This window comes from Macaca thibetana, chromosome 11, assembly GCF_024542745.1.
Source record: "Macaca thibetana thibetana isolate TM-01 chromosome 11, ASM2454274v1, whole genome shotgun sequence".
Classification (NCBI taxonomy): Eukaryota; Metazoa; Chordata; class Mammalia; order Primates; family Cercopithecidae; genus Macaca; species Macaca thibetana.
In genome coordinates, this window is record NC_065588.1 from 110,930,759 (window position 1) to 111,002,258 (window position 71,500).

General features: G+C 47.2%; 1 long non-coding RNA gene and 1 other non-coding gene across 2 annotated transcripts; both read left to right on the forward strand.

The window, feature by feature from the left end:
* The first annotated feature begins 18,036 nt into the window (after positions 1-18,036).
* Positions 18,037-31,532, forward strand: LOC126931546 (uncharacterized). The gene is made up of 3 exons (XR_007717882.1): positions 18,037-18,205; positions 21,660-21,762; positions 31,359-31,532. It is a non-coding gene; the product is annotated as an uncharacterized LOC126931546 (long non-coding RNA).
* LOC126931905 (small nucleolar RNA SNORA27) lies at positions 20,623-20,717 on the forward strand. Its single transcript, XR_007718013.1, has one exon. It is a non-coding gene; the product is annotated as a small nucleolar RNA SNORA27 (small nucleolar RNA).
* Positions 31,533-71,500: the final 39,968 nt, after the last annotated feature.

Consider the following 71,500-nt stretch of genomic DNA (forward strand, 5'->3'; position numbering starts at 1 on the left):
GATGAATAGGGGCAGAAAGTGTTCTGAAAATGGCAGATCATTTGGTGGAGTGAACCAGGGTAAGCTGAAGGTATAAGAATGCACTGGTGATTGGGTTGACAAGTAATAAGGGTTAATATTTATTTATTTTTTCTAGACAGAGTTTCACTCTTGTTGCCCAGGCTGGAGTGTAGTGGCGTGATCTCAGCTCACTGCAACCTCCACCTCTTGAGAGGTGCTGGGATTACAGCCTCAGCCTCCTGCCTCAGCCTCCTGAGTAGCTGGGATTGCAGGCACCCGCCACCACACCCGGCTAATTTTTTGCATTTTCAGTAGAGACGGGCTTCACCATGTTGGGCAGGCTGGTCTCGAACTCCTGACCTAAGGTGATCGGCCCGCCTCGGCCTCCCCAAGTGCTGGAATTACAGGCGTGAGCTACCGCGTCCTGCCAAGGGTTAATATTTCTTGATCACTTACCCTGTGCCAGCACTATGTGAAACACTTAACACCTATGGAGTCTCATCCTAACCTTACCCACCTCCACCACTGAGGATGTTGGTAATCTTGTCCCTCCTTTTAACAGATCAGGAAACTAAAACACAGAGAAGTAACTTACCCAAGGTCATAGATAGATGAAGTGACTGGGTCAGGATTTGAATTCAGTCAACCTGGATCCAGATCATGTGTCTCAGCCATTAGACAACACTGCCAGGGGCTTGTGGTGTGCTGGGCTCACCGTCAGGACATTGTTCTTCATTGCTTGCTTTTTTTTTTTTTTTTTTTTTTAAGACAGGTTCTCCCTCAGTTATCCAGGCTGGAGTGCAGTGGCACAATCACAGGGAGGCTCACTACAGCCTCCCTCCTGGGCTCAGGTGATTCCCCCACCTTAGCCTCCCAGGTAGCTGGGACCACAAGTGCTCACCACCACACCCAGCTAACTTTTTGTATTTTTAGTAGAGATGGGGGTCTCACTATGTTGCCCAGGCATAGTGAGACCTCCTCAAACTCCTGGGCTCAAGTGATCCACCCGCCTCATCCTCCCAAAGTGCCATGATTACAGGCGTGAGCCACCACGCGAAGCCAGCACATAGTTCTTGAGCTATGGCAAATCATGGAAGGTTTTTGAACAGGGGACGTGTGGCCAGCTGTGGAATTTGTGGGAGCCAGGTTTGGGACAGTAGTTCAAGGCATGCATTGGCTAAATTGAAACAAAGAGAAGGCTCTAGGGGTAATGAGTGGACTGAGTTGGAGGTCAATTTAACAAGCAGCCAACAGTTCTATAGAGAAGTTCTCAGAAGCGGGAAGAGGAGATTGGCAGCCTATGGGAGAAAATGAGGGAAGCAGTGAGATGCTGGGGAACTGATAAGGAAGATCTAAGTAAATATTTCAGCGGGGTGGGGGAGCCCAGTGATATTTTTCTGGCCAGACCTCGGTGCAGGAGCTAATGGGAAAAAACCTAACTCGGGGTTATGACATTTGGGGTGGGGAGAAGTCAGATGGAAAAGATAGAGGTATCAGAAGGAAAGGCTAATGGAACGACAAGGGAGGCATTAAAAGGCAATAAATCTGGCAGCCTGGATGGTATTTACCCAGGAATTTTGCAGAGGACGTTTAACTCTTAGAACCCTGCTCACCTGGGTCTGCGGCTGAGGCTGGTAGCCATCCTACTCAGGCTCCCAACAAGAGGTTTGAGCCCATTCTCAGAAGAATCAGGCCCTAGAAGCTATGTGTCTCTAGGCTGGGAGCCCGGGGAGTCTTTGGAGACAGACCGGAGCCCCAAATGGCAGAAGGATGGGCTGGTAAAAAGGGTTCCATCACCTCAATCACTGGGGAACATTCTCCAGAAGAGTTAATCAGCCCATGGGGAAGGGAGAACCACAAGATGTAATTTATTTACCTACTCTGACAAGATCCTTCCCAGAAGGCTGTGGATGGTAATTCTCTGTAATTATATCTCAAGCGAGGTTCTTTAGACTTGTAGACATGTTAACTCATTAGTGTTCACAGCACACCTGGGAGAAAGGTCGAGGGGTGATGGCCAACTCCAACAGCCTGATAGGGGAAACTGAGGCACTTTTCTGTTTACGCTAGCCAACTGGGGGAAATTGATCAGAAGAGCAGAGAACTATAATTTCCCTAGCGTTAAGTGTTTAAAGGGAGGCGAGAAAGATATTAGGCACCAGCACCTGTGTTCAATTTCCCTTCTACGGGTGCTTTCTGTGTAATCTGAGAAAAGTCACTCAACAGCTCTGGGCTTCAGTTTGATCTACAAATACAGAGAGCTGGGTGCAATGGACTGTATCATTCCTGATCCATGAGCCTGTTTGTTTGGGAATTTAACCTCCCTTTGAGTTAAGGAGAAATGCCAAGTTTGTTGTGTGATGATGAGGGTGGGTTTCCGTTAGACTGTAGGATGAACTTGGTCACATTGTGATAAATTCCTCATGACCTTCAGTGGTGGATAAGTCAAGGACTAGACTCTCCAGAGATCTAAAGGTATAAATGAGGAATAGCAAAGTTAGGTTACCAACTTTATGCCATACAGCAAATTACTTGTCAGGGGTCAGGGAGCTGAACTGGGGGACTTCAAGGATGGCTGCAAAAATTCCTTCCATGCTCCTTTGTATTAGGCCTTTGCCCCTCCTCCTATCAAGAGGTGGAGTCTGGGTCCTGCATGGGGGCTAACACCTGTAATACCATTACTTTGGAAAGCCGAGGCAGGTGGATCACTTGAGGCCAGGAGTTCAAGACCAGCCTGGCCAGCATAGCAAAACTCTGTCTCTACTAAAAATACAAAAATTAGCCGGTGTGGTGGCATGTGCCTGTAGTCCCAGCTACTCAGGAGGCTGAGGCAGGAGAATTGCTTGAACCTGGGAGGTGGAGGTTGCAGTGAGCCGAGATCATGCCACTGCAATCCAACCTGGGTGACAGAGCAAGACTGTCTCCAAAGAAAAAAAAAAAAACCAACCAAGATATGGGGATAATGATGCTTTGTGACATCTTCTGGTACCATGCAACGAAAGCTTCAACTAGATCCCTGAGTGACGAGAGCTCACATCAAGACCCGGTGGGCTCCAGCATTTAACCTACAAAGCCCTGACATATAAGGAGGCTATCTTAGGGGTCCTCACTCCAAAAACTGTCCAGCACAAGCCCACCCATCAGAAATGATACATCATGGTTGCTTGAAGCCATTACATTTGGGGTGGTTTGTTTCAGAGCAAGTAATAACTGAAGGATAATTAAGGTTTCAAGAAACCCTGATTTTTCTCACTTATTGTTTTAAAGGCTGATGTCTTCTGCTGCTGATCTGGTTGGCTGGAGACACTTGGAAGCTATGGCCTTTCACCTGTAAGAGTTTCAATTTGCTTCAAAGAATGAAGTAACAGCTATGAAAGTTCTTTGTGAACCATGGAGCAATCCTGATGTGTTGATGGTTTTTTTTTTTCTCACCTCTTTCCTTTTTGGGTTAAGGATAGGAATTCAGGTAAAGGAAGGGGGAAGTTCGAGAAGGAGAAGGGAAAGGAAGAAAGATGAGAAGGAGAACAATAATTTACTGAGCACCTACTATGGGGCTAGGTGATGAGTGATTCACTTTCCATTCACTGTGGCCTCCACTCAACAATACTATAAAATGTGCATTCTTCCCATTGTTCAGATGAGCAAGCTGAGGCTCAGGAAACATAGGTGGCATGGCCAAAACTTCATAGCCTTTGCAGAATCAGGATATGAACTGAGGTCTGTCTGTATATAGTCACCAGACTGAGTACATTCTTCACAGTGGTCTGAACTAATATGAAAAGAGTTGGACAGAGCTGATATCTGAGGCCATTTAAAAGTTTAAAAAATAATAAATAATTTCGGCCGGGCGCAGTGGCTCACGCTTGTAATCCCAGCACTTTGGGAGGTCGAGGTGGGTGGATCATTTGAGGTCAGTAGTTTGAGACCAGCCTGACCAACATGGTGAAACTCGATCTCTACTAAAAATGCAAAAATTAGCCAAGCATGGTGGTACATGCCTGTAGTCCCAGCTACTTGGGAGACTGAGGCAGGAGGATCACTTGAACCTGGGAGTTGGAGGTTGCAGTGAGCTGAGATCACGCCGCTGCTCTCCAGTCTGGGCAACAGAGTGAGACTCTTCTCAAAAATAGTAGTAATAATATTTTAAAAATTCAACTTTTATTTTAGATTCAGAAGGTCATCTAAGATCTTTGGACTTCGACTTTACCTTTGTCTGAAACTGGGTTTTGGAGAGGCGATTAGAAACTAGGATCTTTTTTTCCAATTTCACACTAACTTTATTGTGATCAGGGTCCTGGAAAAACAGAATTCATTCAACTCTGTTCAATCAGGGAGTGTTTAATACAGGACTATTTATAGAAAGGTGGACATGGCTGAAGAAACCAACAAGGGAGGCTAAAGCACTCTGGGGCCAGCAGTGGAGGGGGCAGGGGCCGGGACTAGGGTGAATGGAGCCCAGCAAGGGCTGGAACTGTGGGGACGGGACTGTCCTGCATGAGCTGTGGTCATGGAACCTCACAGCCACTTCCAGGGAGAGGACAGGGAAGAGACACCCCAAATGGAACTTCCTCCTGTCTCCTGCCCATGCCTCCCATAAACTGAGCCCAATCAGAAGCAGAGGCCATGGGGCTAGGGATGCATCCGTAGGGGTGTGGCGTGGTGCCCCAGCCCTGGTGGAGCATGGATCCCTGTGTGGGGGTGGGGTGGGGGATAAGCATCTCAGACAGAGCTGGCCTGTCCCCTCATCCTTTTTGATCCTCTGATTGGGAACACACTCAGTGACCTTGGGAGTGTTTTACTCCAAGAAAGATGACTCTTGGATGTGTTTCAGTAGGTGCATGGGGGTTTTCCTGGAACCGTGGCGTGGTCCCCAAGCCCTGCACAAACACCCTCTCCACCTGTCAGCACTCCATAGGCTCAAGTGAGTCCCTGTCGCACTTGGAGAAGAATTTGGAGCGTGTGTCTCCCAGCCACCCTCCAGCCCTTTTTTAGTGGGAGTCTTATTTGAAAGGATGTGTTTCTTAGCTTAATCAGTTGCTTTTATTATCAGCTGTGTGACCTTGAGGATGTAAAGTAACCTCTCTAGGTCTCGGTTTTCTTGTCTGTAAAATGGAAGGTTATGATGAGAACTAAGCATGGCCAAGTATTTGATGTCAGGCACTAATTAAAAACAAACAAACAAACAAACAAAAACCAGGAATGTCCATGTATATAGCACTCAGACAGTGCCAGACACCAGTTAAGTGCACAGGATTTGATAGTTCTTTTTTTCCTCTTTTATCTTGTCCTTTTCTTCCTTCTTCTCCTTCTGTCATGGAGTATGGACCCTGTGTATCAGCACAAGAAAAAATAATATAATTCATAATTTCTTCCTTCCTTCCTTTTTTTTTTTTTTTTTTTTTTTTTTGAGACAGGGTCTCGCTCTGTCTCCCAGGCTGGAGTGCAGTGGTATGGTCTTGGCCCACTGCAACCTCTGCCTCCCAGGTTCAAATGATTCTTCTGCCTCAGCCTCCCAAGTAGCTGGGACTACAGGTGCGCACCACCACACCTGGCTAATTTTTGTATTTTCAGTAGAGACAAGGTTTCTCCATGTTGGCCAGGCGGGTCTCGAACTCCTGACCTCAAATGATCCTCCTGCCTCAGCCTCTCAAAGTGCTGGGATTACAGGTATGAGCCACTGCGCCCCACCTAATTTGTTACATACTTTCTATGTGCCATGTGCTATGATAGGCCCTTGGTGTATTTGGTTGCTAATGGTTGCAGTAGCACTGGGAATTTCTTTCCTTCTCTCTCTCTCTCCCCTTCCTTCCTTCCCTTCCCTTCCCTCCCTCCCTCCCTCCCTCCCTCCCTCCCTCCCTCCCTCCCTCCCTCCCTCCCTTCCTTCCTTCCTTCCTTCCTTCCTTCCTTCCTTCCTTCCTTCCTTCCTTCCTTCCTTCCTTCCTTCCTTCTCTCTCTCTTTCTCTCTTTCTCCTTTCACAGGGTCTCACTCTGGTGCTCAGGCTGGAGTACAGTAGCGTGATCTCTCTCACTGCAAACTCCACCTCCTGAGTTCAAGTGATTCTCCTGCCTCAGCCTCCCAAGTAGCTGGGACTACAGGTATGCACCACCACACCTGGCTAATTTTTTGTATTTTTAGTAGAGATGGGATTTTGCCATGTTGGCCAGGCTGGTCTCGAACTCCTGACCTCAAGTGATCCTTCTGCCTCAGCATCCCAAAGTGCTGGGATTATAGGCATGAGCCACCACAGGGGGCCCAGGCTTAGAGATTTTAACTTGACCAAGGTCAGCCACCTAGGAAATGGAAGGGCTAAGATACAAGGAGTACAAAGACAAGAGAGATTGGTTGGGACTCTGCTCTTTATTTTTATTTTTATACTATGGAGTCTTGCTCTGTCACCCAAGCTACAGTACAGTGGTACAGTCACAGCTCGTTGCAGCCTTGAACTCTTGGACTCAAACAAGCCTCCCACCTCAGCCTCCCGAGTATCTGGGAATATAGGTGTGTACCACCATGCCTGGCTAATTTTTTATTTTTTGTAGAGATGGGGTCTTGCTATGTTGCCCAGGCTGGTCTTGAACTCCTGGCCTCAAGCATTTCTCCCTCCTTGGTCTCTCAAAGTGCTGGGATTATAAGTGTGAGCCCCTACACCTGACCCACTCTGCTCTTTAGGTATCACTGCTTTGAGTGGTGGAGAAACTACAGGGCAAGAACAACCACAGAGAACTGGAGCAGTCTGGAGTGAGTACTTGAGCGAGCCTGCCTGGGAGTGTAGTGGAGAGGATGTGGTTCTTTGACTTTCTCTTTGGACCTGTAGTCTGTCGTCTTCTTTTATTTATTTATTTAATTAATTAATTTTGTTTTTTTGGAGATGGAGTCTTGCTCTGTCGCCCAGGCTGGAGTGCAGTGGCACGATCTTGGCTCACTGCAACCTCCACCTCCCTGGTTCAAGCAATTCTCCTTCCTCAGCTTCCCAAGTAGCTGGGACTACAGGAGCAGACCGCCATGCCCGGCTAGTTTTTTGTATTTTAGTAGAGACGGGGTTTCACCATGTTGCCCAGGCTGGTCTTGAACTCCTGAGCTTGGGCAATCCACCCGCCTCGGCCTCCCAAAGGGCTGGGATTATAGGCGTGAGCCACCGTGCCCGGCCATGTAGTCTTCTTTTAGAATTGTTTGTTTTTATTTTGTTGGCCGGGCTGGTCTCTAACTCCTAGCCTCAAGTGATCCTCCCGCCTTGGCCTCCCAAAGTGCTGAGATTACAGGTGTGAGCCATCACAACTAGCCTAGAATAATTTACCTTAAAAACAAAACAGGCTGGGTGTGGTGGCTCACACCTGTAATCCCAGCACTTTGTGGGGCTGAAGTGGGAGGATCGATTGACCCTCAAACACAAACACAAAAACAACAAAAACAACAACCGAACATTGTATTAATCAGCTAGGGCTGCCATAAGAATATACCACAGACTGGGTGGCTTAAACAACAGAAATGTATCCTCTCACAGTTCTGGAGGCTGGAAGTCTAAGATCAAGGTACCTGCAGAGCTGTTTTCTGGTGTGGCCCCTTCCTCAACTGCCCTCTTGCTGCCTCTCTGCATGGTCATTCCTCTGTCCATGTGTGTCCCGGGTGTCTCTCCATGTGTCCTAATCTCTTCTTCTTCTTCTTCCTCTTCCTCTTCTTCTTCTTCTTTTTTTTTGGAAACAGTCTCGCTCTGTCACCCAGGCTGCAGTGCAGTGGGACAATCTCGGCTCACTGCAATCTCCACCTCCCCGGTTCAAGCGGTTTTCCTGCCTCAATCTCCCAAGTAGCTAGGAATACAGGCATCTGCCACCCTGCCCAGTTAATCTACTTTTTATTTTTTAGTAGAGACAAGGTTTCACCATATTGGCCAGGCTGGTCTCAAACTCCTGGTCTCAAATGATCCTCCTGCCTCAGCCTCCCAAAGTGCTGGGATTACAGGCATGAGCCACTGTGCCCAGCCCTTATCTTCTCTTCTTCTAAGGACATTGGTTATGGTGGAATAGGGTCTATCCTAAAGACTTGATTTACTTAATTATCTTTTTCAATGTTCTGTCTCCAAACACAGCCACATTTTGAAGTACCAGGAATTAGGGTTTCAAATTATGAATTTTGGGGGGACGAAATTCAGTGCATAACAAATGCCTTTGGAATTATTATTATTATTATTATTATTATTATTTATTTTTATTTTTTTTCAGATGGAGTCTCTCGCTCTGTCACCCTGACTGGAGTGCAGTGGAGTGATCTCAGCTCACTGAAACCTCCGTCTCCCAGGGTCAAGCAATTCTCCTGCCTAAGCCTCCTGAGTAGCTGGGATTACAGGAGTGTGCCACCACACCTGGCTAATTTTTGAATTTTCAGTAGAGATGAGCGTTCACCATGTTGGCCAGGTTGGTCTCGATCTCTTGACTTAGTGATCCACCATCTTGGCCTCCCAAAGTGCTGGGATTACAGGCGTGAGCCACCGCGCCTGACAAGCTTATTTGCAGAGCATCATCTAAAACCCTAGAAAGGAGGTGACATCGTTATTCCCATTTAAAATTGTATTGTATGTATTTATTATTTACTTATTTTATTTTTACTTTCCAGCCAGGGTCTCTCTTTGTTGCCTAGGCTGGAGTGCAATGGAACGAACTTGGCTTGTTGCAGTATTGACCCCGTGGACCCAAGTGATTCTCCTACCTTAGTCTCTTGAATAGCTGCGACAACAGGTGTGCACCACCACACTCAGCTAAGTTTTGTAATTTTTATAGAGAGGGTGTTTGACTATGTTGCCCAGGCTGGTCTCAAACTCCTGAGCTCAAGTGATCCTCCTGCCTCGGCCTCCCAGAGTGCTGGGATTACAGGTATGAATCTCTGCACCTGGCCTATAGGGACCATTGCAATGGGGTCTTGCCAAGGGGAGAGAGAGGGTGGACTCAATTCCTCATTATCTCCATTTTACAGATGAAGAAAATGAGGCATTGAGAGATTATATAACTTCCCTTGAGTCATATTTGCTTCTAAGTGGTAAGGCGGGATGTTGAACCCAGGACAAAGGGGTATGTATGCATATATGTATGTATTTATTTTTAATTTATTTTTTAAAGACAAGACCTCTGCTGTCACTCAGGCTCAAGTATAGTGGCAAGATCATAGCTTACTACAGCCTCAACTGCCTGGGCTCAAGGAATCCTCCTGCCTCAGCCTCCTGAGTAGCTGGGACTATAGGTGCATTCCGCCGTAACTGGCTAGATGTTAAAAGCTAGTGGCTTTTAAGCTTTATGCTATACCACCTTTTTTAAGACCACTGAATCCAGATAGTGATATCAGAGTGAAGACACAGTGGCACTCCATCTCAGATGGGTCTCTGGGGATAGTAACAGAATTCTTTCTTCCCAGTGTCCACTCGAGGGACAGAATTCTGTAACCGAGGCCAGAATTTCCTCCAGTTCTTTCCATCTCTTGGGCAACCTGCATATCTGTGGCCTCTTCTAGGGGACTGGAAGTGACAGCTGAGACCTGCTTAGTGACATGACATCATGGGAATTTGAGAGCACAGGCTTTGAGGCTGGCATGGTGATAGTAATTACTGGCCTCAAAGCATGACGGGGAAGGTGACTGAGATAAGCACATGGAAAGAGGCTGGCAGGGTGCCGGGCACTTAGAAGGCACCCGGTGTGGAGGAGATGGTTGGCCTTGTGGATTGTCCTGTAGTCTGTTAATTCTTAGGACTAGAGTACTAATTCTATGTGGGAGGATACTTGATGGAACTTGTTTTTGCAGATGAGAAGGAAAATGCTCTGCAAATTAAGATTTGTAGAGCACTGACTATAAAAATTGAGAACTTACTATAAGCTGGGTACCCTGGGAGGCACTGACATATATCATCTCACAATCTTTGCAAACAACTCTAGGGAACAGGACACCCCTTTTACAGATGAGGAGGCTGAGGATCAGAGATGGACTTGCTCAAGGTCGCTTAGCTAGTAAGTGGTAGAATTGGGCTTCTGATCATTTCTTTTGCTTAAAGATTTCTTTGATGTGGGACTGGTTCCTCCCTCTCTCCTATATCATTTCTTTTTCTTTTTCTTTCTTTTTTTAATTTTTATTTATTTATTTTTTTGAGATATGGTCTTGCTCTGTTGCCCAGGCTGGAATGCAGTGGCACAATCACGACTCACTGCAGCCTTGACCAGCCAGGCTCAAGTGGTCCTCCCACCCCAGCTTCCCAAGTAGCTAGGACTACAGACGCATGCCACCAAGTTCAGCTAATTTTTAAATTTTTTTGTAGAGAAAGGGTCTTGCTATGTTGCCCAGGCTAGTCTTGAATTCCTGGGCTCAAGCAGTCCTCTCTCCCCGGTCTCTCAAAGTGCTGGGATTACAGGCATAAAGCACTGTGCCCAGCCTACTCCATGTCTTTCTTTTCTTCTCTTTCCTTCCTTCCTCCCTTCCTTCCTTTCTTCCTTCCTTCCTTCCTTCCTTCCTTCCTTCCTTCCTTCCTTCCTTCCTTCCTTCCTTCCTTCCTTCCTTCCTCCCGCTCGCTCTTTCTTTCTTTCTTTCTGTCTGTCTGTCTTTCTTTCTCTCTCTCTCTCTCTCTTTCTTTCTCTTTCTTTCTTTCTTTCTTTCTTTCTTTCTTTCTTTCTTTCTTTCTTTCTTTCTTTCTTTCTTTCTTTCTTTCTTTCTTTCTTTCTTTCTTTCTTTCTCTTTCTCTCCCTTTCTCTCTTTCTCTCTCTCTCTCTCCCTTCCTCCCTTCCTCTTTTCTTTTCTTTTTTTCTTTTCTTTTCTGACAGAGTCTTGCTCTGCCACCCAGGCTGGAGTGCAGTGGTGTGATCTCAGATCACTGCAGCCTCTGCCTTCCAGGTTTAAGTGATTCTCCTGCCTCGGCCTCCCCAGTGGCTGGGACTGCAGGTGCCTACCACCATGCCTGGCTAATTTTTGTATTTTTAGTAGAGACAGGGTTTTGCCATGTTGGCCAGGCCGGTCTTGAACTCCTAACCTTAGGTGATCTGCCTGTCTCATCCTCCCAAAGTGTTGGGATTACAGGCATGAGCCACTGCACCTGGCCCCTCCATGTCTTTCAAGTCTGCTCATATGATCCTTCTCATTGAGGCCTCTGCTGTCCACCCCATCCAAAAGTACAAACCTCTCCTTCTCCCTCCAAACTACCTTGCTCTTGTTTGTTCTATTTTGATAGCACATCTTGCCTTTTATTTAGTTTATTTTTATTTTTTGTGGGGGGACAGAGTCTTGCTGTGTCACCCAGGCTGGAGTGCAGTGGCATGACCTCAGCTCACTGCAACCTCTGCCTCCTGGGTTCAAGCAATTCTTGTGCCTCAGCCTCCTGAGTAGCTGGGATTACAAAGTTTGCACCACCATGCCTGGCTAATTTTTGTATTTTTAGGGGAGACAGGGTTTCAGCATGTTGGCTAGGCTGGTCTCAAACTCCTGGCCTCAAGTGATCCACCTGCCTCGGCCTCCCAAAGTGCTGGGATTATAGACATGAGCCACTGTGCCTGGCTACATTTTGCCTTTTAACAAGCCATGGAATTCCCTTACTTATGACGCTTGTGCTTGATTATATTTCTCTTTATAGTAAAATGTAAGCTCCACTGGTGTTTAAAAAGTATCTTTATTTAAACATTTTAATTGATATATAATATTTGTACAAATGTGTACAAACATTTATGGGTCACATGTGATATTTCAATACATGCATACACAGGTAATGATCAAGTCAGGGTATTTAGGCATGGGCGTTTTTGTAGGTTTTCAAAATAATCATGGGACTGGGCATGGTGGCTCATACCTGTGATCCCAGCACTTCTGGAGACTGAGGTGGGAGAACTGCTTGAGCCCAGGAGTTTGAGACTAGCCTAGACAACATAGAGAGACCTCACCTCTACTTAAAATTTAAAAATTAGGCTGAGCATGGTGGTGCGCACCTGTAGTCCCAGCTACTCGGGAGACTGAGGTGGGAGGATTGCTGGAGCCCAGGAGGTCGAGGCTGAGGTGAGTTGTAATCGCACCACTGCTCCCCCAGCCTAGATGACACAGCAAGACCCTGTCTCAATTAAAATCAAAACCAAAACCCCATCCCAAAACTAAACGAAAGACAAAACAGTCGTGGGTTAAATGAACACATCAACTTCTTCCCACTCCAAATTGAGAGCTCCTTTTATCACACCTAAAAGTTTTTCTGGACCAGGCGCGGTGGCTCACATCTGTAATCCCAGTACTTTGGGAGGCCGGGGTGGACAGATCACTTGAGGTGATCAGTTTGAGACCAGTCTGGCCAACATGGTGAAACCCCACCTGTACTAAAAATACAAAATTAGCCTGGCATGGTGGTGCATACCTGTAATCCCAGCTATTTGGGAGGTGGAGGCAGGAGAATCACTTGAATCTGGGAGGTGGAGGTTGCAGTGAGCCGAGATTGTGCCACTGCACTCTGGCCTGGGAGACAGAGAGTCCGTCTCAAATGAAATTTTAAAAATGTTTTTCTGAACACCACTTCCTGTGTCTTTTGAATAGGGATGGATTACATTATCTCAGTCAACATCTCAGGCCTTCTCAGAAGGTCAAGCACAGTAATGGACGTAATAGCATCATGTCTAACAAAGTGTTAGGCCAGTGAACATGAGGGTGCTGGCTGTTCTTCCTTTCCCTGATCCCAGGGCTGGGCACCTCCCTGCTTTGCCTCCTGCTTGTCTAATCAGTGTGTTCCCCTGGCTGGTTTTCATCTCCTTTTCCAAAGTGTTCCCCTTCCCACGCCAGGGATGCCACGTGGCTGCCCCCTCATTTAGAGTGACGGCCAGATAATTGAATTGTTATTGGTTTGGAGCGGGGTGAGGGAGGGGGAGAGATTTTTGCTAAATTGTTTCACTTTAGATAATGTTCATCTCCTGCTCTGTTGTGATTTATTTCTGCTGTTGGCAGTCTTGCTTTCTGGAAATTAATTCTCTGATTGGAATGGAAAGGAGAGTTGGTGGTGGCGGGGTGTGGGATGTGGGAATTCGTTTTGGACATAAGATCTGGATGAAGTGTTGGTCTGAATTTCTCTGGGAGTGGCTGGAGGGAGGAGGGAATTTGGGTGTTGAGAATCTCAGGGTGCCTAGTCTGTGCTCCTCACTTTATTTGAGTGGCATATTGTATTATAATCTCTCGAATCCAGTGGGCCTTAGGCTGCGGGTCATCTGCTGTTTATATGGGCCCACTCACTTCCCGGATCTCCTCTGGAAGACCCTCATATCCACATTTTGCAGATGGGAAAATTGAGGCTCAGATGGATGCATGTCATCGTACCAGGTATCTACTGCACTATAACAAACCAGCCCCAACTTAGTGGCCTAGGAACAACTGTTTTATGATGCTCACAAATTCTGAGGGTCAGGCATCTAGGAATGAAACAGTGGGAACAGCTTCTTGCTGCTCTGCGATGTCTGGGCCTCAGGTGGGAAGACTTGAATGACTGGGCATGTTTTGAATAGCTGAGAGCCTGAGCCATCTGAAGCCTCTTTTACTCATATGTCTGGAACTGGGGCTGGATGACTCAAAGGCGGGGCTCAGCTGGGACAGTTGATTGGAGGACCTCCACATGGCCTCTTCTTGCATCTTGGGATTCTTCATGTCATGGTGACCAAATTCTAAGAAAGAAGTTCTTGAGATTGAGCACCAGAGAACGTGTGTTCTGTGAGAACCAAGTGGAAGCTGAATGGTCTTTTCTGACCTGGCCTTAGAGTCAGGCAGCATCTCCTGCTAGAGTAGAATGCAGGCCTAAAATCTGACCAGAGAATCCAGTGGAGACAGAGAGCAAAAGCACGTCTGGAGAAAAGTGCCCCACTCCCCAACCCTGCCAGAGGATGCTTAGTGAAGAGGCCACACCGTGGGTTTCCAATCAAGGTCACTTGGTAAAAAAGGTATATTAGTTACATATATATATATTTTCTGCAAGGAAAATCCCAACTTTGGCCTTAAATAATAAAGACTTTTTATTGTAATCCCAGCACTTTGGGAGGCTGAGGCAGGTGGATCACTTGAGGCCAGGAGTTCGAGACCAGCCTGGCCAGCATAGCAAAACTCCGTCTCTACTAAAAATACAAAAATTAGCCAGGCATGGTGGCGTGTGCCTATAGTCCCAGCTACTCAGGAGGCTGAGGCAGGAGACTTGATTGAAGCCGGGAGATGGAGGTTTCAGTGAGCTGAGATTGTGCCACTGCACTCTACCCTGGGCGACAGAGTGAGACCTTGTCTCAAAGAAGAAAAACAAATGTAGCCGGCTGTGGTGGCATGAGCCTGTAATCCTTGCTACTTGGGAAGCTGAGGTAGGAGAATCACTTGAAGGTGGGAGGCAGAGGTTGCAGTGAGCCAAGGTGGCGCTACTGCACTCCAGCCTCGGCTTAAAAAAAAAAAAAAATTGTTTTTTTTTTTTCATAACTAGAACTCGAGAAGTAAGGAAAACTAGTTAATTCGGTGGTACAAAAAGTCATCAAGAGCCGGGCACAGTGGCTCACACCTGTAATCCCAGCACTTTGGGAGGCTGAGGCAGGTGGATCACCTGCGGTCAGGAGTTTGAGACCAGCTTGGGCAACATGGCGAAACCCTGTCTCTACTAAAAAATACAAAAATTAGCTGGGCATGGTGGCACACACCTGTAGTCCCAGCTACTCAGGAGGCTAAGGTAGGAGAATCACTTGAACCCAGGAGGTGGAGGTTGCATTGAGCTGAGATCACGCCGTTGCATTCCAGCCTGGGTGGCAGAGTGAGAGTCTGTCTCAGAATAGTAATAATAATAATTTTTAAAAAAGAAGAGGAAAGAGAGAAGTAACCCGTCCAAAGTGGCTTGGCTAGTAAGAGGCAGAATCAAGGCAGTCTGTCTGCAGTGCCCTTGCTTGAAAGCACTGTGCTACACTTCTCTCATGGGATATAGGAAAAAGAGCGCGAAAAAACAAACACACACCCCTTTGAGCAGAAAGGGACTCCGATGTGGCTGAGCATAGGGCTGGCCCTGACGGAGACCTCTTACAGATAGATGTATTGGCTAAGCTCAGAAAGCCTACGTGGTAAGTCCAAGGTCCCAGGAGGTTAAGTGGCAGAACCAGGATTTATACCCAAGTTCATATTACTGGGCTTTTCCCAACTTTTTTTTTTTTTTTTTTTTTTTTTTTTGAGATGGAGTCTTGCTGTGTCGCCCGGGCTGGAGTACAGTGGTGTGATCTTGGCTCACTGCAACCTCCGCCTCCCGGGTTCAAGCAATTCTCTGCCTCAGCCTTCTGAGTAGCTGGGATTACAGTTGCCCACCACCACGCCCAGCTACTTTTTTGTATTTTTAGTAGAGACGGGGTTTCACTGTGTTAGCCAGGATGGTCTTGAACTCCTGACCTCGTGATCCCCCCGCCTCGGCCTCCCAAAGTGCTGGGATTACAGGCGTGAGCCACCGTGCCTGGCTTCCCAACATTTGTATCCTGTTCACCTTACCTCCCATCATTATCTCAACTTTTAAAATTTGTTTAATTTTAAACTGAAATAAACAGGGGAAAGTATCTGCCAGGGGAGAGAGGTACAGAATGAATGGAATTGGTACTGAGTTGCTGCTGGGAACCCATGGAGGAAGAAGGCAGGATGCAGGATCTGGTGTTTAATGGATTCTTCGAGTCTGATGACAGCAGCTTCATTCCAGGCTTAAGTGCATCTAGCCATGGGCTCCTAGGTGGTTGGACCAGAGAGGGGCAGAGCCAGGGGCCTCATGGATGGGGCCTGACTGAGTTCTAGGGAGAGGTGCAGGTTAAGGCAGGGTCGACCTCTTCTGCAGCATACAGAACTGGCCTCTGGGAGAGGAGGATGGGGAAATGATGACTTCTTCCCTCTTCTGTGTCCCCACCCATTGCCCAAAGCAGAACAGCAGGCCAATGGGCAAGTGCCCTTACATGGGCAGTCCTAGGGTTGGTGGGGGAGCCCTCCCTGGTCCTGGCTGGCTGAGAGGGCCACACACAGACACAGACAGACAGAGGTCTCTCTGCAATTGATGGTTAATTGTCTCCAGGCCAGGGAGACCTGCAGAATTAGGGCTTTCCGGGACTGGACCAGGAGACCCGGGAGGCAGAGACCTTGCCCCTACCCCCAGCCACTCTCATTTCCTTGCCAGCGCTCCAGAAATCCAGGTCACTTTCAAAGCTTGGGGCTGCTGTCTACCCAAGCATGGGGTCACTTCCGGGGTCACTGGCCGGACAAGCAGGTCAATTTTAGCAGGAAACCAACATTTAAGTGGTGCTGGCTAAGTCAGGGTTCTGAAAGGTGGCTCTGACCTTTGCAAAAGCCTGGTCTTTTCACCTCATTTTACACCTGGAAAGCCTGAGCACTCCAGAAACTAACATTTATTAAACATACACACACAGACACACACAATCTTAATAAATGCTTATACACACACACACACACACACACACACACAATGCTTTATGTATATCCATACACACAAACACACAGACATACATGCCAGGCATGGTGGGAGGTACTTCCAAATTGCTGTCACTTGCAATCTTCACAACCCTGACAGAGGAGGCTTTTTTATTTTATTTTTATTTTTACAAATTCCCATTGCATAGATGAGCAAACTGAGTCTCAGAGAGGTTAAGAGGCTTGTTTAGGATCACTTAGCCAGGAACTGTCAAGTGGGACTTGAAATCTCCTTTAGTCTCTATGCTCAGCCTTCTTTTCACTTTAACCTTGAACCTCTGAACTCCAGAGCCCTGTGGGGGATCCCTGGAGGAGCAAATAGAAGAAACCCAAAAGGGATCTGAAAGCGGGTCCCCTCCCTCACCTGGATTCCCAGTCCAAAGAGGAGGAAGCACCCGCCCTCCTTCCCTCCTTCCGACCCACCCAGCCACCCACCCAAGGTGCCATTAAAGTTAATTGTTTTTACTGCCAGTTTAACATAGTCTTGTAAATCTTTTTATGATGTGGCCAGGGAACACCAAGCTGCATGCAGGACTCAGTGGAGTTGGAACACAGGAGCGTGGTCCCAGACTTCTCTGGAGGGTGTAAAATGGGAGCACCAGTCTCTCCAGGGGCACCCTCTTCCCTTCTCCTGGAGCACCAGGCCCAAGACCATCACCTGAGTGGCAGTTCTCCCAGGTGAGGCTAGGATTGTGCATGGAATGCCAAGATCCTCCACATCACCTCCACTGTTTGGATAGGCCATCCCTCTTGACTCTAAGTTGTGGAATTCTCCAGAATCCGAGGCCTCCCAGCCCTGGAGAGAGGTTCTGGATCCTTCAGAAAGGTTGAGGGGTGATTCCCGCATAGAAAGCTTGGTGCTGGGTCTCTCCGTTTGCCCGCCAAGGACCGGCAAGGAAAAGCACTGCAAGGTGGACGTTTAAGGGCATGAGGGGCACACATTCCATGGCACAGGGACTCTGGAGGTGTAGGTCTTCTGTGAAGGTGATTCCGCCCTTTCCCAGCCATTACCAGCCAGGAGAGCTGAGTCTTCCTGAACAGTGCCTTTAAGCCGGTTTGTCGCAGGTTGGTGGAGCGGGACTCAGCTGTCCCTTGGGCAGACCTTGGCTTCCATGCATCTGGATACAGGCATGATTTGCCCGAGTCTCCTCTCCCGGTTCCTGGCATCCCCATTCTGAGCCATCCATGTCAAAATAAGGGTCTTAACTCCCACCATTGTCACTAGCATTAAACAGATACTCCTCATGTGCCCAGAAAAATGCCAGGCACACGCTAAACATCCGTAAACCACGGTGACAGCTCTAAGCGTTCATGATTAAGCCCAAATATTTATTAGGCACTGGTGTGCAAGCCTTGTGTAAACGCTGGGGACACAGAGAAGAACGACGTCCTTTCCTCTAAAGAGGGTTTTTGTATGAACAAAGGAACCTAGAGGGCTTCAACGCAACACATAGAGCAGTCCTTCCCAAAACGTACCCCGGGAACCGGTTAGAAACGCGCATTCTCAGGCCCAGCTGAGACCAATTGAATGAGGTGTCCGGGGGCGGGACGCAGAATTCTGGTTTTAACAAAGCCCGCAGGTGATTGTGAGCTCCTTAAGGTTCGAGAACCCTGATGCAGTGAATGCAGGCGCAGGCTCTGGAGTGAGAAATTGTGAGTTTTCATCTCCCTTCATCTATGCTGTGGGGCTTTGACCAAGAAATGGTAGCAAACTCAGACGGGGAGAAGGGGAAAGAGAGTGCAGTAGTGACGGTGAGGAGGAAGACAAGGAAATAAATAACCAGCGCTCTTCCCCACAGGGCTTCCTCGATCAGAGGCCGAATTTCCGAGCAGGATGGACCAGGGGGCTCGAACTAGTAATTCTGAGAGGTCAGAAAGGCCTCTTAAAACGCGCCGCTATTTGAAACCTGCAAACGCGGGGTTCAGGCCGGCTCCGTTTCTTCCAAGCAGCCTGCCTTGGGGGGCACCCGACCCTTCCCAAGCCTCGGTTTTCCCGATCTTGTGGGATCCTTGCGGCGCCAATGGGGTTGGAAGCACCTTGGAAGCTGCAGAGTGAGGAGAATTTCCGGCACTGCCCCAGTTCAGTGGTTTATAGAAAATAAATTTCTTTCTCAGGTCCATGAAGCGAAAGAGAGAGAGAGAGAGAGAGGAGAGAGAGAGAGAGAGAGAGGAGAGAGAGAGAGAGGGGAGAGAGAGAGAGAGAGAGAGAGAGAGAGAGAGAGAGAGAGAGAGAGAGAGAGAGAGAGAGAGAGAGAGAATGAGAATCTCTCCCCGGGCAAGGGTCTGCCGGGATTCGGGAGCTCGAGCGGTTGATCTTTTCCGAGAATCCTGCACTTGTGGTGACGTCGGGCAGTGCGCACGAGCCCTGAGGTTAATGCCCAGGCTTTTCTCTAAAGCGTCCGGGAATGATCCGGCGAATCAAACGGGTGTCTGCAAAGTTAATGAATTGTACAAGGAGACTGAGGATGGGGACTTTGACCCGGGGAGCCAGAGGCGGTTCTGGTGGACGCTTCCCCGTGCGCCTAGGGGCGCGCTGGATTTTCCCAGCCGAGGCCTATAGAGCGCACCGCGTGAACTTCATGGATCCCGTCCTTCTCCCAAGCGGGAGGAGGTGGAGATGCTGGGAGAATTGTGGGGAGTTGGGAGAGGGTTGGAGGGGGACTGTCTAGATTCTACTCTGGAGGACCCAATCACGTCGTGCTATTCCCCTGCCTAAAACTTTAAGGTTTTCCAACGGTTTTAATAAAACCCAGACGATGCCCGATGTCCAACGAACAAATGATCTAGCCTTGGCCTACTTTTCAGGACTTAGCTTTGTCCCTGCCCGCGACTTCCCATTGGGAACGTCCTCCCCGTCACCACCGGCTCTGCTTAGGTTCGAACTCCGGGCCACTTTCCCCACTCTCTCTGGTTTCCAGCAGGAGAAGCGCTTCGGAGGAGAGGGCGAGAGGCGCTCGACCTCCTGGGTTAGAGGAAATGCAAGTTGGGCCAATTTCGCCCTTCCAGACTCCGAGGCGGAACGGCCTAGGGGGCAGCGGCCTTGCCCGGCGGCCACTGCCCGCCTCCTCCCCCGCGCCCCCTTGCTAGGCTTTGAAGAGCGCATTTTACGAACTTTCCCATTTTCCTTTTGGAGGCGTGTTTGTTCTTCTCAGTCACCTCGCTTTTTTTTTTTTTTTTTTTTTTTTTTTTTTTTTTTTTTTTTTTTTTTTTTTTTTTTTTTAATGAGCTTCAGCGCTGATCTGCACGTTCTTCCCTCCGTGTAATTTCAATTTGAACTCTCCCTGGAGCGGCCTTTTCCCTCTTGTTGCCTGCCAAGTCGTTTGAAGGCTGCGCAAACATTCTTCCTCCCTCCCGTTCGCGCGAGTCTCGGTCTACACCCGCGAGGGGAGGCGGAGGCGGAGGCGGTTACTCCGAGAGATCCGGTGGATTGGAGCCTTTCAGCAGCCGCCTTCAGACTGTTTGGGAGGACGAAAGCGTTAGGGGAGGTGAAACACTAGAATAAATGCCCCTACGACCACCGTGCTTCTCAAGGGTTATGGTGGGCGTGTGTGTGTGTGTGTGTGTGTGTGTGTGTACACATTCCGTAACCCACATTAGAAGTCTAGGGAAAGGGGCCGGGGCGGTGGCTCAGGTCTGTAATCCCAGCACTTTGGGAGGCAGAGGTGGGAGGATCACTTGAGGTCAGGAGTTGGAGACCATCCTGGACAACATAGTAAAATCCCCTGTGTACTAAAAATACAAAAATTAGCAGGGTGTGGTGGCATGTGCCTGTAGTCTTGCAGTGAGCCGAGATGGCGCCCCTGCACTCCAGCCTGGGTGATGGAGCCAGACTAGGTAGGTCCCAAAAAAAAAAAAAAAAAAGTCTGGGGAAGGAAGACAGTGGAGACACACAAGGACTGATTCAACTGAAGTAAGCTTCAGCACTCAGTAAGTGTCCAGCTCTGTTCTTTCCACAGATTGCCTCCTTCAATTTTCAGCCAGTTTTGTGGCTAGGTGTTAACACCCATTTTACAGATGGGAGAAATTGAGGCTGACTGTTGAGGTTAGTTTCTCAGCCAGACTGTTGAGGTTAGTTTCTCAGCCACCTTACTAAAATCTAAATCCACTTTTGAGCAAGTGCTCTGAATAACAATAATTATCTTACAGCTTAATATATAATTATTAAATACCACTCCCCTTTCACTTTACCACTGGGGCTTATGTCTTTATTGGTTGTTCAAGTGGGGCAAAGGAAATAGCCTTTTAAAACTCAGAGGCCAGGTGCAGTGGCTCTTGCCTATAATCCCAGAACTTCGGGAGGCAGAGGTAGGTGACTCGCTTCAGGCCAGGAGTTAGAGACCAGCCTGGGGAACATAGTGAGATCCTGTCTCTATTTTTTTTTTTTTTTTCTTTGAGACGGTGTCTTGCTCTGTCATTCAGGCTGGAGTGCAGTAGTGCCATCTCAGCTCATTGTAACCTCCACCTCCCAGGTTCAAGCGATTCTCCTGCCTCAGCCTCCCCAGTAGCTGGGATCACAGGCATCTGCCACCATGCCTACTAATTTTTTGTACTTTTAGTAGACGTGGGGTTTCACTATGTTGGTCAGGTTGGTCTCGAACTCCTGACCTCCAGTGATCTGCCCACCTCGACCTCCCAAAGTGCTGGGATTACAGGCATGAGCCACGGCACCCAGCCCTTTATAAAAAATTTTAAAAATTAGCCAAGCATGGTGGTTTGTACCTGTAGTCCCAGCTACTCAGGAGGCTGGAACAGGAGGATCACTTGAACTCAGGAGGTCAAAGCTTCAGTGAACTGTGACGGTGCCACAGTACTCCAGCGTGGGCAACAGAGAGACCTCGTCTTAAAACAAAACAGAGAAGCTGGGTGCTTGTCATTGCATCCTGTCAGAGAAAACATATTGAAAAGAAACATGAAAACAAACAAACAAAAATTAAGTACCTATAGCAACTGCCCTTTTAAATATACGTTTATAGTGTAATTTTTATAAAAAAAAAAAATAGAGATGAGGTCTTGCTATATTGGCCAGGCTAGTGTTGAACTCCTGGCCTCAAGTGATCCTCCCACCTTGGCCTCCCAAAGTGCTGGGATTACAGGCATGATTCACTGTGCCCAGCCACAACTGCCCTTTATTAAGCATGTAATTATGTGCCAGGCACTGCTGTAAACTGTCTACTTACATATTTCTCACAATGTCTTTATGCGTTAGGTACTTTCCACATGACAGACAGGAAAACTGAGGCACAGAGAAGCTGAGTAACCTGCCCAAGATCACACAGCTAGAAAGAGCTGACTGCAGGACCTAAACTCAGGTAGAGGCACCCCTAACCACCCATATGCATCCCTCTGCCCTTCCCAGCTCTCTCCTGAGTCACATGAAAGAAACCCCAGAATTACTGGTCCTGGGCTGCAGTTTTCCTCCCCAAGGTCACTCTAGGGACAAACAGGAAGATGGGAGGGGGCATGGGGCAGTTACATAAGGCGGTCACTTCAAAGGTGGCCTCTCTGGGGTGGATAGCCTTGGCTTTGGGCAGTTAGCCAGGGGCACCAGCCGGCAAGCTGAGTGCTGTCCACCCTCTATCTCCTACCCCATCTCCTCTTAGTCCAAGGGCAGAACGGGCAGTGGAGGAGATGAAGGCTGGACTAAGGGGAGCGAGGAGGCAGATCTTGTAATCAAAGCTGGGCAGTGGCAGAAATCAGGTGATGCAAATAAGAATAAAAATAATAACACCAGGCTCAGTGGCTCATGCCTGTAATCCCAGCACTTTGGGAGGCCGAGGTGGGCAGATTGCTTGAGGCCAGGAGTTGGAGACCAGCCTGGCCAACATGGCGAAACGCCGTCTCCACTAAAAATACAAAAATTAGCTGGGCATGGTGGCACATGCCTGAAATTCCAGGTACTTGAGAGGTTGAGGCACAAGAATTGGTTGAACCCAGGAGGTAGAGGTTGCAATGAGCCAAGATTGTGCCACTGCACTCCAGCCTGGGCAGCAGAGTGAGACTCTCTTTTAAAAACAGCAGCATTTATTGAGCACTTACTATACACTAAGCATGATGCTAAGCTCTTTTGTTAACAGCTCTATAGGTAAGGACTTTCAATCGTTTCCTTTAAGGGGCTCAGAAAGGTTAAGCCATTAGTTCAGCCGCACAGCTGGGCTGCCTGCCCTAGTAGGAAGGAGGCCCACAGCGGGCACTGACTTCATGTGAATTTGACACATTCTGGTGGAAGTGGGTTCTCACTTTCTGTGATGCAAGCTGCAAAATAGAATGAGAGGATCTCAGACTGGTAGGTCCAGCTACCCTCTAGATGGGGAAACTGAGACCTGGTGAGGGGTGGAGTAGGACCTAAGGTCTTACATTAAGTCAAGAGGGAATCCAATGTAATCCCAGCACTTTGGGAGACCAAGGCAGGCAGATCTCTTGAAGTCAGGAGTTTGAGACCAGCCTGGTCAACATGGTGAAACCTCATCTATACTAAAGTTAGCTGGGTGTGGTGGTGCACGCTTGTAGTCCCAGCTACTCAGGAGGCTGGGGCAGGAAAATCGCTTGAACCTGGGAGGCAGAGGTTGCGGTGAGCTGAGATCGCGGCATTGCACTCCAGCCTGGGCAATAGGGCGAGACTCCGTCTCAAAAAAAAAAAAAAAAAGAAAAAAACAAAGGCCAGTGAGGTGGCTCACGCCTGTCTGTAATCCCAACACTTTGGGAGGCCGAGGTGGGCGGGTCAAGAGGTCAGGAGTTTGAGACCAGCCTGGCCAACATGGTGAAGCCTTGTTTCTACTAAAGATACAAAAAAAAAAAAAAAAAAAAAAAAAAAGCTGGGTGTGGTAGCACATGCCTGTAATCCCAGCTACTTGGGAGGCTGAGGCAGGAGAATGACTTGAACCTGGGAGGCGGAGGTTGCAGTGAGCCAAGATCACGGCATTGCACTCCAGCCTGGGCAATAGGGCGAGACTCCATCTCAAAAAAAAAAAAAAAAAAAAAGAGGGTATCCAAATGGTCTGAGAATGACTGCGCATGCCCCCACCCCAGGCCAGAGTACTTCCCTTAGCTCTGAGTGAAGCAGAAAGGGTATGGCCTAAGAGAGCCTGAGACAGAACTGTGTTTCCCTTCTGTCCTCAACTTACGATGACTTTATGCAAGTCATTCAATCTCCCTGGGCCTCAGTTTCTGCAAAATCACGGTGGTACAGGGAACATGCAAATCATGCAAAATCATGGCGGTACAGATTATTTAATTGCTCAGGCACTTGGTGGTGATCATGTTCTGAGAAGCTCATGAGGCCACAGCCAGGAAGCAGAGCCAAGCACAACCAGTCCCCAAATCCTGACGTTCTATGAAATCGAGGCTCCCAGGCCTCTGGAGGGTGGTGGCAGTTGGAGATTCATTGTGTCTTTGAAGAAGCACTCTTTCTTTCTCAGGCACCCAAAGGGCCTCTTGATCCCAGCCCAGGGATAGGCTACATGTGCTTCCACAAGAGAAGTAGATTGTCTCCCCATCACTGGGATTTGTGTGGGGCCTCCTTTTTCTTGGGGCTGTGGAACTCCAGGTGGGTATTGGCTCGGGGTCTCCAAGCCCAAAAGCTTTGCATGCCAATGCCGGCATATATACGCAGCCACAGCAGCTTATGTGCATACAAACTGATTTGAGGCCCACATAGACATAGTCCATGGCAGACCCTCACCCAGCCCACCTTCCTCCACCTCATTATTATTACTGCTGTTATTTAAGGACTGTTCTTTGTCTAGCCCCTAATGTGAGCCAGCTGTATTATAATTAACAGTATAACATCTGAGATTCAGAGAGGTGAAGACACTTGCCTAAGACGCACAGCTAGTAAGTGACCCCAAGACAGGGAAAGACTTTTACAGATGATTTTAGCTGGGCAGAGGGGAAAGGAAGGGGACGTGCAGAGGCAATGTGACAGAGAGAAGAAAACTCCTGGGTGGGTGGGGTGGCTCATGCCTGTAATTCCAGCACTTTGGGAGGCCTAGGTGGGTGGATCATTGGAGGTCAGGAGTTCAAGACCAGCCTGGCCAACATGGTGAAACCCCCTCTCTACTAAAAATACACACACACACACACACACACACACACACACACACACACAAATTAGCCAGGCGAGGTGGCACATGCCTGTAATCCCAGCTACTCGGGAGGCTGAGGCAGGAGAATCTCTTGAACCCAGAGGCAGAGGTTGCAATGAGCCAAGATTGCCCCATTGCACTTCACCTTGGGCAACAAAGCAAGACTCCGTCTCAAAAAAATGAACCAAAACAAACAAACCGCCCCCCCAAACTCCCATCTCCCTTTCCTCCCTGCCCTAAATTGGGCATTAAGCTGGACTGTCCTTGACGTGACCACAGACACCCGAAGCCAGAGTCCCAGGAAGTCCATTGTTTCTGCAATTATTGGTATCATTTAGGTTGTGAACAGTATCTTCGGAAGTGTGCTGATGGATGCTCTGGAGTGGATTTACCCTGAGATTCCTGTTCCTTGAGACTCTGTAGGGGAGCTGACCTTTTCACTATGGAAATCTTAGGCTTTCTGCATCTGCTCCAGGAAATGGGAGGAGTAAAGGATGCCACCAAGCACGGGGAGGCATGGGGGGCTCTGCGGTGTCCCTCCAGTTAGAGGCAGGTTGGCCTTGGGCATTATGTTTCAGACTCAGAGAGGGACGCTGACTTGGTCAAGGCCACTCAGAGTCAGGGAAGGCATTTGGCCTCCAACCTCAACGCGAACTTGCCCTTGCCAGGTGCTGCAGGCTGCCCAGGGGTGCTTGGAGCTGCAGCGGGGAGGAATTGTGGGGCAGAGGGAATGGTGATGGGGTGTCTCCTTAATGGCCCCAGGGGTCACATGGCAGGTGGCCAAGCTCTGACCCTTGTCTCCCACCTCTGTATGCCTGAGTGCTGTCCTGGTTAGGGCAGGCATGCATTTTGTTCACGTTACGGGCTGGAGAGGTGGCCACTTGGAAAGGAGCAAAGGAGAACAGGGTCTGGAGGGTGATGCAGGGGTGGAAGAGTGCTTGTGGGGGTAGGCTGTGAACAAAGGAGCCCGCATTGGATCAGGCAGGGCCGCTGAGTGATGATTCACAGGCCAGCAGGGAGGGGCGGGTTGCTGGACCCACACAGATGGGGCGGGGAGGAGAGCAAGGAGACTCAGAGTCAAACTCATGCAGAAAGGAGAGCGGGATCCAGAGAAACACAGAAAAGAGCGATGGAGGCAGGTTCGGAGGCAGAAAGATAGAGACGGTACTCAGGCATGCGTGCATGTACGCGCGCACACACACATGTACAGAGAGCAGAGGTAGAGTGAAACGAGAGAACTAGTCATTGTGATTTGTGGCCAGTGGTGGACAGAAAACCAAATCAATGTAAATTCATTTCATTTTGTTTTGTTTTAGAGACAGGGTCTTGCTCTGTCACCCAGGCTGTAGTGCAGTGGTGTGATCATGGTTCACTGCAGTCTCCAACTCCTGAGCTCAAACAAGCCTCCCGCCTCAGCCTCTTGAGTAGTGAGGGCCACTACTTTCTTCATTTTTATAAATAAAATAATTTATTTTTATTGTTTGTAGAGATAGAGTCTTGCTATGTTGTCCAGTCTGACCTTGAACGCTTCGAACTCCTTGAACTTCCGTTGAGTCCTCCCAATGTGCTGAGTTTACAGATTCGAGGTGGCTTGAGCCACTGCACCCAGCCTAAATGGTTTTCAATAACCCTACTTCCACCCCAGCACACCCCATCTCCAATTTAAAATTTTCATCTTGTCAGGCCTGGAGTGGCCATCTGAGCATGGACTTCCCCAGGCTGTCTGTGGCCAGGCAGGGCCTCAAGCAGACACTCATTGGGCACACAGAGAGTCCACGTTCAGCGGTAGGGACATGAGTGTATGCACACACGTGTATCACAGGGTCACAGGACCTCCCTAAGATACAAGCGTCCTCATCAAATATGTGCGCACACACTCACGAAGGTCCAACACATACACACAAGCTTTAATTGCTGCAGCATGCTCCTGTGAGCACACACACGTTCCACTTTTGTTGAGCACCTAGCGTATTCCAAGTTCTAGGCTGAGCATTAAAGGCAGAGAAAAACACAGAAAAGGGAAGGCTGTCTCTCAGTCTCCTAGAGGGAGGCTGCTGGGGTGCGGGGCACAGGGACTGTCCCTCTGGATCTAGGACTGCCCCTTTGTCATTGGGAATGCCCAAAGACAGGGTCTGTGGTAGGGCAGAAGTCTGTCCTCCCACCACAGTCAGGGACAAGAACATCCACCCAAGGGCAGCTGAGCTTGGGATAAGTTCAGGGCCTCCCAGAGTATAGATTCCGTCGTTTCTTCACCTCAACTTCCTCCACTGACATGAGAAATCAGGAAGCTGGGGAGGGGATTCCTGCCCCTCCATCAGCTCTCAGAACTGGCTGGGTGTGGTGGCTCATGCCTATAATCCCAGCTACCTGGGAGGCAGAGGGGGGTGGATTGCTTGAGCGCAGGAGTTAGAGACCAGCCTGGGCCACATAATGACATCCCATCTCTGCAAAAAACAAAAAACATCTCAGAACTCCCCTCCAATATCTGTTTCTTTGGGGAGTCAGGCATGGGAGCCTACCCGTCTCCTACTTCCAAGTAGAGGACTGGCCCCCCACCCCAAAGGGGATCCTGTGAGAAAAGGGGAAATTTCCTTTTGTTCTTGCCCCAGCATCCTGAGAGGATGTTAATTTCCTTCACTCTGGGGTGAGTGTAATGGTAACACCCAGTTGCTGCTCCCAGCGCGAGCTGGTCTTTCTTGAATTTCATTTCAAACATCTTAATGTTTGTAGTAACGGCCGACATTTATTGAACGCACACCACATACAGGGTGCTACTCTTAGCACTTTGCAAATACTGCCTCATAAAAGGCTCAGAACAGCTTTGTAACATGGGAGTAATTATCATGAACCCCATTTTACAGATGAAGAAATTGAGACCCAGGGAGAGGAGGGCATTTGCCCAAGCTCGCATGGCAACAATTCACAGGCAGACAGGCTCACTTCAGAAGTCAAGCTTTTAACTAACATTCGCCCTTGTAGCCAGGAGTTCTGGTCTAGCTCTGTAGGCCCCAGAAATGGACAAGATGTGGTGGGGTGTGTGTATTTGTGTGTGTGCATATTCATGGGGGTTGTAGGTGGTATAGATTCCAGGGGTCGGCCAGAGGCTGCACTGGGATTGAAACAGCAGAGGCCCAAGCCGGGGAGAACTTTCAAGGAGAGCCGCCGTTTCCTCTGACTGCAAAGGGGGCCTTGTCCAATCCCACCAGCTCATTTACGCTTCACTTTTGGTTCTGCAGCAGAGTTGCAGAGCGGCCCGGCTCTGCGCCCAGCCTGCCTGCCGTGTAACAAGATAGTTTATATTATACCGCCAAGCAGAAATAAAACTACCGAGTCAAACATTGCAAACAGATGCCGCGGCCAGAGCTCAGGGTCCGTGGCCAGATGCTCTTGTGAGCACCCAGGGAGGGGAGAAGCTATGAGTCTGGTCTCTGCAGACCCTGCAGGTTTGGGGGTGTGGGTGCCGCTGAAATTGGAACGTTGGGGGTTGCCGAGGGGCTTTCAGAAATGGAGAGAGGAAGAAATAGAAGTAGAGAAGGGGCATAACTTTCCTTTCTCTCTTTCACTTACTCCTTCCCCACACATAGTTCAACTTTGTGATTTGCCAGTTTCTCCATTTTAATGGCACTTGCTTCCATGTAGAGGTAAAGCCTAGGAAGGGATGGTTTTAGCCTCTCTCAAGTTCCCATTGGTTCTCCTAAAATACTCCAAGTAAACCATGCTAAGTCTCCTAAACCCTCTTTTAATAAGATTCTGCCTCTGAGCTCACAAGAAAGTTCTGGAACTTCTATCCTTATTCCTCATGTGGTCTCCTAACCCTTCATTCCCACCCACCCCTGGTTCCTCTACTGAAGCTCCTAGACTGCAGCCAGCATGCCCTCCTTTAAGCACATACTGAAAGAGTCATGCTCGTACTCTCAAACATTCAGTGGCTCTCTATTGTTCCCAGTAGAGTTCCTCAGTTTTCTGAAGAGTGCATGCATCAGAGCCCCCTGGCCCAGATTCCAGGGCCACACTCCTGACCTATAGAATCCAGCTTCTTCTGGTCTAGGAATCTGCATTGCAAATAAATCTTAAAATCTTTCTGGAAGAAGACAAGGTGTATTTATTATTTTTTAATTAGCACATTTGTAAAGTCAATAGGGTGGGGTCAGGCATGGTAGCTCATGCCTATAATTCCAGCATTTTGGGAGGCTGAGGCAGGTGGATCACGTGAGGTCAGGAGTTTGAGACCAACCTAGCCAACATGGTAAAAACCCATCTCTACTAAAAATTCAAAAGTTAGCCGGGCGTGGTGGTGGGCGCTGGTAATTCCAGCTACTAGGGAGGCTGAGGCATGAGAATCACTTGAGCCTAGGAGGTGGAGGTTGCAGTGAACTGAGATCACGTCACTGCACTCCAGCCTAGATGACAGAGTGAGACTCTGTCTCAAAAAAAAAAAAAAAAAAAGAAAGAAAGAAAAAAACAAGAAAATACAAAAAAGTCAGTAGGGTGATGTCAAGCTGAAATTTTCTATAGCACTCTTCATTCAGTTATTCAACAGATACTTATAGCACATACTATGTGCCAGGCACCATGCTAGGGGCTGGGCGCTGGGGATACAGCACTGACAATGTAAATAAGGCTCTGAAAGTCTTGGTGTGTACTTCCAGTGACTTGAGAGGAGGTAGAGCTTAATGATCGCTTGATGGTCCAGGATGACGTCATGGGGAAGCATCTGGGGCTAGTCTTGATGGAAAAGTCCATTATCCCCAAGGATAAGGGGTTGATGCTCCAGGTGGAGGTGGGGCTAGCAAAGGCTTTGAGGGGGGTGGGGGGGAGGAACTGCAAAACAGGATTTGAGACATTTAGACTTTAGCAGCATCACAGACTTGGGAAGTCAGTGAGAAAAATGAGGAAATGGGAATCTTTGCTATCTTAGGCTGCTTATCTTTCCCAGAATCTTATCTTCCTTTCCCAGGAAGTCCCCCAGGTGCCTCCAGCACTCCTAGAAATGTTGGTTGAATGAATGAAAGAAGGATGGTAGGAGAGCAGGGGGAGATAAAAGATACAAAAAAGAGGAAGGAACAAAAAAGAATGAATCAGGAGATTTAAAAAAGAGGAGGGGCCGGGCGCGGTGGCTCAAGCCTGTAATCCCAGCACTTTGGGAGGCCGAGACGGGCGGATCACGAGGTCAGGAGATCGAGACCATCCTGGCTAACACGGTGAAACCCCGTCTCTACTAAAAAATACAAAAAACTAGCCGGGCGAGGTGGCGGGCGCCTGTAGTCCCAGCTACTCGGGAGGCTGAGGCAGGAGAATGGCGTAAACCCGGGAGGCGGAGCTTGCAGTGAGCCGAGATGGCGCCACTGCACTCCAGCCTGGGTGACAGAGCCAGACTCCGTCTCAAAAAAAAAAAATAAATAAAAATAAAATAAAATAAAATAAAAAAGAGGAAGAGTCTCCATCGTGTAATTCATGAACTTGAGAAGCTATTTGGAGTAGGGATAAAAACGTGTGTGCGTGTGTGTGTGTGTGTGTGTGTGTGTGTGTGTGTGTGTAACAGGCAGAGACTTTCAAAGCAATCAAAGTAACTCTGATTAACACTCACCCTCTCTCTCTCAAACTCATTTCCTCCCAGCCAAGGCCCAGGGCAGACACGACTGACTGTAACCCTAAGAGGGAGGAAAAGCTTGAGCAATTATTTTTATACCAAAAAAAAAAAAAAAAAAAAAAAACCTCAAAGATGCAGGCGTGCTCAGGGCCCCAGCCAAGCGCTTTGAGCTTTGAGGTTTGAGCCTGTCGTATGCCCTTACCACCAGGACCCCATCTCCAAACCTTCCTTCTCTCCCAGCCCCCACATGGTCTGGCCTCTATCTTCTGCCCGCCTGTGACAGACGGGCCAGGCCAGGCACCCCCAGAGACCATCCCCCTCCCCAGCCAGGGGCCTGTCCCCTCTGAAACTGATCCCGTACCTTTGGATCTAATTTGTTTCTCTGTCTGCCAGGTTTGGGGGGGTCTTGCCTGGAGACGTGGTGGTCACAGGTGACATTAATCACGTCTGCGTCTTCCGAGGGCTGAGGATAGGATATCAGAGAGGTGACCAAGCATTGGCCACATGATTCAAATCATCCCAGCATTGATTAATTGGGTTCATCCTGAGTTTCTGAATCATAACAACTGTTTTTCTCCTTCACCTCACGTCAACAGGCCCTTAAAGGGGAAGGATCCGTTTACCCATCGCATATGGTGCATTAAGTTGATCAGCTCCTATTAAATGTTAAACGCTGGATGCGTTTTAGACAAACTCGATTTGCTCAAGATACTTTTCAAAGGTTCTGTGATGATAATTAGCATCTCTCTCCCTGCCTCGCCCCTTCCTCCGGCTTTCCTGGGACATGTTTTGGCTCCAGCCTCTGACAGATGGGATGAGGGAACGTGTGGGCTGATAGAGAGGGTCCTTTGGAGGGGGAACTGGGTGGGGGGAGAGCCCCCACAGGCTGTTTAAAAGAGATACAGTTTCTGAAAAGTTTAATAAGGCAGAAAACAATCCAGGATGCCAAATTTGCCTTCCAAAAGCTAACTATTCAGATTGCCTCCTGCTCCTACATGGTGGAGAAAACAGCATTTCTCCAGCCAAAAAAGCTGTTTTCTAGAGAGGAGAAATTCTGTTTCTGCACGGGGATGGGTGCTGGAAGCTTAGCGACAAAAATGCAGAAACAAAACCCGGTTCTAATGCAAATCGGTAAGAGAAGAAAGAAAATCAGTGAGACGAGGATCAGCAGAAAACAATAATCAAAGCTCAGGCTCATTTCTTTTTTCACTTTTGTTTTTGTTTTGTTTTTCAGACAGAGTCTCACTCTGTTGCCCAGTCTGGAGTGCAATGGTGTGATCTTGGTCACTGCAACCTCTGCCTCCCGGGTTCAAGCGATTCTTCTGCCTCAACCTCCCAAGTAGCTGGGACTACGGGTGAGTACCACCATGCCCAGCTAATTTTTGTATTTTTAGTAGAGATGGGTTTCACCATGTTGACCAGGCTCTTCTCGAACTCCTGACCTCAGATGATCAATCTACCTCGGCCTCCCAAAATCCTAGGATTACAGGCATGAGCCACCATGCCTGGCTTTTTTTTTTTTTTTTTTTTTTTTTTTTTTGAGATAGGGTCATGCCCTGTCACCCAGGCTGGACTGCAGTGGTACAATCACAGCTCACTGTAGCCTCAACCTCCTGGGCTCAAGTGATCCTCCCATCTCAGCCTCCTGAGTAGCTGGGACTACAGGTGTGCACCACCATGCCCAGCTAATTTTTTATCTTTTGTAGAGACGGGGTTTCATTGTGTTGCCCAGGCTGGTCTCCAACTCCTGGGATCAAGTGATCCCCCGGGCCAGGCCTCCCGAAGTGCTGAGATTACAGGTGTGCACCACTGTGCCTGGCCCAGGCTCATTTCTTACCCTCTCTCTCTCTTGCCTGTGAAAGAGAGAGATTCAGCAGGGTGGCTATATCACACTGGGTGAGTGACCTTGGAAAAGTCACTGTGTTTAACCTGAATCTCAGCCTTCTGTTTACAGTAAGAAAATTAATACTATTCACTTCCATTGAGAAGTTAAAACTAAAAGAAGGAATTTTAATCCCAGCACTTCGAGAGGCTGAGGTGAGAGGATCACTTAGACCCAGGAGTTAGAGACCAGCTTGGGCAACACACGTAGACCCCGTCTCTGCAAATAATATTAAAAAAAGAGGAACTTTAGTCAAATGGCTCAGCAGATGCTGGGTTCTTGGCAGACACTGACCTAGTAAGTGTGTGTATGTTGGGGTGAGGGGTGGCGCTGTGCCAAGGAGACCCTGGCCCTTCATACGTGTGGATTGGTTTGGTTCACAATGTTTCAAAATGTAGATGAGCTCCAAGGTTTAGCCAAGGGGACGTTTTTGGCTGGAAAACATGAAAATGTAGAGCCAGCCTCTTAGTGTGGGCCTGGAAGCCCCCAGCAATGTTGGACTAAAAAGTAAATTGAAAATTGATGAGCATGTCTGGAAGCCTCTCAGGGAGAATGGAGGCTGTTGACCCCCCACATAACAAAAACCTCCCAGGAATCCTTGTCAGCAGTGTTTTGTCTCCTAATAGCATGTTCAGTTATTTGAAATGACCCTGGTCCTCCGTGAACACAGGCTTGTTTTCAGTGATGGACAGAAGGTGAGTAAGGTATTGGACAGGGTTGTCCAAACCCTGCGTGCCCTGGATGGACTTTGGACTGGGGTGAATCTCATTACCATGAGCCATGTTTCCCTGGTGGCTGCTGCTAATTGTTCTGTGGAACGACTGGACTTTTCCGGTGCTCTGGGAATCAGAGGGTGGACAGGCAGGCCACATATGGGGAAAGAGGAAGAGATGCAGTAGAGGCCATGTAAGGAGAGACAGAGGCAGACAGAGGAGAAATAGACAAAGAAAGAAAGAGTCAGGCAGAGAGAGAGAAAGAGAGAGAGAGAGACAGAGAGGAGAGGGAAGAGATAGAGGTTAAAAGTCTAAAAGTCTGAGAGCATGAAAGAAGCAGCAGAAGAAAAAAGGAAAGGGAGCGAGACAGAGAATTACCCACAAATTCTGTCTTCTACAGAAGAGAATTTCTCTTCTGTAGAAATACAGAAGAACAGAGCCAAGGAGAGGGTCAGAAATACAGACAACACATGCAAAACAGAAACATGACAACTCAGCTACATAAGGAGAAATAGAGGCCATGGCTTCTGCTGGGAATCCCAGCACTTTGGGAGGCTGAGGTAGGCAGATCACTTGAGTCCAGGAGCTCGAGACCAGCCTGGACAGCATAGTGAGATCCCATCTCTACAAAAACTTAGCCAGGCATGGTGGCATATGCCTGTAGTTCTAGCTACTGGGAAGCTGAGGTGGGAGAATCACTTGAGCACCCGGGAGATCAAGGCTGTAGTGAGCCATGATCGCACCACTGCACTCCAACCTGGGCGACAGAGCGAGACCCTGTTTCAAAGAGAAAAAGAAAAAAATAAGGGAACAAGTGAGTGAGCAGCGAGGGGACTTGCAAGGTAATATCCGGTACATGGAGGTGCTCTATCCCTAGGAAGCTTGCTGTCATTTCTCTCCCAGAACACTGAGTCCCTCTCAGTGTCACCAGACCTCAAAGTCCCTGGCAAGCCTGGTGCTCTTAGGGATACTAGTAGGATATCACAAGTTAGACATCAGGGCTGCAAGGTGGGATTCCATCAGGGGAGGGATGAACTGTGGAGAGGATCAAAGGGAGCTGGGGCCTTGGATTCACTGGCAGGACTCCCAGTGGGGCCCACAGGCCTCAATTCCTGGCGGAACCCCCAGGAAACATTCTGATGTGCAGAGAGAGATGCTCCAACTTCATGCAGGCTGCCTCCTCCCTCCCTCCCTCCCTCCCTCCCTCCCTCCCTCCCTCCCTCCTAGTCTTCCATGTTCCTTGAAATCACAGTTGAGGGTTGATGAATGCTTAATTGAACTCAAGAGATAGCAGGGTCCTGCTTGAGTTTGTTTCTTTGTGTATACCATGACCATTGGATTAAGCTGGAGTCTGCCTTACCAAGTTGTCCAAAGACCCGATGGCATGGTGTTAATGCACTGGTGGCAGAAGAACGTGCTCGTTTGGAGTGAGACAGTCTTGGGAGGAGATCAATTTCTTGAACCTTAGTCTCCTCCTGTGTGACATGGGGGTGATATTATACAAATACCTCTCTGACTGCGTTGCTGGGAGCCGTACATGTGATTGCTAATGCTGAAAGTGGAACCCGTGCCTGGCACATAGTAAGCGCTCGGCTCTTGGCGGCTCTGGAGTGCTTAGAAGACAGAAGCCAGATCGCTGTCCTGGACAGGGGGTAATATATGGCATCGAGCTCCGACTGAGAATTGAATTCAACCTCAGCCGGAGAATTAGAACATTGTGATTAGAAACAAGAAGAGAGAAGGGACAAAACAACCTGTCTTCAAGTGCATGATGACAGAGCACAGACTTTCCTGGCAGCCCGAGGGGCTGGGGAAGGACAGGGCAGATCATATTAATAACAATAAATTATATCTGCACTATGATTTATGGGGCCTGATGTGCTTCTCATCATGCTACCTTACAGTACCATAGGAAGGGCTTATTATCCTCATTACTGTGTGCTGCAGTGGTTTTCGTGTAATTGTTGCTGTTAGTGACCGTAGTGTTATCCGTGCTATCATGGATGTTATTTCTCCTTGTTTCCAAATTGGGGAAACTGAGGCTCAGAGCGAGCTAGCGACTTAACCAAGGAAAACGTTGGTGCTAGGATTCAAATCTAGGTTTTTTTAGTCTTGGAGTTTTATTCTGGCTGCATTCTACTCTCTTACAATCCCCTTTCCACTCTGCCATTTTGTAACCTCTTTGGTCTGGGGAGTCTTGGTCCCTCTTTCCCACAATGGACAGTTTTTTTTCCTTGTTAGCCAGGGGTGATGGGGCTCAAGGGCCCCTTCCGTCTGACCGCCAGGGCCTCCCTCTGTCTATAACCAACCAGCACTCCATCCCCAGGCCTATCCCCCCTCATGGGAGCTCCAAGTTCAGTCAGAATCCCTGCAGGCAGCTACCCATTGCAAGGCAGGCAGGGGTGACACAGATTTGAACTTGAACTTTCAAGTCTTCCCCTTGGCTGGCCTCACTTTTGTCTTTGAACCCAGCAGCAACCTGGCCGGTGGTTTACCCCACTCGTTCTCCTTCACTGCCTTCTCCTTTCCTTCTCTTCTCCCAAAGTCTGCTCAGGATTGAGATGGTTAGGGACCAGGTTCATTTAGCATTTGCAGGATGAGCTATTTCAAGAATGTGCAGATTCAGTCTCGGAAATGGCAGAGGAGAAGCCTGGCTTGGCTTCTGAGCAGGAGAACAAATGAACCCCCGACCCCCCCCTTCCCCATCCTGCGATTTCCTTTGTCTCAATCCAAAATCCCCCTTTACATGATCCTGGAGGCTTCCTAATAAAACAGAATCGTAACTTTATCTAAGACGAGTGCAGCACATGTAGAATGGATAAGGTGTAATTAATAACAGAAAATAATGCTTCCCCCTCCTGACCTTTCACCCTCATATAAGTGTCTTAAGTTTTATGACAGCTAAGCACAAAATTAGTGTGTGCATGCATGCGTGCATGTGTGTGTGTGTGCGTGTACTTCAGTGTGTGCGTTTGAGCTGAACCTATGTGGGGCCAATACGTCTGTCTAGTGAGTATTCACCTAACCCTGGCTGGAACTGGTTTACGTTTCTGGGTAGACTGGCCTCTCGCTGAACCCAGGAATTGCCTGAAACTGATCTGATTTCTTGAAGTGAGGATTCTGTCTGGATCTCAAAATACCCCATGTCTATTTGCATGCAAATATTTGGACAATGCAGGAAAAAAAAAAATATATATATATATACATATATATATATAAATAAATAAAAGGATGGCACGTGAGCATGCGCATGCAGACACACACGCACACACACTCACATACACACACATTCACATACACATACACACACACATTCACACACACACACTAGCCTTTGGATTGTCTACGACTTTTTAGAACCGCGGTGGATGCTGGGGGAGGGCTATTGATACTTATCTGTGTACCTAACAATGGGCAGGAAAGCAAGATAAGCATTTCATTGGTTTTGATGCTGGAAATTCTTGGGACATACAAAGATCTCATGATGGAAAATGCTCTCTTCAGCAACTGCAGTGCTCCTGATCCCCAGCATGGCATCTTCCTTGCTGTTTATCTAGGGGCCAGCGAAAGACATGTGCTCGACTTAGCAAGATAGGGGCTAGACAAACCATGGTGAGGAGAATGGCACTTACCCGTCTTCCCAGACTGCTGTCTGCAGTCGAAATTGAAGTGAGTTTGAACCAATACTGTTTATCTTAATGGTTCCACAACTATGTTCGTTTTAAGTAATATTATCTTTCTTTAAAAGGTCACTGGGCTGGCCCAAGCTATTGGTTTCTCGTGATTCATTACGTTTGATGTTCAACTTTTCTCGAAGTCCACAACACCAACCTCTGGGTTAATGGAAGCCACACCGGCCATGAAGCCAGTAGCTTTGAATCCTCCCTGGATGGGGAGGCCTGGGCTGGGCAGAGTGAGCTGCTTGCTTTTGATCAGCAGCGCTGATGTGAACCAGAGGTCACGCATGTTTGGGGCCTGTGTGTTAGCTCTACCAGACAGCAGCAACTGGGCCTCGACACTCCCTCCCACCCCAAGCCCCTTGAGTTTCGTTTTCCATGGTTGTCCCTCTGTGGGCTGACTTTTTCAAGACCCCTAGGGCACCAGAAAGACTTTTGCTGGGGGGAGATCCAGGGCCCTAAATCACTGGAGAAGTCTCCTTTGTCCACTCCAAGGGTCTTCCTCTTTCCATCCTTGACTGTTCCAGACACAGATACACCAATTCCCACTCCCTCAGGGAATTTCTGCTCACCAGTGACAGGTGGATTTGCAGGGAGATCTCTTTCTCCCAGTAGAGTCTTTGGGTTGTTGAGTTCTTTTATGGGCATGCTTGAACTCTGGAGGGCCCCCAAACTGACAGCCACCTCTGTCTGCTAAATCAATCGTAAATTTTCCTGGCATTATGTCATCCTGTCATCCTTTTACAGATGCTTTTGCCTGCCATATTTTTATGGCTCTTCTTCCAAGAGGGGCTGCATGGAGGGTCAGTGTTATTTATCTCGAAGGAGAAGAGCAGGAGAATCTCTTATCGCTGGTATCAGAAAGTGGGATTTCCCACTTATCACCCCCTCTTTGGCTTTGGAGTTTAAAGACAACACCAACCGGCTGGACTGAGTAGTTTAGGGAGTTCCTTAGGCTGCCATCTTTATAAAGTTGACAATGACCAGAAAATGGGGGACTTCCACCCTCCCCTAATTTCATATCCTGCTAGATACTTAAAATCATAGTAGACCAGCCCTGGAGTTTGTTTCCAGGACAAGAAGATCTTGATTGGATTAACGTATTTCCCAATGGAGGCTCTGAGGCTTTGGCAAACATAATAAGAGGAGTAGCTCTACAACAACAACACTTGAAAAATTAAACAAGTAATATATATTCATTATAGGAGAAGTAGAAAAGGCAGATAAGGCAAAAGAAGAAAATGAAAATCACCTGTAATCCCATTACATAGGGCTAACCATTCATAGTTTACCATATATTTTTCCAGTCTTTTTCTGTGTATGGTAGATACATTTTAAAATGAAAATAAGAGATCACATATACTTTTTTGTATTTATTTACTTATTTACTTATTATAGAGACAAGAGCTTACTATGTTGCCCAGGCTGGTCTCGAAATCCTGGGCTCAAGTGATCCACCCACTTTGGCCTCCCAAAGTGTTGGGATTACAGGTGTGAGCCACGAAGTCCAGCTTGCTTTTTTGTTCTTTTCGATGGGCTCTCCTCTGTCGCTCAGGCTGGAGTGCAGTGGTGTGATCATACCTCACTGTAACCTTGAGCTCCTGGGCTCAAGTGATCTTCCCACCTTGGCCTCCTGACTACAGGTGTGCACCACTATGGGACTACAGGTATGCATCACCATGGCTGGCTAATTAATTTTTTTTTCTTTTTTTTTTTGGTAGAGATGGGGTCTTGCTCATGTTGCCCAGGCTCGTCTTGAACTCTTGAGCCCAAGAGGACCTCCCACCTCAACCTCTCAAAGTGCTGGGATTACAAGTGTGAACCACTGTACCAGGTACATATCACATATACTGTCAATGGTTCTATTCATCAGGTAAATCATATACATACACATATATAATATATATTGTAATATATTCTACATATAGTATATTTATTTATCTATTTATATATATATTTTTGAGATGGAGTCTCGCTCTGTTGCCCAGGCTGGAGTGCAGTGGTGTTATCTCAGCTCACTGCAACCTCTGCCTCCCAGATTCAAGCAATTCTCCTGCATCAGCCTCCTGAGTAGCTGGGACTACAGGTGCATGCCACCACACCCCATTAATTTTTGTATTTTGGTAGAGACGGGGTTTCGCCATGTTGGCCAGACTGATCTCGAACTCCTGACCTCAAGTGATCTACCCGCCTTGGCCTCCCAAAGTGCTGGGATTATAGGCATGGGCCACCACACCCGGCCTATGATACATTTAAATAATACAGACATAACAAGAACAATAAAAACCAAATTGTACCCACTCTTTACCTTCCAGTGAACACCTTTCTAGATCTCTCTTTTCAGATTATTTGCTAACCTGCTTTTACAAACCTTAGCAATATAGAATGGGCTTCCCCATGCCAGTAAATCTGTCTCTACACTAGGAGCTCAGTTGTGTTTCACTGTCAGGATGCATCATGGGCCAGGCTCAGTGGCTCATGCCTATAGGCCCAGCAATTAATTTGGGAGGCCAAAGTAGACAAATCACCTGAGCCCAGGGATTCAAGACCAGCCTGGGCAACATGATCAAACTTTATCTCTATAAAGAATATAAAAGTTAGCTGGGTGTGGTGGTGTGCTCCTGTAGTTCCAGCTACTTGGGAGACTGAGGCAGGAAGATCCCTTGAGCCCAGGAGGTCAAGGCTGCAGTGAGCCATGATCATGCCATTGCACTGCATGCAGCCTAGGCACAAAGTGAGACCCTATCTCAAAAAAATAAAATTAAATTGAATTAAAATTTTATGACGCACCAGGCTTTAGCTAATACCCGCACCCTGCAGTTGTGTAGGTAGCTGATTTCCGGTTGTTCACAAACACCTTTTCTCCCAGCTTATTTGCCAATACTGTATCAGATGAAATTTGCTTCCCACCCACAGCCTGTCCAACAAAGGTTCTCCACCCCACCCACAACTCTGTTTAGCAAGATGGAAATTAAAATATGCTCAGAAGGTTTTTGTTTTTGTTATTATTTTTTTGAGACAGCGTCTCGCTCTGTCACCCAGGCTGGAGTGCAGTGGCACAATCTCTGCTCACTGCAACCTCCACTTCCTGAGTTCAAGCAATTCTCATGCCTCAGTCTCCCAAGTAGCTGGGATTATAGGCACGGGCCACCACGCCCAGCTAAGTTTTGTATTTTTAGTAGAGACAGGGTTTCACTATGTTGGCGAGGCTGGTCTCAAACTCCGGACCTCAAGCGATCCTCCTGCCTCAGCCTCCCAAAGTGCTGGGATTACAGGTGTGAGCCACTGCGCCCGGCTACTCTCAGACGGTTTTCAGTAGCAGAAAAGCCAATTGACAGTCATTTAAATGATGAGGGGCCCATCTTTCTCATATGATGGATAGTCCAGAGGTGGGCTGCTGCCCTATGAGGTCACCAGCACCCCACTTTTCTCTATTACACTTCCACCATCTTCAGTATTTTCTCTTGTTATTCTCGTGCTTGCCTCTTGTTCGATGATGGCTGCCTCAGCTCCAGGCATCACATCTCTGCCATTAAGACAAAAGAGTGGCACCGGAAGGAAGGCTTTCCTCTTGAGCATTTCTCCTTTATAAGAAACCAAAACTTGGCCAGGTATGGTGGCTCATGTCTGTAATCCCAGCACTTTGGGAGGCCGAGGAGGGCGGATCACTTGAGGTCAGAAGTTCAAGACCAGTCTGGTCGACATAGCAAAACTCTGTCTTTATGGAAAAAAAAAAAAAAAAAATTAGCCGGATATGGTGGCGCGTGCCTGTAATCCCAGCTACTCAGGAGGCTGAGATGGGAGGGTCGCTTGAATGTGGGAGGTGGAGGTTGCAGTGAGCCGAGATCACACCACTGCACTCCAGCCTTGGCAATGGAGCAAGACTTTATTAGCTCAAACAGCATGGTCAGCTGTAGCTGCCAAGAGGCCAGGAACGTGAATCTTTCATTTTTCAGACTCATGGTAGGCGGCAGGAAGGGAGAGGAATGCTGGGATTGGGTGTTGCATCAGCTAAGCAATGGTTTAGGCAGAACATCTAAAACATTCTCTTTACAGCTAGGCATATTCTGGGCATTGCCTTCACTTATGACTCTAACTTCCCTTGTCTCACCGGTCTCTTATGTCTCCAATCCCTGCTCCTAACTCTTCTTTTTTTTTTTTTTTTTTTTTTTTTTTTTGAGTTGGAGTCTCACTGTGTTGCCCAGGCCGGAGTGCAATTTCAGCTCACTGCAACCTCCACCTCCTAGGTTCAAGTGATTCTCATGCCTCAGCCTCCTGAGTAGCTGTGATTACAGGTGTGTGACACCACACACACCTGGATAATTTTTGTACTTTTAGTAGAGACAGGGTTTCACCATGTTGGCCAGGCTGGTCTTGAACTCCTGACCTCAGGTGATCCACCCGCCTCAGCATCCCAAAGTGCTGGAATGACAGGCATGAGCCATCGCTCCCAGCCCCTAACGTTTCTTATTGTGTGGTCTGGCCTCTTGCTTTAGGAGATACATTTGGACTCCTTCATGCTAGACTTGGCTTCTTGTTCAACTCTTGCCTCTGTCTGGCAGATGCTTCCTAGTTTGTAAAGTGCTGGAAAATTGGAAGGACTTGTTTATTTGCAAATGGAGTCAGTGCTGAGCTCCACAGTGCAGGGACTAGCAATTCCTTCTGTGAATTCCCAGTCTCCAGCAGAGAGGCTTTCACAATTTATGTCCATTTAACCCAAAAATGGTTAAACCTTGATTCCAGAAATGTTTACCAAGAAGAAACATTCTGTAGCATTAGAACTTGCACCCTTGAGAACTCTGCTTTGTAACTAGAATCATGGGATGCTTTTGAGTTGAACCATGCTCCAGTTATTTTATTTTATTTTTTTTAAGACAGAGTTTCCCTCTTGTTGCCCAGTCTGGAGTGCAATGGTGCGATCTCAGCTCACTACAACCTCCACCGCCCAGATTCAAACAATTCTTCTGCTTCAGCCTCCAAAGTAGCTGGGATTACAGGCATGTGCCACCACACCCGGTTAATTTTGTTTTTTTGTTTTGTTTTGTTTTTGTTTTTGTTTTTGTTTTTGTTTTTTTTAAGTAGAGATGGGGTTTCACCACGTTGGTGAGGCTGGTCTTGAACTCCTAACCTCAAGCGATCCTTCCGCCTCAGCCTCCCAAAGTTCTGGAATTACAGGCGTGAGCCACTGTGCCTGGCCCGTGCTCCAGTTTTGTCTTAGGAGTGTTTTCTCTGCCTTACAGCCACGAAGTCCATGCTCTAGGGAGGTCTAAAGCTGTGTGGAGACAGTCTGTTGCTGGGTGTGCTGTGAACCTGCAGCTTAGAGCCAGATCTAGATTCATGATGATTATTTCATGATTTACCAAAATGAGTCCATGGTCTAGATAGGATGGAAACAGAGAAACCTATTCTCCCAGTGTATGTCAAATAAAACTGGAAAAAAAGTAACATTGGTCCTACAGAAAAAAAATATAAAAAGGTGAAGAAAAAGAATGAACTTTTTGGCTAGGCGTGGTGGCTCACAGCTGTAATCCCAGCACTTCGAGAGGCCAAGGCAGGAGGATTGCTTAAGCCCAGGAGCTTGAGACCAGCCTGGGCAACATAGGGAGAGCCCATCTCCACAAAAAAGAAAAAATAAAACAATTTCACTGGTGGTCCCAGCTACTTGGGAGGCTTAGGTGGTAGAATCACTTGAACCCAGGAGGTTGGGGCTGCAGTGAGTCATGTTTGCACCACTGTCCTCCAGCCTGGGCAACAAAGTGAGATCCTATGTCTCTCAAAAACAAACAAACAAACAAACAAACAAACAAGCAAAGTGGCTGCCAGGAGCTGGGGGTGGGGAAAATGGAGAGTTGTTCAATGGATATAAAATTCCAGAGCTCTTCTGTACAACATTGTGCTATAGTGAATACAGCATTGTGCACTTCAAAATGTGATAGGAAGGTAGATCTCATGTGAAATGTGCTTATCACAGGAAAAACAAACAAAAAACAATAACAAAAACAAAAGCACACGGGACACTTAGGAAGGTGTTGGATATGTCTATTACTTTGACTGTGGTGATGGTAGCACGGGTGTCCATACACATTTGAACTCATCAAACTTACACACATTAAATATATCCAATATCCAGTTCTGGCTGGGCGCAGTAGCTCATGCCTGTAATCCTAGCACTTTAGGAGGCCGAGACAGGAAGATCATTTGAGCTCAGGAATTCAAGACCAGCCTGGGCAACATAGTGAGACCTTATCTCTATTTTAAATAATAATAATAAAATAAATAAATATATCCTATTATTTGTGTATCTATGCCTCAATAAAGGTGTTAAAAAACACTCCTGGCTGGGCGCAGTCGCTCATGCCTGTAAATCTAGCACTATGGGAGAGCAAGGCGGGCGGATCACTTGAGGTCAGGAGTTTGAGGCCAGCCTGGCCAACATGGTAAGATCCTGTCTCTACAAAAAATACAAAAATTAGCTGGGCGTTGTGGCAGTCGCCTGTAGTCCCAGCTACTTGGAAGGCTGAAGCAGGAGAATCACTGGAACCCACAAGGTGGAGGTTGCAGTGATCCGAGATCACACCGCTGTACTCCAGTGTGGGTGACAGAGTGAGACTCTGTCTCAACAACAACAACAACAACAACAAACTATTTTATGGGGGTTATTTTTAGGATTCATTGAGTGAGTATTTATAAAGTGTGCAAGGAAGACTACCTGACAATAAATGCTTGGATGAGCTGTTGTAGTCTTTCTCTTGCTACTTGAAAGCCAGAAACAGGTATATTATCTCTGTAACCTCAGTGCCTGATTGCTCTGACATTTGGAGGATGTTTGCTGAATGACTGTATGACCTTCAGTTGCTGGAGATGATGGTGGAAGGCTGACCTACTTCCCACATGCAGACAGTAGACGCCTAAGCCTACAGCTAAGTCTGCCGGAAGTCCCACTTCCCAGCCTGTTTCCAGACTCATGTGTCCTTGAGGGGGTTAAAACATAAAGAAAGCTCCAGATCCGGTTTGGCTAATGTGTGGAAAATTCCATAGACGCACTGTCTGGTCCCAGTCGCCCATGTCACTGCCACCAACTGCAGCATTGCAGACACACCAGAGAAAAGAGAAGGTGAACACATTTCTGAATGCAGAAGCAAATTCAGCTGGTGTGTGGGGAGCACAATGTTCCAAACACAATTAAAACCCAATCAGCATCCAGAAAAGTGCATTAATGTCCCTCAATCAAATGACAGAGCACATGTGGTGTAGGCATCTCTCTGGGGGCTGCCTCTTCAAGGGTTGTCATTGATGGCAGAGACGGCCCCCACCCAGGCAGAATCCAGCATAGGCCTTAGTCTCAGAGGCTGGGATTCCATTCCAGTATCTGGAAGAAACCTAGGACCCAGCTCCACTTTTTTTTTTTTTTTTTGAGACGGAGTATCACTCTTGTGGCCCAGGCTGGAGTGCAATGGCACGATCTCAGCTCACCGCAACCTCCACCTCCCGGATTCAAGCGATTCTTCTGCCTCAGCCTCTCGAGTAGCTGGGATTACAAGTGCCCGCTACTGTGCTCGGCTATTTCTTTTGTGTTTTTAGTAGAGACGGGGTTTCTCCATGTTGGTCAGGCTGGTCTCGAACTCCTGACCTCAGGTGATCTCCCCGCCTCAGACTCCCAAAGTGCTGGGATGACAGCTGTGAGCCACTGCGTCTGGCCTTGTTTTTGGTTTTATTTTTTTTGTGTGGTGGTGGTTGTTTGTTTGTTTGTTTGAGATGGAGTTTCACTCTTGCTGCCCAGGCTGGAGTGTAATGGCACGATCGTGGCTCACTGCACTGTCTGCCTCCTGAATTCAAGCAGTTTTTCTACCTCAGCCTCCTGAGTAGCTGGGACTACAGGCATGTGCCACTATGCCTGGCTAATTTTTTTTGGTATTTTTAGTAGAGATGGGGTTTTACCATTTTGGCCAGTCTGGCCTTGAACTCCTGATTTCAGGTGATCTGCCAGCCTCTGCCTCCCAAAGTGTTAGAATTACAGGTGTGAGCCACCGTGCCCGACTTTGTTTTGTTTTTAACTCTTGATATATGTGGGTGCTGAAGAGGAGAGATCAGCTGACTCTTCTTGGGAGCCCATTTCTTTTCTTTTCTTTTTTTTTTTTGAGATGGGGTCTGGCTCTGTCGCCCAGGCTGGAGTGCAGTGGCACGATCTCGGCTCACTGCAACCTCTACCTCCTGGGTTCAAGCGATTCTCCTGCCTCAGTCTCCTGAGTAGCTGGGATTCCAGGTGCCCGCCCCCATGCCTGGCTAATTTTTGTGTTTTAGTAGAGACAGAGTTTTACCATGTTTGCCAGGCTGTTCTCGAACTCCTGGGCTCAGGTGATCCACCTGCCTCAGCCTCCCAAAGGCATGAGCCACTATGCCTGGCCCCCATTTATTTTCAAGAAGGAATGAGAGTGGCTTATTGATTGAATCAACAAATATTTCATTTGGGGCTGGGATTATGGATGGTGGCTCACACTTGTAATTCTAGCACTTCGGGAGGCTGAGGAGGGAGAATTGCTTAGGCCCAGGAGTTCAAGACCAGCTTGGGCAACATAGTGAGACCCCAATTCTACAAAAATTTAAAAAAATTAGCCAGGCATGGTGTCACAGGCCTGTGGTCCTAACCACTAGGGAGGCTGATGTGGGAGGATTGCTTGAGCCTGGGAGGTCAAGACTGCAGTGAGCCATGATCATGCCACTCCACTCCAGCCTGGGTAACAGAGCAAGACTCTGTCAGAAAAAAAAAAAAAAAAAAAAAAAAAAAAAAAAAAATTCATTTGGAGGCTGCTTCTATAAGCCCACTGCATGGCTAGGTCAGTAGTTCTCAACTAGGGGTGATGTCCCCAGGTGACATTGTGAATAACTAGAGACAATTTTGGTTGGCGCAACTTGGGGTGCATCTAGTTTGTAGAGGCCAAAGATGCTGTTAAATGTGTTGCAATGCACAGGCCAGCTCCTATAACAAAGAATTACCCAGTTGGAAATATCAAGAGTGCTGAGGTGGAGAAGCCCTGGGTTTTGGCCCAAGCGTTATATGGTGGTGAACAAGACAGATAGTGGTCATTGCCTTGGCTGGGTTTCCTTGAACTTGGCTGTCTTAACTGTTTCTTTAAATAGCTGGATGTGGAGAGAGGTCCCTTTAAGGACAGTGTTGGTCTTTCTTTTCCCCTCTAGTGTGTGTCTCTGGGGCCTGCTGTTGTGGCCGGGCGTTGGCTGGTGAGTATGTATGTGCGTGCGTGTGTATGTGTGTGTTCAGAGCTCTGGGGGGTGTATGTTTGGACTTGTGCGGTTGTCTGTTTATGTCTGTGTACATCGGTGTGGCTCTGTAAGAACTTTTCTGTCATTTCCTTCCCCTGCTTGCCAAAGAGGCAGATGTGGCCTGCAACGTCCTTCTAAGGTCAAATTCATCACCAGACGAAGATTAAGAAATCATTAGGGAAAGACCCTCTTTTGCTCCCTTCCATCTTCCCATCCAATCCCATTCCCCTTCCACTCTCCCTGCCCCCACCTCGGGGATAAAACTGGAGGCCAGTAAACTTGCCTCTGAGCTGAAGATTTGAACTTGAAGTTTAGGCTAGCTCCACTGTGCCTGCCTAGGCATCCAGGAAGTATTAAAAATTGTGTTTCAGAGGGATCAAAGCACAGCCAGGACAATGCTGGATCCAAACTGGAAAATTTTATCTCTGCATTATTAAAATTTGGGGCTGGGTAATTTGTGTGTGGCGGGGGGCAGCGGGGAGGGAGGCTGTCCTGGGCTTTGTAAGATGTTGTGCAGCATTTTTGGTATGCATCCACTAGATGCACCCCCAGTTGTGACAACCAAAAATGTCTCCAGACATTGTCTAACATCCCCTGAGGCACACAGTGAACCCCAGTTGAAAAGTCATCGATCTACAAATACATAGAGCAATGTGGTGAATCTCACGCACTTAATTTTGTTTGTAAGTATTGATGATATACTTTTGGTAATAACGAGATACTACTGAATCAGCCCATTTTTTACTTTATTTTTATTTTTTTTTTGAGGCAGTCTAGCTCTGTCACCTAGGTTGGAGTGCAGTGGGGTAATCTTGGCTCACAGCAACGTCTGCCTCCCGGGTTCAAGCAATTCTTCTGCCTCAGCCTCCTGAGTAGCTGGGATTACAGGTGCCCGCCACCACACCTGGCTAATTTTTATATTTTTAGTCGAGATGGGGTTTCACCATGTTGGCCAGGCTAGTTTTGAACTCCTGACCTCAGGTGATCCGTCTGCCTCGGCCTCCCAAAATGCTGGGATTACAGGTGTGAGCCACCATGCTGGGCCTCACACACTTAATTTTGAAGGAAAGAAGCCAGATACTCAAGTGTGATGTTGTGTGGTTCTGTTGATGAAAAGTACAAAAATAGGCAGAGCTAATTGATTCTGTTAGATGTCAGGAGAGTGATTGCTTTATCCTAGTGCATACTGACTGGAAGGAGACACTGTGGGGACTTCTGGGGATGCTGGATATGCATACGTTATATGTGTAGTTTTCTGTGTATGTTGCACCTGAATTAGAAGTGTATGTGTGCTGAGGCTAGCGCAGTAGCTCACACCTGTAATCCTAGCACTTTTGGAGGCCGAGGCGGGCGGATCTCTTCAGGTCAGGAGTTTGAGACCAGCCTGGCCAACATGGCAAAACCCCCTCTCTACTAAAAATACAAAAGAAATTAGCCAGGTGTGGTGGTGCATGCCTGTAATCCCAACTACTTAGGAGGCTGAGGCAGGAGAATTGTTTGAACTCGGGAGGTAGGTGTTGCAGTGAGTCAAGTTCTCACCACTGCACTCCAGCCTGGGTGACAGAGCAAGACTCTGTCTAAAAAATAAAAAAAAAAAAAAAAAAAAGAAAAAAAAAAAAAAGGGAATATATGTGCTGAGAGGAGCACATATGTTAAAGAAATACATTTGGAAAATCAGAGAAGACTGTCTTAAAAAAAAATCCAATGGTACCGGTTTGTCTTCCCAAACCCTGTAGTGGACAGTTTATTCGAAGTTTTATTCAAATGATTCTTACAGAATCCCCCCAGCTGTTTCTAAAGCTGCAGGAACAATAAGACCATGAAGCAATGATCTGATTGAAGAGAACACGTTGTCAGCCGCCATACAAATACACACTCACTCACTCACACACACACACCCTCAAACAGAGGTGTCACGGGGTCTGTGTAGAATCGAATTTCCTGCCTTTGTGTTCCCCAAGCAGCCCTAGAGAGGGGAGAAAACTGCAAACTGACACATGAAATGGACCAATGTGCCGGGTTGAGACTTCTACAAACAAATGGCCCTTTTCATCTTCTGGAGGGGAAAAAATAATCTACGTGGGCGACAATCAGAGCTTGCCTCTTTTCAGCCATTTAAAGGGAAAATGGGGCTGGGTGCGGTGGTTCATGCCTGTAATCCTAGCATTTTGGGAGGCTGAGGTGGGAGAACTCCAGCTCAGAAGTTTGAGACCAGCTTGGGCAACATAGTGAGATGAGACCCTGTCTCTCTATAAAAAAAATAAAAATAAAAATAAAGGGAAAGTGGGCCAGTCCGGTAGCTCATGTATGTAATCCCAGCACTGAGAGGCAGAGGAAGAAAGATGGCTTGAGCCTAGTAGTTTGAGACCAGCCTGTGCAACATAGTGAGATCTCTGTCTCTACCTAAAAAAAAAAAAAAAAAAAAAAAAAATTAGCCAAGCATGGTGGAGTGCATCTGTAGTCCTAGCTACTGAGGAAGCTGAGGTGGGAGAATCGCTTGAGCCCAGGAGTTCGAGGCTGCAGTGAGCTATGATCGTGCCATTGCACTCCAACCTGGGCAATAGAGTGAGATCCTACCTTTAAAAACAAACAAACAAACAAACAAATAAATGGAAAGTGTAGCCTCACAGCTCTGTCCTGAATCCTATCACCCACGCTGGTCCCATCTCAGTCCAGGGGACCCCAGAATATTACACTGCTGGCATCTTAGGTCATAATGGACACTAATGCAGCCACATGGATGCCAAAAGCACAGACCATAGGCATTCCATATTCTCTTTAGTGTCCTCTTTCAGGGAAACCTGAGGAAGGTTCTGGAAGCAAGAGAGTCCCAAATGTGCCTGAGAGACCCCTGTCTTCATCCCAGAGGCCTCCTCAGACATCAGCATTTGGGGAAAAAACTGGACATTTGCTGCAACCTCCCCAGCTGGTCAGCATTATTAAAGTGGGGCACATCTGTTCTTGACTGTTAGCACAGAGAAGAGGAGGGGGTCGAGTGAGAGCAGAAATCCCCAAACGCTAGGACTGATCCCACCTAGTACTAAGAGCAAATTGCCTCTAAGTTGGTGTCACGGAGAAGTGCTGCACGAGGGGGCAGAGATTCCTCATCAAAATACCTCTTCTTACCCACTTCCCTCCTGCCGCCCTTCCCCTCTCCTCTCTCTTTCTAAAACTCCCCAGGTTCTAGCCAGTCTTGAGATTTATGACCTGTTTCGTTTTGTGAACACCCTAAGATCGTATTTGGGTGACGAGGAGCTGAGAGGTTTGCGGATAGCCTGTTGGTTAGAAAAGGGAGTATAAAGTATAATGAATGCAGTATATTTCCCAGTTGCTCTTTCTTGCACATACATAAAGTTATAAATGCCCCCGCATGTGTGGCAAGCACATAGGGGACTTTGAAACACACACAGCAATATGCTCAGAGACAGCACCCCTGGACCCATGCACAGCGAGGCATCACATGCTTGCAAACACACGCAAAAGACCCGCAGGCGCCCAGGAGCATGTTCATGCACAAGCAGGCCCATACCAACATACAAAACTAGAAACAGATGCAAACCAGCATCCAATATCAGACCCAGATGGGGCTATGCACCCCAGTATGCACCCCGCTACTGCTGTGGCCCCTCCAAAAAGTTGAAATGCACAGGGCTGGAAGGATCCTTTCAGCTCCCTCTTCAATTTCCCTTGCAATACGAATGTCTTCCAAATTGCAGCCCTGGGACCCTACAAACTGCACTCCATTCTGCTTTCTTTTCTTCCTTTTTTTTTTATTTTTTATTTTTTATTTTGAGACAGAGTCTCCCTGTGTCACCAGGCTGGAGTGCAGTGGTGTGATCTCGGCTCACTGCAACCTCCGACTCCCTGGTTCAATACATTCTCCTGCCAAATAGTTGGGGTTACAGGCACGCACCACCACGCCCAGCTAATTTGTGTATTTTTAGTAGAGATGGGGTTTCACCATGTTGGCCAGGATGGTCTAGATCTCCTGACCTCATGATCCGCCCATCTTGGCCTCCCAAAGTACTGGGATTACAAGTGTGAGCCACCGTGCCTGGCCTCTGCTTTCTTAATAAGACCTCCAGGCGCATGACAAAGCAGAAACCTTCAGAAACAAAATCTACCAAGTTTGAAGAATGGGCCTGGCCCAAGACGCTTTGGACGCCGTCCTTTCTGTCTTCACAGCGGCTTGCAGAAAGCTTCTTGGGGGAGAATTGGCATTGCAAGGGTGTTACTGGAGACCTCGGCAAGAAAGTGAATGTAAAGACAGATGACCCAGGAACCGGTGATGGATAAGGCTCTTGACAGCCAGGTCGTGGAATTACAGGGGGTCTCTTTGAGAGACAAAATAAAAAAAATAGCCCAGTAATCTTCCTTCCACCCTTTTCTCCGAGATCTAATTACAGATGTCTTGACATTCCTTCTGCATAGAGTTTCCTTAAAAGATTTGCCAAGAAAAAACATTTGGAAACTGTGTTTTAGGTATAATCCGTCTGGGAGTCACTCTTGCTCGCTTTGTCGTTAGATGACAAAACGCTTAATTACAGCGAGCGCAATGTATACCACATTTGGAAAACTGGATTCTTGACCCAAATAATGTACCCCATACTGACAACGGCCTTTTGGCAAAACTTGTGTCTCTGATCTCACATTAATTACTACACAAATATACTTATTGTGAGTACCGAGTTTATGGGATGGAGTCCTCTTGACACATGTTCACAATAAAAACACATTTTTTCCCTTTCCCCTGACCCTAAGGAAAAGAAAAAAAAAAAAGATTAACATTTTTCAAGATGCTGTTTTAGTGACATGAAAACTGTCTGTTGAGTGTTCACTTGGCTTTTGTTCTTTTTCTTTTCTCCTTTTATTAAAAAGCCTTTCAAACCAAGCATTCCTGGTTTGTAATTCTTTTCTCTACTTTTGCTTTTATGCTGAGGGAGAGACAGATTAGATTAGATTAAAGACCAAGGGACACCTCGTGAAATACATTCCATCTAGAGGCAATTTGGTTGAGAGGGCCAATTGTGTGTGTGTGTGTGTGTGTGTGTGTGCGTGCGTGCGTGTGTGCATGCGTGTTTCTCCTTGTGGCACACTGGTGTTCTTTTTACAGATACAGGGTTCTGGTTTTTGGAAATGCGTTTATTCCTTTAGCTTTTTTCCCTTCAGAAGTCTGCAGCCTTTGATTGTGGCCTGACTTTTAGGGGTCTGCAGCATTTTGGGGTATAGTAAATCTTCTTGTTAACTCTTCCCTTTACTGCCTCGCCATTCTCAAAAACTTTTACAAAAAGCAGCAACACTGCCCTCACAAACGACAGATGAAAGGAACGGTTTCAAAGCCTCTCTCACCCCTGCCCCAGCGGGCCCCCAGATTGGTCTGATGATGTCACAGGGGTAACCACGGCAACAAGCCGTGACATCATGACAAAAGGAGGACTGACCTTGGCCTGGAATTCAAAGGAAAAGCAGCTCATAAACTTCTAAAGCAAGCAGGAGATAAATATCCTTAGTCATAAAAGAACAAACGAAGTTTGGGGTGGGGGGACGGGGGAAAAAAAGCAGAACTTTTTTTTTTTTTTTTTTGAAATACAGTAAAATGTGTTGCCAAGTTTTTCAGGAAGTGCTAGTGGCCATTTTGATGACGTGAACTAGACTTTAAAACAGAAAGAGGAAAAATGAATGTGGTGGACAAGGGCTGCTGACAATATTAGATAGAATCAGGTGAAACTTTTCCCTAAACTATCATTTGTAAAATGGGGGAGAGGGGATGAGCCAGACCAAAGCAAAACAACAGACAAATTCATTTCTGAGTGAGAGAAGGAATTACATGCCAGGAGAAAGGCAGTAATCCAGGAACTGTATTTATCAGAAAGGGAATGTGCTCAAGGCAACGTGGTACTCTGGACAGGATCCTGGGCCAGAAAAATTGATGAAATCTGAAGAAGATCTAGAGTTTAGTTAAGAGTAATGAACCAATGTTGGTTTCTTAGTTTAAAAGACTTTGTTTTGTTTTGTTTTTTTTCTTTTTTTGAGACAGGGTCTCACTCTGTTTCCCAGGCTGGAGTGCAGTGGTGTGATTTGGGCTCATTGTAACCTCTGCCTCCTGGGTTTAAGCGATTCTCCTTCCTCAGCCTCCTGAGTAGCTGGGCTCACAGGCACGGGCCACCATACCCAGCTAATTTTTGTATTTTTAGTACAGACAGGGTTTTACCATGTTGGCCAGACTGGTCTCGAACTCGTGACCTCAGGTATCCTCCCACCTCAGCCTCCCAAAGTCCTGGGATTATAGGAGGAGACACCACACCTGGCCAATTTTAATTTTAAAATTGTATTTGTTTGTTCATTTATTTATTTTTAGAGTCAGGGTCTCTCCACCTCCCGGGCTCAATGACCTTCCTATCTCAGCCTCTTGAGTAGCCGGAACTACAGGGTCACCCACCACTTTTGATTAATTTTTTATTTTTTGTAGAGATGGGGTCTTGCTTTTTTGCCCAGGCTGGTCTCAACCTCCTAAGCTCAAATGATCCCCCCACCTCAGCCTCTCAAAGTCTGGGGATTGCAGGCGTGAGCCTCCATGCCTGGCTTGCCTCCAGAAAACTTAAGGTCATTCTAGAATGACCCCTGGGTCATTCTAGAAGGTGTTCTTGTCCTTAGAGTCTTCTGTGAGTCTACTGGCCCAGTTTCACAAGAAAGCTTCTTTCTCTATTTGTCCTGAGGGTAGGCTGACCACATAGCATGAGAAGCTTGTCTCCAGATGCCAGCAGGGGTGGTGAAATTACACCAAACTGGGAGTGGAGAGGGCCTGTCTCTGCTTTCACATGAACTTGCACGTGATATTGGGAAAGCCAGAGCTTCATTTTTTTCTGGTCCACAAAACAGGGTCATTGGGCAATAGATAACAATGGTAAACAGACATCATGTCAGGTGTAAGCTGAGGGCCTGTCTGAAATTTAAAAACAACAACAATTTGCCTGGCTAAATTTTTAAAAATTTTAATTTTGTAGTGACGGAGTCTCACTATGTTGCCCAGGCTGGTCTCAAACTCCTGGGCTCAAGTGATCATCCTGCCTCAGCCTCCCAAGTAGCTAGCTGGTATTATAAGTATGTACCACCCTGCCTGCCTCCTTAGGTGTAAGTTTGAATCAACTGATGGAGACTAGCTGGGGCCCTGTGTTAAGCCTGGGATCAGTGAGAAGAAATGTGGTGATCCATTAATAATGTCTGCCACGGATGTGGGTTTGGAAAGTGGAAGCATGTGTTTTCCATTCCAAGCCCTTGTACACTTGGGCCTAGCCCCTCTGGGGCCTGCTAGTCTAGACAGATTATTGTGTCTCCAGCAACATCCGTATGGAGCAGTAGACAGAACACAGTCCCTGGAGTCAGCCAGCAATGACTTTCAGTCCTGGCTTTCTCCATGTACTTATGATAAATGGCTCAGGGCATTTGGTAGATATGAAACGCAATGTGTGAAGCTCTGTGCATACCCACTGCCATCTGGGGGAGATAGACAACTTAACAGGCAACAAAACCACACTGTGCTGAGTGCTGTGATAACAGAGTGTTCTTGGAGTACCGAGTAGGGGGACCCGACTTATACCTGAGAGGCAGGCAAGGAAGACTTCCTGGTGGAAGTGGTATCTAAGCTGATTTTTTTTTTTTTTTTTTTTTTTTTTTTGGTGACAGTCTCACTCTGTCGCCCAGGCTGGAATGCAGTGGTGCAATCTTGGATTACTGCAGTCTCCACCATCTGAGTTCAAGCGATTCTCTTGCCTCAGCCTCCCAAGTAGCTGGGATTACAGACACCTGCCACCACATCTGGCTAATTTTTGTATTTTTAGTAGAGACGGGGTTTTACCATGTTGGCCAGGCTAGTCTCAAACTCCTGGCCTCAAGTGATCCTCCCACCTCGGCCTCCCAAAGTGCTGGGATTACAAGCATGAGCCACCGCTCCTGGCCATCTAAGCTAAATTCTGAAGGATGAGTTAAGTATTAACCTGGAGAAGGGAGCAGGGTGAGATGAGGATGAAGTCTGGCTGGGTTTAGATCATGTAGGTCCTGGAGAGCCTTCTTGTGAATTTCAGCTTAATTTTGAGAGTCATGGGGAGCCACTGAGGAACTTTATGAAAGAAAGTTTTATTAGCAAAAAGTCATTCTGGCTTAAGAGATAGATTTGGGTAGGGGAAAAACTAAGGAAGCCCTTTTTAGAATCCAAGCAAGAAATGATGACACTTACACTATACAATGCAGCGCAGAGAGGCAGATCACTGAGAGATGTTCAGGGGATTGAATGGATGTGGGGGCACCTGTTACTTAGGTCTCTGAGCCTCAATTTCCTCATTTGTTTGAAGTTATTGTGAGGTTCAAATGAGATGATGTGTGTAAAGTCTCAGCATGGTTTCTGGTACACTGTAGGTGCTCAATAAATGCTAACCACATCCATTATATCTCAAAAGTTCAGTAATTTCATTTTCCTTTTTTTCTTTCTTTCTTTCTTTTTTTTTTTTTTAAATAGAGACGGAGTCTCATTATATTGCCCAGTCTGGACTCAAAGTCTTGGCCTCAAGCAATCCCCCTTGCGTCAGCCTCTGAAAGTGTTGGGATTACAGGCATGAGCTACTGTGCTTCTCCTTCTCCTTCTCCTTCTCCTTCTCCTTCTCCTTCTCCTTCTCTTCCTCCTCCTCCTCCTCCTTCTTCTCCTTCTCCTTCTCGTTCTTCTTCTTCTCCATTGTTAATTTTAAGTGCAGCAATTCCATCCAGGGAATAAAAGATTTATTTATTTTATTTTATTTTTTTTTTTTTTTTTTATAATTTACTTTTTTGAGACGGAGTCTCGCTCTGTCTCCCAGGCTGGAGTGCAGTGGTATGATCTCAACTCACTGCAACTTCCACCTCGTAGGTACAAGTGATTCTCCTGCCTCAGCCTCCCGAGTAGCTGGGATTATAGACATGCGCCACCATGCCCAGCTAATTTTTGTATTTTTAGTAGAGGTGGGGTTTCACCATGTTGGCCAGGATGGTCTCGAACTCCTGACCTCCAGTGATCCACCTGACTCGGCCTCCCAAAGTGCTGGGATTATAGGCGTGAGCCACTGCACCCAGCCATAAAAGATTTATTTAGCAAATGGTAAAACTGAGGTCCAGAGAGGGGCAGTGAAATGACCAGCACCAAACGCAAATTAGTGGCAGAATCAAGATTTGAACTCTGCACCTTTGTGATTTCGAGGTCAGTGTTCTCTCCTCTCTTCCTATTCTCCAGCCAGCTGGACCCCTGGGTGCTTCCTTTTGGTTAGAGGAAAATAAGGTCTCTGTACTGTGTTCAGTTGTATCTCTCAAAAAAAAAAAAAAAAGTTCAGACTGGGCATGGTGGCTCTCCATGTACTTATGATAAATGGCTCAGGGCATTTGGTAGATATGAAACGCAATGTGTGAAGCTCTGTGCATACCCACTGCCATCTGGGGGAGATAATCCCAGCACTTTGGGAGGCTGCGGTGGGCAGATCACGAAGTCAGGAGTTTGAGACTAGCTTGACCAACATGATAAAATCCCGTCTCTACTAAAAATACAAAAATTAGCTGGGCGAGGTGAGGGGTGCCTGTAATCCCAGCTGCTTGGAAGGCTGAGGCAGGAGAACCTCTTGAACCCGAGAGATGGAGGTTGCAGTGAGCCGGGACAGCACCACTTCAGTCTAGCCTGGGCGACAGAGTGAGACTTTGTCTCAAAAAGAAAAAAAAATGTTCAAGGTCAGGCATGGTGGCTCACACCTGTAATCCCAGTGCTTTGGGAGGCCCAGGTGGGAGGAGGGCATGATGCCAGGAGTTCAAGATCAGCCTGGGCAACATAGTGAGACCCTGCCTCTACATTTTTTTTTTTTTTAAATTAGCCAAGCAGGGTAGCATGCACCTGTTGTCCCAGCTACTCTGGATGCTGAGGTGGGAGGATCACTTGAGCTGAGGAGGTAGAGGCTGCAGTGAGCTTTGAAGGCACCACTGCACTCCAGCCTGGGCAACAGAGTAAGACCCTGTCCCAGGCCGGGTGCGGTGGCTCAAGCCTGTAATCCCAGCACTTTGGGAGGCCGAGACGGGCGGATCACAAGGTCAGGAGATCGAGACCATCCTGGCTAACATGGTGAAACCCCGTCTCTACTAAAAATACAAAAAAAAAAACTAGCCTAGCCGGGCGAGGTGGCGGGCGCCTGTAGTCCCAGCTACTCGGGAGGCTGAGGCAGGAGAATGGCGTAAACCCGGGAGGCGGAGCTTGCAGTGAGCTGAGATCCGGCCACTGCACTCCAGCCTGGGCGACAGAGCGAGACTCCGTCTCAAAAAAAAAAAAAAAAAAAAAAAAAAAAAAAAAAAAAAAAAGACCCTGTCCCTTAGAAAAGAAAAGAAAGTTCAAGTCCTAATCTGTATACGTGTGAATGTGACCTTATTTGGAAGTAAGGTCTTTGCAGATGTAATCAAGGCAGACCATTGGGAGATGTTCAGGGGATTGAATGGATGTGGGGGCACCTGTTTCTTAGGTCTCTGAACCTTAGTTTTCTCATTTGTTTGAAGACATTGTGAGGTTTAAATGAGATGATGTGTGAACAAGTCTCAGCATGGTTCCTGGTACACTGTAGGTGCTCAACAGGAGGTCATATTGGATTAGGGTGGCTCCTAATCTAATGACTGGCTTTCTTTCTTTTCTTTTCTCTTTTCTTTTCTTTTCTCTTTCTCTCTCCTCCCTCCCTCCCTTTCCCTCCCTCTTTTCCCTTCCTTCCTTCCTTCCTTCCTTCCTTCCTTCCTTCCTTCCTTCCTTCCTTCCTTCCTTCCTTCTTCTTCCTTCCTCTCTCTTCTTTCTTCTCTCTGTCTTTCTCTCTCTCTCTCTCTTTCTTTCTTTCTTTTTCCTTTCTTTCTTTTTTTTTTTTTTGAGCAGGAGTCTCATTCTGTTATCAGACTGGAGTGCAGTGGCACGATCTCAGCCCACTGCAACATCTGCCTCCCAGGTTCAAGTGATTCTCCTGCCTCTGCCTCCCGAGTAGCTGGAATTATAGGTGTGTACCACCACACATGGCTAATTTTTTTTTTTTTTTTTGAGATGGAGTCTCACTCTGTTGCCCAGGCTGGGATGCAGTGGCATGATCTTGGCTCACTGCATCCTCCACCTCCCGGGTTCAAGCAATTCTCCTGCCTCAATCTCCTGAGTAGCTGGGACTACAGGCACCCCTCACCTCGCCCAGCTAATTTTTGTATTTTTAGTAGAGATGGGGCTTCACCATGTTGGTCAGGCTGGTCTCGAACCCCTGACCTCATGATCCACCCGCCTCGACCTCCCAAAGTGCTGGGATTACAGGCGTGAGCCACCGCACCCTGCCCACACCTGGGTAATTTTTGTGTTTGTATTAGAGACCAGGTTTCGCCATGTTGGCCAGGCTGGTCTCCAACTCCTGACCTCAAGTGATCCGCCCACCTCAGCCTCACAGAATGTTGGAATTATAGGTGTTAGCCACAGCGCCCAGCACCAGCATTCTTATAAGAAAAGAGAAATGGACACAGAGGTACACAGAGAGAACACCATGTGAAGACGGAGGGAGAGACTGGAGTCATTCTCATCTACAAAGCTGAAGAATTCCAAGGATTGCCAGTAATCACCAGAACCCAAGAGGGGAGCAAGGAACAGAGTCTCCCTCAGATCCTCAAAAAACAAACCAACCCAGTGAACACCTTGACTTCTGACTTCTGAACTCCAGAACCACATGAGAACACATTTCTCTTGTTTTAAGTCACCCGATTTGTGAATTTGCTGCACTTTGTTATGGCAACCATGGGAAACAAACACAGTCGCTAAGAAGGTGTCTCGCTCCCATTTTATCAGCCATCCTCACTGCGCTGGACCTACGTTCTAGGAGGTGGTTTGGAAAGGAAAGACGGCGGCTGGGTGAGAGAACAGAAGGCTTGGGAGCCTGGGGGTGGCATCACAGGATTTCTCCGCGTCACCTTGGCTGGTGACATGGTTTCCTGAGCATGTGCGTCAGCCCTTGGAGATGTCCAGCGTAAGTCAAAGCCCGTGTTCCCTACGATAACCTTGAGGGATGACTCAGTAGAGAAGAAGGCAGGCTGTGGGGTGGGGGAAATGGTCAGCGCAGCTACAAATGAGAGCCTGTTCCTGGCTCAAGGGGAGGACAAGGCAGAAAAACAACAACAGTAATTACCATTCCCTGTTGTTTCCCTGGACTGACCTCCCCTGCTCCTCTGCCCAGATGATCCCGAGGCCTAACTCTCCTCTCTGTCCTCACCCTGCACCCATTCTTCCCCAACATCTGTTTTATTATTTTTAAATTCCACTTTAGGGAGAAATGTAACTTACACAAAATAAAACACACCAATTTTGAGTGTACAGTTCAATAAATTTTGATAAAATGCTTATCAAATCCTACCCAATGATAAAATGTTTATCAAAACATAGTGTTGTGTAACCACCAACACAATCAAGATGTAGAACATTCTTCTTCACTCCCTAAAATTCCCCCTCCACACTCCCCAGCCACCTGCCCACCCCCACCCATTCCCTCAGGCTTCTGGTGACCACTGATCTGCCTTTCTTTGCTGTAGATGAGTGCAATCATTTCTATCCTTTCATAGAAATGAAATTGCGCAGTATAAACTTCTTTTTATTTGGCATTTTTTGTGTTGTTCAGCATCATGTTTTTGAGCTCAGCTTTCATGTTGTTGCAGGGATCAGTGGTTTCTTTTTATCGATGCATAGCACTCCATTATAGGAGAGTACTACAGTATAGTCATTGACCTGTGGATGGACACTTATTTCCACTTCTTTCCTCTTATGAATAATGCTGGTAGGAGCATACGAGGTTAAGTCCTGACCATTCTTGGTGGCCATGCCTATAATCCCAGCACTTTGGGAGGCCAAGGCAGAAGAATCGCTTGAGGCCAGCCTGGACAACATAGCGAGATCTTGTCTCTACCATAAAATGAAAAAACTTCATTTTTGGTGTGCACTGGTAGTCCCAGCTACTTGGGAGGCTGAGGTGGGAGGATCACCTGAGCTTAGAAGTTCGAGGCGACTGTGAGCTATGATTACGCCACTGCACATTGGGCAATGCAGTGTGGAGTGAAGTGGTGCAATCATAGCTCACTGCAGAGTGAAATCCTGTCTCTAATTAAAACAAAAACAAAAACTGTAAGCCTTTTTGTGGACATACGATTTTTTTTTCCTGGGTAGATATTTAACAGTGAAATGACCGAGGTGTATGGTAAGTGTATGTTTAACCTTTACCCCAATATAAGCAATTTAAGAGCTAAAACAATATAACTTCTGGAAGAAAATACACTAGAAAATCTTTGTGACCTTGGACTGGGGAAGATTTCTTAGTACAAGAAAAGCATAAACTGCAAAATAAAAATAGGTGACTTTATCAGGATGTAAAATTTGTTTTTTGGGAGACCCTGTTAAGAAAAGGAAAAGGCAAGTCATAGTCCAGGAGACATTATTTGTAAATCGTGTTCGATAGAGGATGTGTATCAGAATATTAAAAGAACATTTGTAAGTCACTAATCAGAAGATAAATGACCAGATTAAAACATGGGGGCTGGCTGGGTGCGGTGGCTCATGCCTGTAATCCCAGCACTTTGGGAGACCCAGGTGAGTGGATCACTTGAGGCCAGGAGTTCGAGACCAGCCTGGCCATCATGGCAAAACCCCATCTCTACTAAAAATACAAAAATTGGCTGAGTGTGATGGCCCGTGCCTGTCATCCCAGCTACTTGTGAGGCTCAGGTAGAGGAATCACTTGATCCCATGCCACTGCACTCCAGCCTGGGCAACAGAGCAAGACTGTCTCAAAGAAAAAAAAAAAAATGGGAGTGGGCGGCCAGGTGTGGTGGCTCATGCCTGTAATCCAGCACTTTTGGAGGCCAAGTCTGGGATTCCAGGTGTGAGCCACCACATCTGGTGGTTCACTTGGGAGGACTGCTTGAGCCCAGGACTTTGAGACCAGCTTGGGCAATATGGTAAAACCCTGTCTTTACAAAACTGAAAAATTAGATGAGTGTGGTGGTGTACAACTGACGTCCCAGCTACACAGGAAGCTGAAGTGGGGAGATCACTTGAGTCTAGGTGGTCAAGGATGCAGTGAGCCGAGATCACACCACTGCATTCCAGCCTGGGTACAGAGCGAGACCCTGTCTCAAAAACTAAACTAAACTAAACTAAACTAAACTAAACTAAACTAAACTAAACTAAATTAACTACTAAACTAGGCCAGGCACAGTGACTCACGCCTGTAATCCCAGCACTTTGGGAGGCTGAGGTGGGTGCATCACGAGGTCGAGATTGAGACCATCCTGGTCAACATGGTGAAACTCTGTCTTTACTAAAACTAGAAAAATTACCTGGGTGTGGTGGTAGGCGCCTGTAATCCCAGCTACTCCAGAGGCTGAGGCAGGAGAATTGCTTGAACCCGGGAGGCAGAGGTTGCAGTGAACCGAAATTGCACCACTGCACTCCAGCCTGGTGACAGAGCGAGACTCCGTCTTAAAAATAAATAAATAAATAAATAGGCAAAGGGATTTTCAAGACACTTCACAGAAGGAGCTATGTGAATAGTCAAAAAGCACCTTAAAAAAACAAAAACAAACAGAAAAACGACATCATTAATCATCAGGAAAACAAAATTTAAAACCACAATGTGGCACCACTCATAGTGTGATACCACAGCAATGGCTGAAATTAAAGACCGGTCATTCCAAGTGTTGAGGAAAATGGGGAGCAACCGGAGTGTTCTGACTCCGCTGGTGGGAATGCCAAATTCGATCGCCAGTGGTGGGGAGTTTGTCAGTTTCTTCCAACAGTTTGCTTTCGTAATTAAAAAAATGAAAACAGCTTTAAAAATCCTCCAGTGACTTCACGTGGCATTCAAATAAAATCCAAACTTTGTTTTCTTATTTTTATTTTTAATGTTTTCTAAAATTTTAATTATAAATCCAAACTTTGATCTGTGTCCTACCAAGCCTCTGGTTCGCGCCCCCGCGGCCACACTGCACCTGGTTCTGATCTTTAAGTGGAGAAGGCAACTTTGCTCTTCCCTCTGCCTGGTGGTCTTTCCTGAGTCCTTCCTAGGATGGACTCCATGACCAAGTCTCTCCTCAGATGTCCTCTGTGAGGATGTATAAGGAAGGTGTTCCTGTCCCTCGCCATTTCCTTTACTGTGTCTTACTTGCCCTTGAAAATGTCCTCTGAATTTGCCTGCCATCCGCCTCCACTCTCCCACCTCTTCCAATGAGGAAGGAAGCTCCAAGAGGGCGGTAACACTGTTTCCGTTTAGCACTGTGCCTCATAACGCAGTTCCCAGCACATAGTAGGACCTTCATAAGTGTTGAATCCATAAGTGTCTTCCACAGGGACAAAGAAAATGCAGATAGTTGATGGCAGAACTGGGATTCAAACCTAGCTCTCTCTGGCTTTAAAGACATAGTTCCGGCTGGGCACAATGGCTCATGCCTGTAATCTCAGCACTTTGGGAGGCTGAGGGGGAGGATTGCTCTAGACCAGTAGTTTAAGACCAGCCTGGGAAATATAGCCAGATACCATCTCTTAAAAAAAAAAAAATGCTGGATGTGGTGGTAGGTGCCTGTAGTCCCAGCTACTTGGGAGGCTGAAGTGGGAGGATCACTTAAGCCTAGGAGGTCGAGGCAGCAGTGAGCCATGAGGGTGCTACTGTGCTCCAGCCTGAGCAACAGAGCAAGACCCTGTCTCAAAACAACAACAAAACCCCCAAAACAAACAAAAACGAAAAGACTTTTCTAAAACATCTTGTTGTTTATGCATTTTTATTTATTTATTTTTGAGACAGGGTCTCACTCTGTCACCCAGGCTGGAGTGCAGTGGCACCATCTCAGCTCACTGGAACCTGCACTTCCCAGGTTGAAGCGATTCTTCTGCCTCAGCCTCCTGAGTAGCTGGGATTACAGGTGCGCACCACCACACCTGGCTAACTTTTGTATTTTTAGTAGAGACAGGGTTTCACCATGTTGCCCAGCCTGGCCTCTCGAACTCCTGACCTCAAGTGATCCACCTGCCTTGAACCTCCCAAAGTGTTAGGATTACAGGCGTGAGCCACTGCGCCTGGCCAATTTTTATTTTTTAATTAAAAAGTAAGTTCAAAGGAGGTCAGGAATAACAGCCGCTTTCCAGAGTTCTGGGCTGTGGGAACTGTGAATGTGGGCCTGAAGACTTGTGCTGAATTATTCCTTCACAAACCAAGACGCCCTCTGGGTAAAGAATTTGGAGTCCTTGTTTAAAGGACAACTTTGATAATGATAGAATTGTGATGATTTAGAAAAAAGACATAGTTCTTGAAGCTCATTGTCAAGGTGGGGCTAAATGCCTGCAAGGCATGACCTTGATTCCAACCTTAGGGAACTAGACTCCCCTGCTAGTCAAATGAGGGAGAATTCCAGAGGGAACCCGCCAAGTTAGGCTCCCAGAATGAGAGTAGCCTGAAGGGGAAGCGCAGGCTGCAGTAGTGTGAGGACAAAAGCAGCTCAGCTGTGACTTTCAACACTTTCCTCTCCCTCTTTGAAGTCAGGGAGTAGAACAGTGAATTGTTGAGGCTCTCACCCATGTTCCATATGAGGAGAGAAAGATCCTAGGAGGGATACAGGTCAGGGACAGGGCTGAGGACCGGGGGCTGCTTTCGTGTTGGGGTACAGTTGTCAGAGTTTGAGCTAGACCTCGGAGCTCATCTAGTCCCGTTCCCTATTCCACAAGTGGGGAAACTGAGGCTCTGAGGTGGAGGTGGAAGAACCACAGAAGCCTGCGCTAGTCCTCAGAGTTTGGAAGGGCAGGATTTTACTGGACTTTGGTGTAGTTTTTCTCCCTTCCTTCCCTCCCTCCCTCCCTTCTTTCTTTCTTGCCTGCTTGCTTGCTTGCTTGCTTGCTTGCTTTCTTCATTCTTCCTCTCTTTCTTTTTCCTCCTCTTTTTTTTTTTTTTTTTTTAAGGGATGAGGTCTCTTTCTATCTCCCATGCTGAAATATAGTGACACGATCATAGCTCACTTCAGCCTTGAACTCCTGGGCTCAAGCATTCCTCCCACCTTAGCCTTCTGAGTAGCTGGGACCACAGGTACACACTACTGCGCGTGGGTTGGTGCAATCTTTTTGAGTAGAGACCTTTGTAAAAGTGTGGAACCAGAAAAATAGGCAGTGAGCAGGTAGTTCAGAGCCTGGAGTCAGCCAGACCAAATTTTAGATTTGGCGCTACCATTTACTTATTTGAAACCTTGAGTGAAGACTTCTTCCTCTCTGAGCCTCAGTTTTCTCATCTGTAGAATGGGGATGATAACGTTAATAGTCGTTTTGTAGGATTCCTAACTTCTTTAAATGAGCAAATACATGTTACTTAGTTCTATGCCTAGTGTTTGGCAGGTGCTTAATAAATTGTGCCAATTATGATTATTATTGTCATTACACCTTCTAGAGCTAAAGTGGGGTTAATAGAGTGGTGGAAAGAGGGCTGGAGTGAAGGGAAATGTTAGTTAACTAGCCTGGGGTCTCCAGAAATCCAAATCCAGCATTTGGAACAGGAAATCCCACCTTGAGGCCCCCATCTGACCTGAGAATTTCCAGAGTGCTTCCCTGGGACCCAGGTAATCTAATTTTGGGGAAGGAAGCAGGAGCGCTAACTGGTCATCAAGCCACCATTGAAGAGTGACAGGAATTCTGTTCTTCCATGTCAAGATGGAGACCTCGGGCTGGTTACTGAATCCCTCATTTGATCTCTGTAAAAATGGGAAGGCCATTCCCTCTCTCACAGTATTGTGGAAACAATGAAACAAAGAGACGTGTGTAAAAGAAACAAGCATGGCTCCAGCGTCAAGAGACCTCGGTGCAAAGGAAGCACGTGGGCTGCAACAGCCACTGCCTGCACTCCACGTAAGTGGGTGGAGTTTCTGAAGTTGCCCACTTGGCTCCAGAAGAGAAGGACTCCCAGACATTTTAAGCAGTCTGGACATGCCTGAACTTGCAGATGCCATTTTGAATCCAAGGGGCCCTTGACTGAAAGGAGAGCATTCAAGGAAAATGCATTCGTGCAACTTGTAACTCTGTCTAGATCAGTGCAGATGTTTTTCCCAGCCCAGGGAGGGGAACAGGAATCTTTGGCTTGTGAGCCTTACACACCGTTTATCTCATCTGCTTGTCACAATGGTCTGGAAGATAGGCCGGGGAGATGCTAATGTTCCCAAGACTCTGGGGAGAGATCAGTTGCTTGACTTCAAGGAGACTCCGTCCAATCTGAGGGATGGAGGATGAGGGATTACAACAACCTTGCAAGGAATTAGGCCCCCAGGCCGGAGAGACAGGTCTTGGGCATTTATTCAAATAAGCAAGCAAGCATGTACGCAAATACAGTGATGGGTTTCATCTATTTGTTTATTTTTGGCTTCCTGCGAGTCTCCCAAGATGCTAAATGAAGCAAGAAAAGTCAAACTCAGGGCAGACATGGTGGCTCACGCCTGTAATCCCAGCACTTTGGGAGGCTGAGGCAGGCGGATCACCTGAGGTCAGGAGTTCAAGACCAGCCTGACTAACATGGGAAACCGTCTCTATTAAAAATGCAAAAAAATTAGCCAGGCATAGTGGTGGGTGCCTGTAATCCCAGCTACTTGGGAGGCTGAGGCAGGATAATCGCTTGAGCTGGGGAGGTGGAGGTCGCGGTGAGCCGAGATCGCTCCGTCTCAAGAGCTCCGTCAAGAGACGAGAAAAACTCCATCTCAAAAACAAAAAAAAAGAAAGAGAAAAGTCAAACTCATCAAAGACAATTGGGAACAAAGAAGGAAGCTAACACTTAATGTGCTCCCACTATGCACCACAAGTCCTGTAAGGTAGGACTTATGGATTCCCATTTGACAGATGAGGAAATGGCGGTTAAGAACTGTTAAATGTCTTGCCCAAAGACATTTTTAAGTCTTGCCAAAGACAATTTAAATGTCTTGCCAAAGACAAATGTCTTAACAGCCACCCAGCTGTTAAGAAAGCAGGGACTGGCTTCTATTCCACAAGGAATAGATTCCTCCTTCCACTCCTATTTTAACTAAATAATATTTATCACCTATGATGTGTGTATACGATGGGCTCGCTTGACCTCTCTGACCCCTGCTTACATCTCCTGCTACTCTGGTCCTTGTTCTGTGGGTCTAGGTTACCCTACCTTCTTTCCCTTTGAATAATCTCTCCTCTCCCCACTCCCTTTTCCTTGTTTGATTTTTCTTTTGGAGACGGAGCCTCCCTGTCACCCAGGCTAGAGTACAGTGGCGCTATCTCGGCTCACTGCAACCTCCACTTCCTAGGTTCAAGTGATTCTCCTGCCTCAGCCTACCAAGCTGGGACTACAGGCACGTGCCACCATGCCCAGCTGATGTTTGTATTTTTAGTAGAGATGGGATTTTACCATGTTGGCCAGGCGGGTCTGGAACTCCTGACTTCAAGTGATCTGCCTGCCTTGGCCTGCCAAAGTGCTGGGATTACAGGCGTGAGCCACTATGCCTGGCCGTGTGATTGTTTTATTAATGTCTCTGCACTGCACTCGACTTTAACCTCCATGAAAGTAGAGAGCCTGGCCGGACACGGTGGCTCACGCCTGTAATCTGAGCACTTTGGGAGGCTGAGGTGGTGGATTGCTAGAGCCCAGGAGTTCGAGACCAGCCTGGGCTACATAGTGAGACCCCTGTCCTAATTTTTTTGCAAAACAGTAATAATAATAAAAGAAAGTGGAGAGCTCATCTGTCTTGTCCATGACTGCATTCAAACACTGGTGGAAAAGTAGGGAAGTTCCCGAGAAGACCCCAGCCGAGGGAAAGAGTTCATGAGCACATAAGCAAGGAGGGAGACAGAAGAGCCTAGAGAGGTGGGCGGTCTCCAAGATGCCCTAGAAAGAACCCTTGTCACGCCTCCTGTCCTGGCTGCTTGGATTTCAGGCAAAGGTGAAGGGCCAGACGTTCTCCAGGGCTCCCACTACGAAGCCAGTATGTATTTTGTATGCCATGTGTTCATGTTTTTCCCTTTGAAGACTGCCTGGGAAAGGCTAACAGTCATGGAAGTAACAAACATATTGTCTTCTCTTCTCTTGCCAAAAGCAATCTTTAATCACCCTACCAAGTAATGGGCTCAGAATAGCATAATGGAAACAAAGTACTTAAAATACTTGCTTGGGTGGATAAACACAGCAGAGGGAAAAAAAAAATCATACACGTCCAGCCCCATCCTTTTTATTGTATACACAGCTAGGAGATGTGGAAGGAAGAGAAGAAATCCCTCCGGAACAAATAATTGTAAATACACAGAGCATACATATTTTAAAGGGCAGCATGGTGGTTCATCCATCCTAAGGATATCTTTGTATTTGTGATCCCTCCCAGTCCCCGCTTTTTTTTAACCAGGTGACAAAAAGTAGGTCTGATAGAACCAATCAGTGGAAGGGAGTTTTCAGAGTCTTTGAACAGGGTCTTTTTCAAATCTCTTTAGATGTGAGAACATTAGGGGAGAGGAACATTAGGAAAATTTGGGTAGGTGCTATTGGGCAGAGGTCCTTGTGAAACTGAGGGTTTAATTTGTGCTCAGAAGAGAAGACTCTTGCTGATGCCTACTTTTGCTCAAGTCAAAGCCAGAAGGAAGTGGCAAAGCTCTGGGTTATAGAATTCAGCCTGCTGGTTGGGCGCAGTGGCTCATGCCTGTAATCCCAGCACTTTGGGAGGCTGAGGTGGGAAGATCGCTTGAGCCCAGGAGTTTCAGACCAACCTGTGCAACATAGTGAGACCCTGTCTCTTTTATCTTAAAAATGTATTAAAAATATAAAAAATAAAAATAAAAGAATTCAGACTGCAGCCTCCTAGGGGGATGTCCAGTGTGGTATTACAGAAAACAGATATTTAAGCCACAATGATAGACTCTGGAAATCATCACCTCCTCCAAGGAGCCTTTCTAGATTTCCTCAGTTGGAATTTCTCTCTCTCTACCTTGAGAGGAACAAGACAAGAACCAGACCGTGCCTACAACTTAAAAACTGTAATCTTGGACAAGTTGCTTATTTTCTTTGAACTTTAGCTGTCCTATCTGTAATGTGTAGACAAAGAGAGAAATGCATAGCCTGTGATCAGTTTCTAACGCAGAGCACTTAGCCCAGTTTGCCACGAAAATTGTCAGAACCCGAAATGGAGTCATTCATAATTAAGAAAACCCTGACAAATCGAGCTGGGGAAGGACATGCAGAGTGTTCTCAAGCTTGGATGACTGATAACAAAAACATCACAAGAGACTGCAAATACCACAGTCTTGCACAAAGGCCACTGCAACCTTAGCCCAAAAAAGTTACTTTTGCAAGGACATCTGCCCAGCAACTGCCTGTCCAGCTTCAGACCGGCATCACCCTTGTTATTGATCTTTGTAGCCAAGGATGATTATTTCAAAACAATTATGTAATCCTCCACATTTTTGTCCTTTAAAAACCTTTGTCTTCCTTTACCTCTCTGAATGCACACACAGTTTACTATGGCATGCACATTCCCATTGCAGTGCTCTACTCCCAAATTAACATCTTTTCTTTTTAGAGATCTTCGCTCTGTTTGTTATTTAGATTGACATTGCCTAAAAGTCAGAATTATCCGAGTGTGTCTCAGGGTGTCCTTGAAGTAGACAAGGTGCCCTTGAAGGCCAGAACGTGCTTGGTATGTTTGAAGAAGAGCAAGGAGGCCACGAGGGATGGAGGTAGAGTGATTGAAAGGATTCAACTGCCCTTGAAAAGGACACGTTCAGATAATGGTATGAGATGAGGAGGCCATAGAGTTGGGGATGGGGAAAGGCGCAGATCCTGCAGAACTGTTGAACTGAACTGGGCTGTTAAGAGCTTTGGTTTTGTTTTTATAGAGATGGGGTCTCATATGTTGTTCAGACTGGTCTTGAACTCCTGGGCTTGGCCGGGTGTGGTGGCTCATGCCTGTAATCCCAGCACTTTGGGAGGCCTAGGTGGGAGGATTGCTTGAGGCCAGGGGTTTGAGACCAGCCTGGGCAACATGGCTGGGTTTCTACCCTGTCTCTACTTTTTTTTTTTTTTTTTTTTTTTTTTTTTTTTTGAGACGGAGTCTCGCTCTGTCACCCAGGCTGGAGTGCAGTGGCCGGATCTCAGCTCACTGCAAGCTCCGCCTCCCGGGTTCACGCCATTCTCCTGCCTCAGCCTCCCGAGTAGCTGGGACTACAGGCGCCTGCCACCTCGCCCGGCTAAGTTTTTGTATTTTTAGTAGAGACGGGGTTTCACTGTGTTAGCCAGGATGGTCTCGATCTCCTGACCTCGTGATCCGCCCGTCTCGGTCTCCCAAAGTGCTGGGATTACAGGCTTGAGCCACTGCGCCTGGCCTACCCTGTCTCTACTAAAAAAAATACCCAAATTAGCTGGGCATGGTGGCACTTGCCCATAATCCCATCTACTCAGGAGGCTGAGCCAGGGATGTGGAGGGTGAAGTGAGCCGAGATCGCACCACTGCACTCCAGCCTGGGCAATAGAGCCAGACCTTGACTCAAGAAACAAGAACAACAAAATCCTCCTGGGCTCAAGCAATCCTCCCGCCTCAGGCTCCCAAAGTGCTGGGATGACAAATGCGAGCACCCAACCCAAGAGCTTTGGTTTTGCATCTGAATAAAAGGGGAAGTTATTGTGAACAAGAAGCGACATGTATCCCTTACCACCCTCTCCCCCGCCACCCGAAGATTTTATTGTGAAAACAAGCTGGGGAAGTGGACATGGAACTAGCATTTTCCCCTGGACTGTTGGGTCCTGTTCACTGTGTTAGACCCTTTTCCATACATGGTCTACTGTGTTTCTCACAATACTAGGATTTGCTTCTGTTACTTCTTTTTTATTAATAGATGGGGTCTTGCTCTGTTGCTCTCTTGCCCAGGCTGGAGTGCAGTGGCATGATCATGGCTCACTGCAACCTCCAACTCCCTGGCTTAAGCCATCCTTCCACCTCAGCCTCTCGAGTAGCTGGGAGTAGAGGTGCATATCACCACGCCCAGCTAATTTTTCTTTTTTTTTTTTTGAGACAGAGTCTCACTCTGTCACCCAGACTGGAGTGCAGTGGCGCTATCTCGGCTCACTGCAAGCTCTGTCTCCTGGGTTCATGACATTCTCCTGCCTCAGCCTCCCGAGTAACTGGGACTACAGGCGCCTGCCACCATGTCTGGCTGTTTTTTTTTTTTTGTATTTTTAGTAGAGACGGAGTTTCACCATATTAGCCAAGATGTTCTCGATCTCCTGACCTTGTGATCCACGCGCCTTGGCCTCCCAAAGTGCTGGGATTACAGGCGTGAGCCACCACGTCTGGCCACGCCCAGCTAATTTTTAAAAGTTTTTGTAGAAATGAGATTTTCCTATGTTGCCCAGGCTGGTCTCGAACTCCTGGTCTCAAGCAATCCTGTCTCACCCTCCTTGCAGTAGAAGAGCTGATCAAGAAGTTGATAGCCCATTAATGCTGGTCAGCCCATTTAACCCTTGCAGTCTGGGGGACAGGGGACACAAAGTATCATAGGAAGTTTGATGATTGAGAGTCTGATGCCCCCAAATCTACAGGCATCTGGGTCTTTATGTTGGCAGTTAGGGCCTGTTGGTGACAAGCTGAGACATTTGTCTCCTTCTCGAAGAAGGAGATCTTCCCTGCCCTGCAGCAAGGTGGAAAGATTCTGGGATGGCCCAAAACAAAACTGGGTTGGACTCTCCCAGCTTTGACACTTGTTTAGGGATAAATCACTTAATCTTCCTAAATTGTAGGAGTTTTCTAAATCTTTTAGTTGTAAAAATAGTAATGGGTCTGTTGGAGGATTCAATGAGATAATGGAAGTAAATAGCTTAGCACAGTGCCAGGCACTTACCAAATTCTCAGTTGAGATTAGCTTTCACTGTTGGTAGTGTCAGCATCATACTCATTCATCACTGTATTTATGAAACATGTATTTATTGAGTGTACTGTCTTCCAGGGGCCATTCTAAGTGCTGGCATTCTGCAGGGAACAAAGTGAAATCCCTGCATTGCAGTGAGAGGAGACAGACAATAAATAAATGACTATTGGCTGGGCCTGGTGGCTCACGCCTGTAATACCAGCACTTTGGGAGGCCAAGGTTGGTGGATTACCTGAGGCTAGGAGTTCGAGACCAGCCTGACCAACAAGGTGAAGCCCCATCTCTACTAAAAATACAAAAATTAGCCGGGCATGGTGGCTGGCGCCCAGCTACTCAGGAGACTAAGACGGGAGAATTGCTTGAACCCGGGGGACGGAGGTTGCAGTGAGCCAAGATTGAGCCACTGCACTCTAGCCTGGGTGACGGAGTGACACTCCGTCTCAAAAAAACAAAAAACAAAACAAAGCAAAACAAGCAAACAAACAAAATGAATATTGTGTCAGCTGGTGATCAAACATGACACTTGACCGGGCACTGTGGCTCGCACCTGTAATCCCATCAATTTGGGAGGCTGAGGTGGGCAGACTACCTGAGATCAGGAGTTCAAGCCCAGCCAGCCTGGCCAACATGGTGAAACCCCATCTCTACTAAAGATACAAAAATTAGCTGGGCGTGGTCATGCGCGCCTGTAATCCTAGCTACTTGGGAGGCTGAGGCAGGAGAATCGCTTACACCCAGGAGGGGAGGTTGTAGTGAACCGAGATTGCACCATTGGCCTCCAGCATGGGCAACAGAGTGAGACTCTGTCTCAAAAAATAAATAAATAAAAATTAAAAAAATAAAAAAACATGACACTAAAAGCAGGCAAAGGAATAAAGTGATGGGAGAAAGGAAATGCTGTTGTACGTAGTGAGGAGATGATACTGGAGCAGAGACCGGAAGAAGTTAAGGAATCAGGCTCTGGGGGACAGTGTTCCAGGCAGAAGACACAGCAAGTGCAAGGGCCCTGAGGCTGGAATGTGCTTGGTGTGTCTGAAGAAAAGCCAGGAGGTTGCCACAGCTGGAAATAAAGTGGTTGAGAGGTTCAGGTGTAGTGGTCCATGCCTGTCATCCTGGCACTTCCCGGCACCCGGAAGCCAAGGTGGGCAAATCACTTGAGCCCAGAAGTTTGAGACCAGCCTGGGCAAGATAGGCCACATCTCTACAAAAAATTAAAAAAAAAAAAAAAGCCAGGTATGATCCCAGCTACTTGGAGGGCTGAAGTGGGAGGATCATTTGAGCGTGGAAGATTGAGGCTGCAGTGTCCTGTGATGGTACTACTGCACTCCAGCCTGGGCAATAGAGCAAGACCCCGTCTCAAAAAAAAAAAAAAAAAAAAAAAAAAAGAGGGTTGAGAGGGTTTGAGGGTTCAATCGCTATTGAAAAGGACACATTCAAATGGTGGCATGATATCAGGCCAGAGAGTCGGTGATGGGGGAAGGCCCAGATCCTGCAGAATTTGAGGACTGTTAAGAGCTTTGGTTTTGCATCTGAATAATGTTACTTCTTGTTATTTTAAACAAGAAGTTATCCCCTTAATACCCCTCAGATTTTATTACAAAAAGTTATAAGTATACAGAAGAGTTGAAAAATTATATGACATCTGTATGGATTCTACCCTTAACATTGTGTTATATTTGCTTTATCACACATCTACCCATTTATTCATCAATTTATTTATTTATATATTATTTTTGAGACGGAGTTTCACTCCTGTTGCCCTGGCTGGAGTGCAATGGTACAGTCTTTGCTTACCGTAACCTCCACTTCCCAGGTTCAAGCGATTCTCCTGCCTCAGCCTCCCAAGAAGCTGGAATTACAGGCATGCACCACTAGACCCAGCTAATA